The sequence below is a fragment of the Rutidosis leptorrhynchoides genome, chromosome 6 (assembly GCF_046630445.1).
Source record: "Rutidosis leptorrhynchoides isolate AG116_Rl617_1_P2 chromosome 6, CSIRO_AGI_Rlap_v1, whole genome shotgun sequence".
NCBI classification, from domain to species: domain Eukaryota; kingdom Viridiplantae; phylum Streptophyta; class Magnoliopsida; order Asterales; family Asteraceae; genus Rutidosis; species Rutidosis leptorrhynchoides.
Window position 1 is genome coordinate 73,003,059 of NC_092338.1, and position 72,089 is coordinate 73,075,147.

A 72,089-nucleotide genomic window follows, 5' to 3' on the forward strand; every position below is an offset into this window, starting at 1 on the left:
ACTTGTAGGAGTACGGGTCGGAATGGGTTCTAGCTAGTGCCTTGTTTATAGGTTGACTAACGTTTATATTAGTAATGCGAATATTATTAATATGCTATTGTGATGTAATAATAATTCTCGCGTGTGTTTATATCGCGTAGAATTTTGTTTGTGTTTGCATATATCATCGAGCGAGACGGTTGTTGTACTAACGAGCCGATACAGCGTGTATGCGTAATAAGGACTTGCAAACCTTATTACGGGTGCAAATCGTGTCTAGCAAGTGATGTACGACAAATGTTTAGCAAGATGGGGCGGTGTTGTGCGTGTGATTTACACGTTCGTGGTCTAACCGCTTTGCATTCCTTAGAATGGCGACGGGAAATGGGATCGAGACGAACGACGCTGAGTTTAACGCTAGAGTTGCGGCCGCCGTTGCGGAGCAAATGAGTGCGTTTCGAGAAGAAATGGATAGGAAGTATTCCGAATTTCGAAATGGTGGAGAAATGGAGCATTGTCTTAAGAGCTTCATGAGGACTAAACCTCCGATGTATGACGGGAAACCGGATCCTTTAGTAAGCACAACTTGGATCTCGGATGTTGAAGGGTGTTTTCGTACTATTGAATGCCCTCCCGAGAAAAAGACAAGACTCGCTACTAGTTTATTGCGGGGTAGGGCGAAGGATTGGTTGGATGGTAAGATTGATCTTGTCGGTGGTGAGCCGTTTATGGCATTATCGTGGGACGATTTTAAGAAGGAATTCTTCGAGGAGTTCCGGACTTCGGCCGACTTGTCGGAATTGCGTGATGAGTTGCGAAACTTGCAACAGGGATCTATGGATTTGAATACTCTCAAGACGACCTTTATGGCGAAGACTCGTTTTTTTGCCCAGAGTATTTAGGGAATGATCGGTTGTTGATGGAGGATTTCTATCGAACCTTGAATGATGACTTGAAGAATAAGATTAGCCGGGGTCACGCGAAATCGTTTGCGGAATTATTCGCCGTGGCTAGAGGTTTCGAGTCGTATTCACGATCAAAAAAGGGTGAACCTTCGAGCGAGAGAAGGGTTGTTTCGCATGGTGCTCCGAGTAAGAGGACTAAGGGTCCGAGTGTGAGCACGGGTGGTACACGGACGGGTATATTGGATTCTAGCGCGTCTAGATGTTACAATTGTGGCATAAGGGGTCACAAGTCGTGGGAATGTTCGGTACCAAAAGGCGATGGCATGGTGTGCTTCAATTGCCAAGAAGAAGGACATCGTAAGTCGGAATGTCCCAAGTTAGCGGGGACGGGGCCGGCAAGGAGACGTTAAGGTACGTTTCGTTTTAATAAATATGTCTTTTGATTATTTATTAAGTGCCGTTTGAAGTTGAGTTTATTAAATGCATTGTGTTGTGCATGTTATTGATATGGGTGACGTTCCTAATGGAAGTACCCTATGACGACGTTTTGATTGACGGGCGAAGGGCGTAAGACTTGGAGTAACCAAGCATTCCTTGATATTTGTAAAATGTTTCTACCAAGCCATGGAAATGGGTTGGTGTTCGGTTGTTAAGCGCGTGTTCGCTTTTGTGTTGAGGTCGATGAACCGTGAGGTTCGACGGGTGGGCTGAAACCCTTGAGATCGAGTGTTTTGAATCTCGATGTATGTTGGTAATGGAGTCTTTATGACGCGACATTAGGTGCCTCTTTTATACCTACTAGCGTGGTGTTCGACTCCGATTATGTTGCGGTTACATTGTACTTAGGGTACCGAAGTGAAATCCTTAGGTACATGAGTGACTAGGTGTAATTTGACAAACTAAAGCAATTGGATGATTGCGAAGGTATGGTTTGTGTAATCGTGGTACACTTTTTGCTCGAAGTGTTTAAGGATTGATTGAAATCCTTTGTGTGCTCAAGGCTGGAGCAAGATATGGTGACGGGTCGTGTGAGCCCAATCTTTGTAAAGTCTACCTTAGGTAGCATTGTACGGTTGTACGAGTTGTGGATATGGGACGTAGTTCCAAATGGGGGAGTTACACTCCCGCACGAGGAAGTTTTAGTGTGAGATTTCGGATGATGCTTTTGGTAGATCCGGAAAATGTTGTCGAGACCTGATTTTGGTCGATTTGTGGTAGATTACAATTTCGGATAAATTGTACTTATGGTTTGGATTTGAATTATCACCGAGGTGGTAATGTGGTAAATCTCGATTGAGAGATAATGGACGTGTTTGGCGAGCAAGGTGAAATCCTTCGGTTAAGGGAGGTGTGTGTCGGATTCTCTTCTAGAGAATAATTGTTTTGTGCCTATGTTTGATATAGGTGGTTCTTGCTCGTGTATGTGAATGGTTAGTGGTATCCGTTAGGATTCACTATGGCGTAGCAGAGCGCGATGTTACGCTACTCGTCGTTCGAGGCCAAAAGGGCGTTGATTGATGAAGCATGACTTTCGGGTCCGCTGACTTCATCATGGTATTGGTGATTGATGAAGCATGACCTTTAGGGTCCGCTGACTTCATCATGGGAGTATGCGATTGGTGGAGCATGACCTTCGGGGTCCGCTGATTTCATCATGAGCGAGGTGTTATATCGGTGAAGCATGACTTTCGGAGTCCGCTGACTTCATCCGGTGTTGAGATTGGTGAAGCATGACCTTCGGGGTCCGCTGACTTCATCATGGGATTATTGATTGGTGAAGCATGATATTCGGGTTCGCTGACTTCATCATGGTAGTGAATCGCGTGTAGTTCGGATTCACTAAGGCGCGTGTGTTTTCGGCCAGCCTTCGTGTTGTGTGATCTGTCGGTTGTTTTATACACCGATGGTGGGGTCGTAAGGACCGTGATGTTGATCTGTTGGTTGTTTTATACACCAATGGTGGGGTCGTAAGGACCGTGTTGTGTGATCGATCGGGTGTTTTTATACGCCGATGGTGGGGTCGCGAGGACCATGTGGTATGATTAGTGATGCGATAGCCGTGTTTCGCTCATGTGTTGTTACGGGTGTGACGATAGTCGATTTTGTACACCTTTGGATTTGGCGTTTTCATAGTCGTTTTGGGCGCTATCGGTTTTAGCCTTTTGATTATGATGTTACGGTAGTTGCGTATTGATCGTATTGTGCACTACAAGGGATGTTTAGTGATTGGTGTTATCCGTCAGGATTCGTTGGTTCAGTCTTCATCATTTCGGATTGTTGACCTTAGGTTGAGACTTGGTTGCTTTTAGCGTTGTACTCGGTAAGGGTACGCTAAGGGGTTGATATCTCTGTACGAGATTGGTTGAGTTTTCCCGATGTTAGGGAATGAGCATGGTTTTAGTGCTCGGATTGTGGATTTGATAAATCGCGGGTGACGATTTAGTTGTTAAAGGCAATTCAGTGGGAAGAATTGCTTAGGAAAGTCGGTTTGGACTTATGTTTGAGGACCGTGAAGTGTGGTCCGTTTGGTTAAATGACAAGGATCACGAGGACGTGATCGAGTCTAAGTGGGGAAGAGTTGTAACACCCCGTTTTTCCCCGTACATGATTTATAGGTGTATTGTGTATGTACGACAGGCGTATGAAGGGTTCGATACATGTTTGGGTGTTAAAGTCTTGTATGCGAGAAAATGTGTCAGGCCACGTTGGGTGTCGCGGCGCGACAAAGGGAGCCGCGGCGCGGCGTTTCAAATAAATCCAGATCAGAAAGCTTGTTAACAAAGTCACCAGTTCGAGTCAATCGTCGCGGCGCGACGAATTAGGCCGCGGCGCGGCGAATGGTGTGAACTGGCACCAGATTCTTGTAAATTTAAATGAAGTTCAAGGGCAATTTGGTCTTTTCGCGTTTGAGCCAGATTTGAGGATTTAACCTCATCCATTCATTTCATTTCTCATTTTAATTTCCCTTTTCTTTTCATTTTTCCTCTCAAACTCAAACACCCATTTGATTTCAAAAGGATTTTTGGAAAGGAAGGATCGGGAGTTGATCCTTGGCGTAGTTGACAAGTGTGTTCTCCTCGTTCTTAGCTACACGGTGATACTAGTGGTAAGCTCTAACTCCGAAATTCATTTTCGTGTTCATCATTCAAGTTTAGGGCTTTTGATTGTATGATTCATAGGTGAAACTCATTTAGTTGTTAATTGAAGGTTAACACCAAGATTCGGGTTTTTTTTGTTGTTAATGTCGGGTTTTGGGTTTGGTGTGCAAGTTCATGCTTGTAAGACTTGTAAATGGTGTATAATCACTAGTATTAGTGATTATTGAGGTTTTGGGGACATTTAGGGTTCTTGGAGTTGACTAATTTTGACTAGAGCCAAAATTAGGGTTTGGTGATGATTTTGACCCGATTGTTGATTTATTAAGGTTTATAAACTTAAAATGGATTAAGTTGAAGTATTAAACCGAGTTAAATGTGTTTTGGTGTCAAGACTTGTAAACGGTGAGATTTTGACTTAATGGGTCAAAATTAGGGTTTTGGTGTCAAAATGGGTGAGACATGTGTTTAACACTTGTGTTTGGGTTTACTTGGCATATTAGGACCATTTTCACCCGTGTTAGTAATTATTGGAATTACATTTGGTTAGTTTGGGCGCGGTTTGTACTTGGAATTACATTTGGGTCGAATTTGCACTAAGTGTCAAATTGGGTTGGTTTGTAAATCCAATCTAAGTGTGTTGTTGAATTTGTGATAATGGAATAGGTACTTTCCATTGACGAGTTGCGGATTACTTGGTTGCATTCATCAAGGCTTAAGGTGAGTGTTAATATCCTATATGCATATGTATGTGTAGGATGGGTGCGGGTCGGGTGAAGTGGTTCTCGGTTATAGAGCTCACTTCACATATAGGTGGAATTGATGGACTTGTGTACATGTCCAATTGGCACGGATGTGCGTTTTGGTTGACCACCTTTGGCGAGATGCACACTTCGTGTGTACATTATCACATGGGCTTGTGAGTGGAATAATTATATACGTATGTATATGAGTTATTTATTTGTGGGGGTATGGGTTGAAGTTCGATGTTGACGATACCATATCCTAGAGTATATTTGTGATGTTGATGAGGGTTTAAAGTTCGTTGTTGACGATACCTCATACGTATGGAATTAAAGTTCGATGTTGACGATGCCATATGATTATTGTAGTGACGTTGATGAGGGTTTAAAGTTCGATGTTGACGATACCTCATATGTGGGTTTAAAGTTCGGTGTTGACGATACCACATTAATATAGGCGAATGGGATTTAAGTTCGATGTTGACGATACCATTCGTTGGGCTAGCCATGAGATCTTGAGTACTATGGATGTTGTGAACATCGATGTTTGTCGTATTCTTATTAAAGTATTGTCGTGGTGTAGCTAAACGTTCGGGTGTAGCTTATTGGCGTTGTTCATATCGTCGTTGGTGAACTTATATTTTGTTGATGTATCTTGAGCTCGTTGCTTAGTGATCGTACGGTATGCTTAGTATTAGCTTGCCTTTAGGCTTGGATGCTCCGGTATGCGGTAATTGATATTTTGTGGCGTGTCCATTTTATGCATATATATGTATGTAGTATATTCTCACTCACTAAGCGTTAGCTTACCCTCTCGTTGTTGATATTTTTATAGGTTCGCATGCTTGGCGGCTCGGGTAAGCTTGGGAATTAGAGATCTCGGCTAGGTTGCTTTAGAAGATCTTGCTTTTGGACTCGATTAGGATTTGGGTAGCGTAGTCCCAAATCACCATGCTCGGTTTTGTGTAAACGTAACTAGTCGGGTCATAATGATTATAACCGGTTTACGATTTAATTAATGAACCATTGTATTAAGGAGTTTAAATCATTAATGTATGTTTTAAGTTCGATGAACTTACCTTGATAACAAATACGTTTTGGAATATGTGTAACGGGACCTAAAGTATTATTTAACGCGTATTAAAAGGAAAAATTTTTATGGGCCGGTTTTAATACGGGTTGGGTTGTTTCAAGTTTTCAGAAGCGGATTTTGATAAACTGAAGATGGACGACATTATTTTCATTTACAATTATTTGATTAACTTGAATGAATCTGCAACAACTTATCATGCTACTGCAATGAATGCAGTCTACAGGTTTATTCTTGATTCGATGAGATGAATGCAGTCTACGGGTTTATTCATGATTTTCAAATGGGATTGAAATCTGGACACAAAAAGCTCGGAATTAAACCGCCAAATCAAGTGATTGAAGAGCTAAGATACATGTCCTTACTTGAAGTGAGCGACTGTCCATATGGGTTTGTATTTGTCAATTCTCACTATACAAAGATCTTCATCAAAGTCTCAGATTTCAGAATATACTCAGACGGAACGTGTTAATGTATGCTTTCAAATACATGAGATGGAGACTGATCAATAACTGCTATTCAACCGAAGATAATGAGATTGTCAAGTACATTTTCACAAGATTGAAAAGTCGTCTCAAAACAAGAGTGAATATACGAAGATATGAGAATCTCAAGGGATTCAAATCTAAAGTTCACTTCAGAGGAACAAAGTTCCTTTAGATGTTTTCGATAGGATTATATTGTAAAGTTCACATTTAACACTAAGGAGGAGATTGTGAGGACCCCGAAGTTGTATAGTGTTAATGTGAATTAAGCTTTAAATGAAGGTTCCTTAGAAGAGGGCTATATAAAGAACCTAAGTACTCCTAATTAAATAGCCAATTGTATTGTAACCGAGTTCTAGAAGCTGTGGAATGTAATTTTATAGATTCACTCTCATACCGAGTCTTCTTCCTATATACCGAATCTCACTCTATCTTATCTTTTCTCTCAATCTCAACTATCAATTTCACCTGACCTACTTTTTTTAGATAAATGAGGCAAAATATTGTTTAACCGACTTAGGCTTAATGTTTAATGTTTAGACCAATAAAAAACCATCACGTATTTTATGTTTTTGCATAAATGTTGAAAGTTCACCAAAACATGTAAAAAAACACATTGTGTTTCTACCAATCTCGGCTTGACTCTAAAACAACTAGTTTTAAACGAGCATGGTACAAACACGGGTTGGTTTTTGGAGGTTTTGATAAAGTTTAAAGAAATCATCAAAGAAACTTAAGTTAGGATATAAAGTACACGTGACAAATTTTATCGGTATAAACATTACGCCTATATCACCTAAACTATATTTCGCCTCCCTCGCCTAAAAAGGTATGTTGAACGAAATCTTTTGTAAAGATTGAAAAAAACGACATAGAAATGTCTTGTAGACGTGGAAGTTTTATTGGATGAGGTGTTTCGCCTATTTCACCTAACAATTAGGCGAAATCCATGCTTATAATTGAAAAAGATGAGACACTACTTATATTTGAGAGAGAGGCTCAAATATGCGATGATTAGCCGAACATCAAACATCTAAAAAATTAGATTCTCATTCAATGGCGAGTTTAGGTGTTAGGGAGCGGAGTCCCGTGACACCACTAGTTTTTCGAAATTTATCACAAAAAAATTATTATTTTTGTATAAGACACCACTAAAAATAATAATATGACCCCATATATTTTTAGAATTTATATTTTAATAGTTTGACTTACTAGAATATTTGAATTTAGCCCACTTATGATTGTCCACTTACATATATTGAGAACGATGTGTTAGATTGTATTAGCAATGATGCAATTATGAACAAATTTTATCATATGAGACAACAATAAAAGCTTACTTTAGTATTTAGTGAATTGAATATATGTTTTTTGTACAAGGGCTTATTTGCGGAAATATTAATTCTTTTTTTGTATAAATGATAAATGATATTCTTTTGTATGATGATTGTTGTAATGACAATAGTAAAAAATATGAATAACCTTATATATTGCGAGTACTATCGAATTTTATGTTTGTATTTTGGGTGTGACCCGACCCGACCAAATATGACCTGACACATTCAATATTTTTGCAAGTAGGTTATCGAAAAAAAATTAGTACCCCATACTATTCTCATTCCATAGGCACTAGCAACAACATGGATTTTGATAATTCCACTTAAATTTACTAACTAAAGAGTGAAGAACTAGAAGACCATGGAGTACGAGTTTGTATAAACAAAAAAACACATTGAAGTTATGGAAAAAAAGATGTGATAAATCACCTGTACTGCTAATGCTTATAGAATTAGAATGGTAAATACTTTCGAAAACATTTCGCTGTCCACAATGAACCACAAGTTCATAAGCACAGCCTAATTTGATGCAGACAAGCTTGTCAATCATTAAAATTTTTCTTAACCATCAACAATTAAACCGTATTTTTAATAATAAAATACTCCAAAAAAATTCATGAGTAACATTTATTCAAAACTGATTGAATAAAAAGTAGTATTTTTTTTCTTATTCAACCAATTAAACCTTATGATGTTTCAAGGTAACAGAAATGTAGTCGACAAAACGGACAGTCGAGTAATATTTTTGAAAACTATTTGATTTTGGCTTTTACCATAAGTTAATTGAATTAGTGTTATATGTTATATTGAAGAAAGTTCATCAGATAGGAGCGAAAGACTAATTTCTGTTTTCTAATCACATTAAAATCATGTGAACTATGCAAATAGTCATCATTTGAACCTCCCAAATTACATTAAATCAATTTTAAAATTAATAAACTAATACTGTAGTAGCTAAAAAAATATTAAAAAAAAACCTCAGAAGGAAGGCAACATTTGTTGTAATCATGATTTAGATCATAGATTACGCAAATATACATGTAATCATCATTGGCTTACTTAGTGAAAAAAACAAACTTTATATATAAAAAAAAATTAAAATAAATGGCCTCATAGAGAAGATTAGATAAAACAACATGGTTTGATTCAGACATATGCTTGTCTTTAAATTAAGAGTTAATCATCGGCCAAAATCACTAAATAAATATAAACAAATAATAAAAGTATAAAAAAATAAAAAAAAAAGGACTCAGTTTATGGGTGGTGATATAACAGGATGGTCGGCAAGGTGATTATGCATCACCGTTACGACGAACGAGACCTTATCACAATCTGTCGTCATTGCCCTCTTTTTCTATTTTTATTTTTATTTTTATTTATGAATAAAAACAGAGATAAAAACAAAATTAACAAACGAATTACCAAACTCAAGCTGATCGATAATCAAAAAGACATAAATGTTTTAGTTTGCAACTGAAATCGGAATCTGAAATCGAACTGAATCGAAATTGGAACTGAAATTGAAATCGAAATCGAAATCTGGAATTGAAACAAGAAGCGGAGGCGATGAAATTTAACAGATACTGCGTTTCTACTTATAGATAATAGTAGAGGGTTGCTAGGGTTTTTATTTCATCGTTTGAAAGGTTTTGGTTTACTTGTGTTAACAGACCGGCCCAGATCATATACGATTAGGCTTTTAGGTGTATTCAACCGGGCCGCCGTGTTATGTGAAGTCCAATTAGTTTGTTTTTCCGGGTTTATCATATTCATATTTTTGGTTATTTCATTGCATTTTACTTTGTGATATATGGAGATCAACATTAAAATTACCAGCATAGTTAAAATGCGTGAGATAACTATATATACAGATTTAAATATATCTTTTAACTATACTAATCATCATCAATCAAATTAAAATTTAGACAAATGACTCAAATGCATTGTAAGAAGTAATTAATAGAATTATTGTATATTGGTAAAAACAACAAGAATGTTGCATGTTCAAGTTCTAAGTTAACACAAATATATATTGTTCACTAATAAAATTATACATACAACTCAAAAATCATTATTAATGGATTAGTATATTAAAATAATGTGACAATCTTTAATCTTACTCTTTTTGAAGTTATAGGACGCTTGAATCACATAGATCGGCCATGTAATTAATAATAATAATAATAATAATAATAATAATAATAATAATAATAATAATAATAATAATAATAATAATAATAATAATAATAATAATAATAATAATAGATCGGCCATGCATTCAATCTAGTTGATCGTACGGTCATGTTGCGTGAAGTTCGCCGCCTTTGTCCGAGCATTTCTCGGTGGGTTGAATTTTGCTACTCTAATCCAGCCAGATTGTATTATGGGAACCACACCTTATGGTCTTCGTAGGGGGTGCAACAGGGTGATCCCCTTGGTCCGCTGCTTTTTGCTTTGGTCTTACAACCCTTGGTTTCTAAAATCAGAGATAATTTTGAGGTTTGTCTTCAGACGTGGTATTTGGATGATGGCACTATTATTGGGGACACTTTGGTGGTGGGGAAGGTTTTGCATTTGATTATGGAGGATGGACCTCGTTTTGGGCTACATCTCAACGTTGAAAAAACAGAAATTTTCTGGCCTACGGAGGACCCTCGCAGCAGGCAAGTAGGTGTCTTTCCTCATAATATTGCTCGACCTTTAAATGGTGTTAAGTTGCTTGGGGCCCACGCAAGTTCCGATCCTAGTTTTAGTAGTGAACTGGTGATGCAAAGGGTGACCAAGTCCATTGCGCTTATGGATAAGGTTGCTAAGCTTGATGATCCTCAGTGTGAGTTGTTGTTGCTTAGGGCATGTACGGGAGTTTCTAAACTCTACTTTACCTTGCGTACTTGTCCTCCTAGTATATTTGAGGCGGCTCAACGCGCTTTCGATGGAGCCCTTCGATCTTTCTTGGAGCGTATTGTTACTGCTTCAGGGCCTGGGTTTGGTGATTGGCAGTGGCGGCTTGCCACCTTGCCATTTGCATTTGGAGGGCTTGGTGTTTATTCTGCGGGAGATGTTCGTCATTATGCTTTTGTGGCTTCTCGGTTACAGTCTGCTGGGTTGCAGACCAAGCTCCTACGTCATGCGGGTATTGTTGGTCGTGGTCGTGCTTTTGAAGATGCATTGGGTCTGTTTAATATAACGGTTGGGTTTGATATTTTAGGTAATCCGAGTGAGGTCGCTGCCCCAATACTCATGAAGAAATTGGCAGATGTTTATTTCACAAAGGTTACCGCTTCTGCAGAATCCACTTTTTCGTTATCTCCCCGACAATTGGCCTTATGGAAATCACAGCAGGGTGATCACACCTCTGCTTGGCTAAGGACAGTCCCTATTTTGGGGTTGGGTCAGACGATGAACGCAAAGACTTACCGATGTGTGTTGTGCTACCGGTTGGGTGTTCCATTGTTCTCTATCTCGACGGCATGCTCTGCATGTTCAAGGGTTTTTACTGGAGATATTTTCGGGGATCACGCGGTGTCTTGTACTGGTATGGTGGGTATTAAGCATCGACATAATGTTGTTCGGGATTCCCTTGTTGATGTTTGTTATCGATCTGGGATTTCAGCGAGAAAGGAGGTTGACATTGCGTTGTCTGGAGGGAACGACAGGGCCCTCAGACCTGCAGATGTGTTACTTTATTCCTGGGATTGTGGTCGCGATGTTTGTGTTGACTTGACAGGGTCTTCTCCTTTGACACAGTCTGCGCTTTATGACTTTGTCCCTGGACGTGCTGTGGTTGATGCGGCTCGTCGAAAGCGGGTCAGGTACGAATCTAGCTGTCAGGCGATTGGTTATGGTTTCATTCCTTTCTCATTTTCTTCCCTTGGGGAATTAGAGAAGGAGGCTGTTTCTTTGCTAAAGCGGGTTCAGAAGTGTTCGATGGCGCAAGATATTGGTGCCGGTGCTGCTGCTCATATTTTTACTAGGATAGGTTTTGCTATTGCTAGAGGTGTGGGGGCCCAAATTGTCTCTAGGCTTCCCACTAATTTTTTGTAAGTTTTAAAACTTTTAAGTTTATTATTTTTATTATAATAATAATAATAATAATAATAATAATAATAATAATAATAATAATAATAATAGTAGTAATAGTAATAATAATAGTAATAGTAATAATAATAATAATGATGATGATGATGATGATGATGATGATGATGATGATGATGATGATGATGATGATGATGATGTAAGCGTGGGGAATCAACCTCTTAACATAAGGAGGAGGAAAACGAGTTGTAAATTATATTTTTGAGATTTTATGCTCTATTTCTTTCTAAACAATGTTTTCATAAGATTCTCGATGAAACTTGTTGCTAAAAAATTGTATCAATCTATGCGTAAGTGATTGCTTAATGATTGCTGGGCTGCTGGCTTATGGCCTACCGTAACATGCACTACAGCTCAAAAGTTAGTTTTAGTCGTTGACCGGTCAGAGGTGAAAACAAGTAGCATAACATGAAGTAGAGCTTATTACGGTAAGAGTAATTATATTGCTATCATTATTTTTGATATAATATAATATATAATATAATAATATAATCCTTTAAAAATAAGCATTAAAAGTATAACTTATTAGGCTTATGTGACTAAACTATTCATCCTCTTAAATCATTCACATCAGCGTCACATCAACACCAAAATCTTATAACTAACTCATAACTAAATGCTTACTATCATGACTAAAACAATAATCCTCTTTATATACAATATATAAGCAATAAAACATCAAATATAAACAATTAAAAGCGAATGGACCCCACTATATCTAAGAGCTCTCGCCAAATTCATGGTAAAAGCGGGTAAAACTAATGCGGGTAACTAGGCCGTGCCTGTGGTCCACTACGGGTAACTACGGGTAACTAGCGGGAAATGACAGATAATGAAACCACAGGGAGTGATCTTAATGTATATTTACAGTGGATTAATCATTTTACAATTATAGTTGATTTATCATTAACCTTCGGCTAAACAACACTAGCGCCACATCACAAGAATTCACCCAAAACCCGCTAATCATTCACCACACTTTTAACATATACCGCGGCTCTTCTGGACACGTTCAACACCATCTTGACTCACCCTGACTCCCGACCTCTTCATCGGTCACGCCCACAGTCATCACGCTCTGAATTGTTATTTGTAAACACAATTTCACTACCTATTATAACAAATTGATTGTATGATTGTATTTGGTATTGTATTACTAAGTTTATTCTGGACCAATGCATTGTGGTATTGTATTACTAAGTTTATTCTGGACCAATACACAAAGCAATAGGTTAACAAAGATTTATATACATGTCTATTTACTTCACCCCAACTTGTAATGGTGAACAACTCAAAGTCACTAATGGAGAAAAAAAGTTGCAACTATTATAGTTTGAACACTCTTCTACAATCTTCATTCATATGGTCAATGTACTACACTTTACATCAAATTTTGCCCAATCAGTCTATTTACCACCTGTTGTAACTTTCAGACAAAACACAGGTTGTATGGGGAAAAGTATCATCCGAAATTGGTGTACAATGACTGTATAAATAAAGTTCGTATACAAAGTGTTCGAGATACATCTCAGACAATAGTACAAAGGGCTTAAATCGGCTGCATTGCATCTAATATCTTGACAATTCTTCTGATGTTCTGTTTTTTCTAGGTATGTTTGAATCCATCGTTGAAAGTATCCGTGGCATTGACATGCCACCAGATACTACAATTTCTGCACCAAAAACAAAACAAGAACAAATTACAATTCAGTACTTAAGATATGAATATATATCAACCAATAATGTTAGTCTTACTACTACATATCTACCATATTAGGATGCCATCACTTACCAATTCCTTCACGGACAGATAAATTTGGTCTGATAACGTCTTTGGAGTTCACTAAAAATATATCACCAATGTAAAGATGATTTGTCGGAACATAAACCGTACATAGCTCCTCGTCCCCCAAAAATTTCTGTAATAAATATCCATATTATAATTCTCAACAGAGTTTAGCCTCTGTATTTGTACTATCTAGTAAAACAAGTTCCTAATATTGTACACAAGATTTGAACTTTTTGGCAAATTTTAAAATACAAGATTAGTTTTAAATTATACTCCGTAGATAGTAAATCTCTCACGTTGTCATTGCTGAGGGGTAGTTATGGAATTTACTAACCTGGAGAGTGACTGATGAAGTAATAAACCCAAATGCATATTCACCAATACGAGGATGACTAATTATGGCAACTTCCTTGAAGGCTTGTGTGTTCTGATCTGCATATCGTGAGGGATAAAACAATATTCAGACGACTGTTTTGATATAAATTTTAAATTTTAGAGTGAAGTAAGCGTTACAAATTACCGGGAGAAATTGCCGCACTGATCTGCTTAGAAGCATTGTAAATATGACTGATAAAAGGCATTCGTTTGATGACCCATTCTCCAAGACTGAGAACCGATGCACCCAACCATGACGACATGAACACTCCGATCAGAAATATGAAAGTTATCGAGGTTATAAACCCCAAGCCTGCACAAAAAATACTAAAGATCAGTAACAAACACAAATCCTAATTAGCAAATCTGTAAATGTTTTGAAACATTGGTTTAACTAACTAGGATATAGCGGTGAATTAGTAATTTTGACACAAATTTTTAAAAGGATTTTGCTAACAACGGGCTGTCGTTAACTCGCTTAATGTACATGGCAGATGGTTATAAATTTTATGATGACGGTTACCTGATTGTACAAGTGTCTTATGCGTGTTAACGACAACCTTTAGGGCCGTCGTTAGCAAAATCCTTTTTAAAAATAGAACATAAAATGTACAAGTAAAGCTTAAATACACTTTTTGGACAATGACCATTTAGGTTAGCCTTGTAGAGAAAAATATACTTTAGAAAAACAACAATCATGTTTGATTAGGCACGCAGTTTAATCAATTTCTTTTTCAGATGTCAAATACCTAAAATTGCCCTTGAGGATGAGAATTAAGAACAGGCTCTAGTGAGCTTGAATCAATGCCATAAGCTAATTTGTAAAATATGATAAAAAGTCTATATGTAATTTTAATTAAAATGTATCAAAAAACAGGAAGTGTGAAGGGATTGAAATCAGCAAATGCATTAGGGCTTTTATTCTTTTTTTTTTTCTTTTTTTTTTCTGAATGGCAGTTCGGGTGTCAAACGCATGGCTTAAATACTAACACGGAGTATATAATTACTGCAATCAAAAGAGTATGAGTAGCAGTTATAAGTTTAAATAGTGAACATTCACAAATAATATGAGTGTAAGCTTACCAAATATATTTATGCCCAGATGATCATAGATTGGAGAGAAAAACCCATCAACAAAATGTATAAACCACCATGTAATGTAGAAAGTAATAGCAATTGGTAATAGTATGACACTGCAAAAAGTGATACAAGCAAACATTTATGAGATAAAAAAAATTAATTTGAAATAAAACAAAAAAAAAAAAAACAAAAAAAAAAAAACCTTCAAGATGGATATTTTTGCTTACCATCCAGTCATAAACTTTTTAGAAGCCCAACTCCTTAAAAGTTTGACGAAAGTCTACATGAAAAAATATAGCATTGAGTTTACATATTTCTTGATAATAATGTGGAATTTCATCATCGTGAAATTGTGAAGATTGCTAAATTTTTCTTTCAAGTAGAGCAAAATTTAGTGTTTTCTATTTTCTATAGATGTATCATGCATAATACGATTGCAGAGGTCGACAATAACTACTAGCTTAGTGCCCACATCAATGCAGTTTACATGTAAAGTGCGTGAAGTTTGGACTTCAATCAGTTTCGATGTTGTCGCAACATTAACTGGAGTTACGTCCAGTTCAATTACATAGTTGTTGTGGCAAAGTATATGGATTTATGGTGGAACGATGAATGTTATTGGCGTTAAAATAAATATTTTCGTGTTGGTTGAAATGAAGTGATCCATAATCAAGAAACTAGTTGACTTTTGCTATCGGTATGTATATCAAAAAAAGTTTTTGCATTAATTAAGAAAGGATGTAATTTAGTACTTTTGGTTGCTGAAGATGTAAAGACTAGAGACAAAGCAAAATGCTTTATATGTAGTTAGACATATAAAGTTTGGGTATCGAACTCATGCAACATGTAACAAAATCATGGTAAAATATCATCTTTACTCTAAAGCAAATTTGCATATTAGTTGAACTTATTACATTCAATATACAAAAATGTTACGATAAAAAACTGATGATACAAAACAACTACTAATGGCAAAGTACTAAGGCCCTGTTTGGCTCACGGAATCAAATGGGATTCCAGCGGAAATGGAATTGATTTTAGACACGACCGCTGGAATCCCATTGAATTCCGCGAGCCAAACGGGTCCTAATAGTACCCAAATTCTAACCATGTTTCCATTCCTTTAACAAGCTACTACTATCATCAACAAGTGTGTGTGGCAACATGGCCCAAATTCATGTTATTGTGAACCATATATTTATTTATTACTCATGGTTTCAAAGTACAAGTTTCAGTATATTCCGTATTTCAAAAGAGTACATATATATACAATTTCCCCAAATCTAAAACCCTAAATTAACAAATAATTCCAACTTTCAAACATCCAATCACTATTCAATCAGTTAATAATTGAATTCAAAATGCTAATTCCATCTTACAGCAGTTCATATTCCTATAGCAATTTCAAATTAAAAACACAATGAGTAACAAAAATCAATCCAAACAGATTAAAATTGTAGAAATGAGATAAAAATAAAAACCTCACGACCAGCATGATGAGATGATTGAGCTGACGAAGAACAACAAGGTTTTGAAGAATTAACATCATCATCATCATCCTTATCCTCATCATTATCATTAGCAACTGGTATTAAAAGTTCACGATCTTTTTCTCTGCTAATAATCACTGGCAATTTTGCATCCCCCATTTTTCACTTGGCTTCAAATCACAAAATTGACTCTAATTTTTGTTTTTATGTATATATAAACACACAGTTGAAATCAAAGTGTGAGGACTACAAGGAACCCTGCGAAGAATTCGAGGATTTTGGTTTTATTTATTTGATTAATGTCGTTACGTTCTTGTTATAGAGATGCACACTTCTTTTTTATTTCACACAACAAGACTAAAATGTTAAAATAAGTGTGTGAGGATAAAAAAAGTGTGTTAGAATATATTAGAATCATCCGGTTGTTATATGAATATTTAAATTTATGTTATAATAATATATACATATATGTATATATATGTATATGTACAAGAAGTCATAAATGGATGGCTTTATAATAATATATACATGTACAAGAAGTCATAAAATGGATGCCAATTTTGTAGTATAAATACCTCATGTATTAGCAATGTAAAATGAACCATTTCATAGAATTATATGAAATACACACTTATCCTCTCTTTTACTAATATTTCATAAATAAGTATAATTGTATTTTGTAGTTCTGTTATTAAATTATAACACGTTATCAGCACGAAGAGCTCCGAATAATTAAGGTGATTCTTCCGGTTGCCCAACCACCACTTCCACATCTCAAGATTCCCGCCGGCCACCGTCCTTCGCCGCTGAAACGGACGATCTTGAAACCTCTGATGTGTCTTCTGATCAAAAATTTATCAGCTTGAGTTCTTCCACCACTGAGTTATTCTCATCAGGTATTCCAAAAATTGTTGAAGATATTTAATTTACATTAGTTTGACTTAATTAATTAACAAAGAATTCGTACCTCAAAACTATCCTCTTGTTAATATTGATAAAGAAAAGAAGAGATATTAAAATACATATACATATATTACTTACACTCAAGCAATTGCAGAGAGATATTTAAGATTCATAATCGAAACTCAACCCACCATCTTCATTTGATTATCTCCACGACACCATAAAACAAATCACCATTTTCACGATCACAGTCACCACTACTTTCGGGTATCATATTTTCTTTATGTTCAACAACAACCATAACCGCCACCCATCGAAGCCCAATACCGCTGTAAAATATTCTGTTTTAATTCATTTCAAACCGCCATCTTTTGAACCCACTTCAAGCTAAAATACCACCACCCATTATGACTACTTGATTTCGACTGTTGGTGGTTTATAACCGAGACAAAAGATAGCTCAAAACAATCATCAAAGTGACAAATAATTTGGTATGTTTGTGAACTAAGCATGCGAATGAAATGAGTGGCTTTTATGTATATATTTTTAACCGACAACCTTTAAATCCCAATACCCCATTTAATTATTAAGTGAAACAAGATAGCAATTATTTATTGGTGTTTTGTGGTCCCTTTCCCCTTTTGAGCAAATAATGGATCTACTTTAATTAAAAAAAATTGTGGGAGCAATATTCTTTATTTTTAAAATAGTATTTGTACCTATCACAATCTGTAATATATTTTTTATTACTTAATTACTTCCCAAAATAGTATGGGTTGCTAATGAAAATATATTATAATATTCATAAGTTTAATCATATAAAGTTCTGAGACTGAACTCTAGCCATGCAATTTAGGAGTAACGGTGGCTCCATTTGATTGGTTGAATCCACAATAACTTTTCATGATATCTTTAACTTTTCGACGATGCTAGATCGTTATTTTAAAATCGGTGGTCCTGTTTCTGTTTATGATTAATAAATACACACTAGATCAATTGAGGTGCGGTTTCTTTTTCCTGTTGTGAGCCCAAGATAGCACTTGTGATTTTAAAGATAGTAATATTATTAAGGTGTCGGTAGTGGTTTGTAATGATTCGGATAATGGAAGATAACATGGAGATGATATTAGTGACCGTGCTAGTCGTTAATTACATGATGATATAATAAAGGTGTAATATTTTGGTATCCAAGAAATCGAGTAAGTTCCCGCTCACCTTAAACTATTTCGGGGACGAAATCATTTTTAGTGGGATATGTTATAATGACCCAAAATAAAACATTAAATAATTAAGCATTATGCATATAATAAGCATGATTAGTGTAATAGTATAATAACTTATAATAAGCATATAATTAGTAAACTATCTAATTTAATGATATATGTAACACATCATCATGTATCAGCTGTAAATAATTTATCTTTTATTACCTACTTGTGTCTGTGCATTGTATGTAGCTTCAGAATTTCAAACTTTTTCAATTTGATTGGTGTTTATAATTAGCTATGATAAGATTAAAACCCACTTTAGTATTAGTGTATTACAGTTCACACCTAGAACCTATTAATTTTAAAACATAATGGTATTTATTATTATTATTATTTTAATTTAATATGGCTTACTTTTCTCTGGACCTTTTCTTTAGTATGTTACTAAGTTTTCTTATTGAAAAGTGTACGAGTATATTAATATTTAATATAATAAAACTAAATAAAGGAAATCAGGGTTGATACAAGTAAGATTAGTATGAGATGATTGATGATGATCCGTTAAAATAATCAACGGGTTATGATTAAAAAATGAAGATATTTTTATCCCATTTGCAATTAACAAATCTTTATTACTTTACACATAAGACTTGAACAAATAGTATACTCAATTGGAATTTTACTAGCAAGTGGGCTTGAGAAATTTTGGGTTTGATTAAATATATAATATATTACAACACTTTATAAAATATACTAGTGGAACAACGTGGCACTCATGGCCGACAGTATGGACACATATATGGCGTTTAATTTTTTTTTTATGATACATGATAAGAATTAGGATAAAAGATATGATAAGGTGAACAATAGGATATGAAATTGGGTGACGGTAAACGATAATGAAAATTATGTTTATGATTAATGAAAAAGCACATATGGTGATTAATGAAAAAGCACATATGGTGATTAATGAAAAGCACATATGGTGATTAATGAAAGGTATATTGTGAAAAGAAATCACAAATGTTTCTTGAAAGTATTCAAGGTGAAATATGTGAATAAATTCATCCATCATGTGGACCATTTTGATATTTCATGGTTCTAATAGACGCATCTAGCGGATGGTCTCATGTTTGTGTGTTATCAAGCCATAATATGGCATTTGCAAAGTTTCTTGCACAAATTATTAAATTGAGAACACATTATTCTGATTACACCATTAAAAGGATGAGACTTGATAATGCTGGTGAGTTAACATCTCAAGCATTTAATGATCATTATATATCTACAGGGATTGTTGTTGAACATCCAGTTGCTCATGTGCATACACAAAATTGGTTTAGCTGAATCAATAGATAAACGCTTACAGCTAATAACTAGACAATTGATAATGAGTACAAATCTCTCAATATTTATATGTGGACATGTAAATTTACATGCTGCGACATTAATTCGCATTATACCATGTGGAAGTCGTAAATATTTTCACTTAATACTTGATTTTGGCCAAGAGCCAAATATTTTCTACCTTAAAACATTGGTTGTGCAGTGTATGTTCCAATTGTATCACCACAACACAATAAAATGGTTCTTCAAAGAAAGATGATAATATATTTTGGATATAAAACATCTTCAATCATAAGATATATTGAACCCATGATGGGTGATGTTTTTACAGCACGTTTTGCTGATTGTCATTTTAATAAAACATTGTTCTCTAGATTAGGGGGAGAAATAAAAAAAAAATAAATGATGCTTCATGATGTGAACATCAATTAAGGTATATTGAACTCGCACAAAAGAATGTGAAACGAAAGTTCAAAAATAATGCATATGCAAGAACTTGCAAATTAATTACTTTATGCATTTACAGATATAAAAAAGTGACTAAATCATATATACCAGCGATAAATGCTCCAGCTCGAACTGAAATTCCAAAAGCTGGCAATAATGTCACTGTTGAGTCTTTGCCACGCATCAAACGTGGAAGATCAATTGGTTCAGAAGATAAAAATCCTCGAAAAAGAAAATCAGCTGATAATGAGGTAAGAGAAAGTGTTCAAGAAGAACCACAAATCAATATTCCTTCTGCAGAGGATATTGATAAATGTAAATACTAAAATTGCGATAAATTATGCAATATTATGGAACCGAAATGAAACTAAAATCTCTATGAGATATTTTCATATAATGTTACAATGACATCATGAATAAAGATGATGATCTGGAACTAAAATCTGTCATTGAATATACAAAATGGACATGATTGAGCTCAATGGAAAGGAGCAATAAGAGCTGAATTAGAATCGCTCGATAAAAGAAAAGTTTTCGGATCAATCGTTATCACTTTTAAAGATGTGAAACGTATGGGATACAAATGAATTTTTATCCGAAAAGAAATGTGCAAATGAAGTTACAAGGCAAAACTAGACTTGTAACTCAATATTTCCCACAAAGACCAGAAATGAATTAGGAGGAAAAATTATCCTCCTGTAATGGATACAATTACTTATTAGATACTTAATCAACCTGGTAGTTATTTAAATGCATCTCATGAATGTTGTTACTACTTATCTGTATGGATCACTTAATAGTGATATATATGAATATACCTAAAGGGTTAAGGTATCATAAGCATCTAATGTAAAACCCAAGGGAATATATTCCATTAAATCACAAAGATTTCTAAGTGGGTTTATACAATTGGGACGTATGTGGTATAACTGATTAAGTGATTACTTGATAAGAAAAGTGTATACATATAAACTTATTTGCACATGTGTTTTTATTATGAAAAACAATGATCGGATATATATCGTAGTTATTTATGTCAATGTTCTTAACATCATATGAACAAATAAAGAGATCTATGAAATCATTCAACTTCTAAAGAATTATTTTGAAATGAAAGATCTTGAAAAAACCAAGTATTACCTTGGATTGCAAATTGAACATATGCCTAATGGTTAACTTGTACATTAAACCACTTATACCGAAAAGTTTTTAAAACATTTTTTTTAAAGACAAACTCATTGTTGTTAGATCACTCAATATTGACACTGATCTATTTCATCCCTGCGAAGATCTTGAAAATCTTAACAGATCGGAAGTTCCATATTTTAGTGCAATTGAGGTTCTTATGTATCTTATAAATTGTACAAGACCTGACATTTCTCTTGCAGTTAATTTGTTGGCAAGATTCATCTCAACCTCTACCAAATGACAATGGAACGGGATCAAACACTTATTTTGATACCCTTGAGGAACTGCCGATTTAAAACTATTTTATTCTAACGCTTCAAAACAAGAATTGGTTGATTATGTATATGCAGGTCATTCGTCAAATCCTCATAAAGATAAATCTCAAACTCGATATGTATTCCTAAATGGAAGTACCACAAAATCATGGCGTTCTCAAAAACAAACACTTGTTGCAACATCATCAAATTATGCCGAAGTGATTGCATTACATGAAGCCACTCGGGAATGTTGTTGGTTAAGATCAATGACACAACTCGTTATTGATTCTTGTGGACTAGAACGCGATAAAAGTTCAACAACTATCTATGAAGATAATGCAGCTTGCATAGCACAGATGAAAGAAGGATATATCAAAAGTGACTGAACAAAACACATACCTCCTAGATTCTTCTCATATACTCAAGATCTTATAAAAGACAACCAGATTAAAATGAGATACGTTCAATCAACAATTATGCAGATCTTTATACCAAAACACTGTCAACTACTGTTTTCAGAACACATGTTCATAATATTGGCATGAGGCATGTTCAAAAGATGTAACAGCTCAGCAATGTCTACTTGAGGGGGAGTCAACTATATGCTGCACTCTTTTTCCCTTAGCTAAAGTTTTTATCCCACTGGGTTTTTCTTTGGCCAAGGTTTTTAACGAGGCAGTAAATTGTAGTTTATCTCCAACAAAACAAAAATTGACATCCAAGGGGGAGTGTTATAATAATATATACATATATGTATATATATGTATATGTACAAGAAGTCATAAATGGATGGCTTTATAATAATATATACATGTACAAGAAGTCATAAAATGGATGCCAATTTTGTAGTATAAATACCTCATGTATTAGCATTGTAAAATGAACCATTTCATAGAATTATATGAAATACACACTTATCCTCTCTTTTACTAATATTTCATAAATAAGTATAATTGTATTTTGTAGTTCTGTTATTAAATTATAACAATTTAAATATTATGATGATTATGTAATTTATGCGCTGTGTCTAATCATATTATGATGCCAGGTAGTACGACATTAAATTAAATTAAATTAAATTTTAAATTATACATAAAACACCCGTTAACTTTACTCACATGTACAGTTTCAAGTTAGTATTGTTTGATAAAACACCCGTTAAATTAAATTATCATATTATGATGCCAGGTAGTACGACATTAAATTAAATTAAATTAAATTATACATAGTACACCCGTTAACTCTTCTTTGTCTTTGTTGATCAATTTATGCAATATGATGCAAATATACATGATACTTTTTGTCGAGTTAACATTATATGCTATTGCCGGTTGTTGGATTATACGCCCATGGGAGGCTCAGTGATCAACCGCTCAACGTTTAAAGTTTTCAGAGGCTCAATATTTTTTTATATATATATAGATACACAAAAGCTAGAGAAACACAACTAAAACAGCGAAGACAAGTCACAATAGGCTCAAAACAACTATCAAAGACCCCCAGAAAGAGAAATCAAAATCCATTAGCATTTTTTAGATTTTTTTAAATAGCTTATATTATTCGTTAATGTCTAATAACTTTTTTCGCCTCGTTCTAAGTATTAAAATTCCTGGGGCTGCCTTGCATACGCCAACAACATTTTAAAACATTAAACGTCCACTAATATCCTTGTTTTTGGCAAAAACTTGTTAGTTGTAAAGTACACTTTGGTAATCAATGTGCGAGGTATATCCCATCAACAAAATAATACCCCTTGTAATCAACATCTTCAACTTCATACGAGACTCGGAGACCAGTGTCATTTACCATGTTGTTGAACAACGAAGATGCTACCTCAAAGTATGTATGCAATATCCACATGTTGTACTAGGCAACGACTTCAAACACATTCTATGTTTTCAAGGTTTTTTTGAAAAACCATGAAGCTCTTCATCCTTCTCATATAACCGACAAATGTTTTCCTCCCTTGGTTATCTTATGTATATGTTTGCATATAAATCAGTCATGTACCCTGTAAATTTTTGTAACTTTTCATGTTCCTTCTGACATTTATAAATATTCATCGAATGCATCTGATGTTGTACTATATGTCAATTGATGACATAAGGTGTGGTACGTTACTTTTACAAATTGTGGTGAAACCCGAACTAGCATATGCTTCGGGTCGTCTTTGAAAATGCGTAAAATAAATCGGGCACAAGTTTAAATAGTCAATTATAATGCCTTCAACAATTATAAGGAAAGGTCATTCCCTTATACGAAAGTGATGCTTGAAATACTCGTGGGTACTTCACTTATGAATTAAAGTAGTCACTTATTAACATTTCATGTGCACCAACTCGATCACGACATATGTAACGACTAACAACGTGTTTGTGTTCGGTTGGAACTTTCAACTTATTCGGCTTCTTCAACAACAGCTAAAACTTCATCATGACAAGTACAAATAAAATGGAGTATTTTCATCGCCTGGAAGAATAAGATATGAGATAATACTCCGTAGTAATAAAGTATGATTAATAGAAGCCTTGGATAGTTGGATGATCTATTTATTCATTTTTTTTTTATTGTGGTACTGATTAACTTTGAATTTGTGAAATCTATCCTAAGGGATGATCATCAATTGACACTGTACAAAGTATTTCATATGAACTACCGGGAAAAAAGAAGGCTAAATTCAAATAAACTTAAATCATGTTCAGCAAAACTAGAGTAACTATAATATAACACATCCATAACCACTAAATATTTAATTTCTCTTGGTAAGTTTGTGTAGCCCTTCCAAAATTGTTCAACAATCACCACACAGATCTTTATAAGCAATCCGATCCGAATCTAATTAAAACAGTTTGATAATGTGAAATTGCACATTATTCATCTATTTTTTACATTCACAAAGCAAACAACAAACGAACAAGATGTCAATAAAATAACTCACTTAACACTCACACCGTGAAGGTCTTTGTTGTTGCCCACCAGCCACATCAATTGTATCCGGAAGGTAGCTTCATTCACACAGCAGGATAGAAAATTTTTTAGTATCATTCCGTTATATGAATTATGATGTAACACCTTTCATGATCACATGTTTATTTTTCGCAACAGAACTCGTTAAATGCATATGTTGGTATAATGCGAAAAGTATATATTTGTATTAGCTTACATTTCTTCCTTGGGTTCATTTTTCAGAGCATTTTTCGCTATGCATTCAAAAGCAGCATCAACCTTAAAACCCTCCTTCGCAGAAGTTTCAAAGTATGGAATATTTCCTTTTGATGCACAACATGCTTTTGCTTTCTTTTCTGATACCTGGAATTTATAGAAGATTGCTTAACTAAAATTAACTACTAATGGTTGGTGATTTTAGTGTCATCCAACATGCATTTTAGTTAGCTAGTTGCGATTTACTTGAATGCAAGAGTTAGCTAGTTTTACTTAACAACGGATTCGGAGAGTGTGGGGTACACGCCCGTAAGAGTTGACTACTAACTGACGCGTAAATGTGGGGTCAAGGGGGTTGCGCCCCCTTGCGGGGTCCAAGGGGCAGCGCCCCTGGCTGAAACATAAGGTGTGCAAGTTGGTTAAATCATTGTACGGGCTGAAACAGGCTCCTAAGCAGTGGCATTAGAAGTTTGATGATGTGGTGTTGTCTAATGGTTTTGTACTAAATCAATCTGACAAATGTGTATATAGCAAATTCAATCAATCCGAAAAAGGTGTGATTATCTGCTTATACGTAGATGAGATGTTGATCTTTGGTACTGACCAAGATCAAGTTGATAGAACAAAAGATTTTTTATCTTCGAAGTTCTCCATGAAGGACATGGGAGTGGCGGATGTAATCCTAGGCATAAGGATTAAAAGGGATGATAGAGGTATCGCGATCACACAATCTCATTACATTGAGAAAATTCTGAAACGGTTTAAGTGTGATCAATGTTCTCCCTTGATACTGCCGTTGATGTAAATGTGAAGCTTATGCCCCATTCGGGTAAAGCTGTATCACACCTTGAATAATCTCGAGCAATTGGATGTCTGATGTATGCTATGACTAGCACACGCCCCGATATTGCTTTCATAGTGGAAAAACTGAGTAGGTTTACTAGTAATCCAAATGCTATTCATGGGCGTGTTGTGGTTAGAGTATTCAAGTATTTAAAGGGTACTATGGATTATAGTATCACTTATATTGGGTTCCCTTCAGTTTTAGAAGGATATTCGGATGCAAGTTGGATAACCAACGTCGAAGATCATTCATCTACGACTGGTTGGATATTCCTACTTGGAGGAGGTGCTATATCATGGGCTTCTAAGAACAAACATGTATTACAAATTCAACCATGGAGTCTGAATTTGTAGCTTTAGCTGCAGGTGGTAAGGAAGCTGATTGGTTGAGGAATTTGATTTATGAAATTCCTTTGTGGCCAAAGCCAATATCTCCTATTTCCATCCGTTGTGACAGTGAAGCTACTTTGGCTAAGTCTTATAGCCAAATGTACAATGGAAAGTTAGACACTTAGGTGTTAGACACAGTATGGTTCGCGAGCTAATTTCACATGGAGTGATATCCGTAAGTTTCGTTAGATCACAACAAAATTTAGCGGATCACTTGACAAAAGCATTAGCCCGAGACTTAGTGCACAAGCAGGCTATTGGAGTGGGATTAAAGTCCGCATAAATCTTCCAAAGTGAGACGCCCAATTCCCTTCTGGTACAACACTAGAAGCTGAATTCAATGAGGTAAGCTTCCTTTTTGAATATTGAAACACATAAAAATTTTGATCCCAAAGTATGTGTTTAGACCTGCAAGTTGAGTTAAGTTGAAGTTATTCTTCTTAATAGTTCTTTTGAAAAATTGCATATGCAGGTGCAAGATGTAAAAGGACTACCTATGTGAGCATGAAGTTTTGCTGCTTCAATGGAGCTTTGGACTTAGCTGCCAATATGTTCACTGAAGGATTGGGACACATGGCTTATAATAGTGTCAAGATTGTCTTAGGGATGTGTAAGAAACTGGTGGTATGGTATTTTATAGTTTTCATATGAGTTGAAGGGTTTAATTTATGAAACACCCTGATTCTCGAATGCTCGTAAATATTATACTAAGTGAAAATCCAATTTCTGAAACATTTTCATTTATTCATTAGTTTGTTCTATTTGTTTAATTATTTTAGTAAATTAAGGATTACACTAAAATGGGAGAGATTTGTTGGTGATTTTAGTGTCATCCAACATACATTTTAGTTAGTTGCGATTTACTTGAATGCAAGAGTTATCTAGTTTTACTTAAAAACGGGTTCGGAGAGTGTAAAGTACACGCCCGTAAGAGTTGGCTACTAACTGACGCGTAAATGCGGGGCAAGGGTCCAAGGGGCAGCACCCCTGGCTGGGGTCGTGGGGCTCGGGGCAGCGCCCCAAAACCTCAATCGAAATTGCACTATTCGTTACTCAGAAAAGGTGCATTCCAATAGTTTCAGTGAATAGTTATACCTTTTTGGTATAACAGGTTTTCCCGCAAAAAATGAAGGGATACACTCTTTGATTTCCTAACTATTTTCTATAACAGTTTTATGGACGTTTTTGTTCATTCTCTGCATTCATTCTAACCAACAGAAAACACACAATCTCTCAGATAATTTGATTAGTGATTTCATTGCCAAAAGCACTAATTGGGTTCTTATCTTATCCCTGTAAATATTTCGTGAAACCGAGGCAATCGTTGGGTCAAAATACTTTATAGAGAAAATGAATAAACGATTCAAGAATCAATCCGGACAATCAATTCATACCCATTTTCTAACACTAACTATTAATTAGCTTTCACATTTGATTAACTACAAGGTAAGATGATCAACTTACGACTCGAATATTGCCTCCAACAACATCTACCTTATTCCCCAATATATGGGAAGTTTTCGGGATTAGAGGGCTAGCCTGAGTTGTTAAAAATTAAAAAAAAAAAGAAAAAAAACATTAGGGAATTTAATTGGAAGTTTTATGTTTTATTACTTGATCACTGAATAAGGACATTTACCTGAACTAAAAACTCTTCCTTCAAATTGTTAAGGTTGTCAAATGATTTTTTGACATTAACATCATGCACAAGGATATATCAATCTGCACCTCGGTAAAATGCTACCCCAAGGCTTTGAAACCTTTCATGTCCTATGCGTATACCTGGAAAACCGGGTCAGTTGGGTATGTTTGGGTAACGGGTCAAATGGTTATAGGTCGAAATGGGTCATGGGTCAAACGGGAAAAAAAATTAACGGGTCCAAACGGGTCAGGTTGGGTCGAATTAGGTAACAGGTCGAAACGAGTAATGGGTCAAATGGGTCACATAGGTCCAAACGTGTCATATACTTTTACATTTGATTTTTTACATTTGTTATATTGTCAAATGGGTCACATAGGTCGAAACGGGTAATGGGTCAAATGGGTCAAATGGGTCACATATGGGACTCAATTGCCAGTGATAGTCCTACGGTCTCAAAGGCAAGTAATTAATATTGACTTTCTCATATGGGGTCATGCTTTTAGAATTGATTACTGGTCGCAAACCTGTTGATTCCGCTAATACTTATATGAATGATAGTTTAGTCGATTGGGTAAATATTCATGGTCTTTTTTCTTCATACATATATCAGTTTTCTAAAAAAAAAAAAAAAAAAAGTTTTGTAAGACCCTAATAATAATTGTACAGCAGTGTAATTATGGTACATGAAGTGTGGGTGACTTTGTATATTAAAACGGAAGTCGGGGAGTGATCTGGGCTGGGTGCGCTCAGCGCACATGTGACGACCCGGAAATTTCCGAACAAATTTAAACTTTATCTTTATATCATTAGATAAATATTTCAAACATATATATTACGTACAAATTTACAATTCTAAATAAAAATATATATATATTTTAACTTAGTCATAAAACGTCCTGATTTAAAATAATATATTTTGATAAACAACGAGCCACTGATTTATAGAAGCAAATGACCATAACGCTTAATTTTATAAGTTACATTTTTATAAGATAATTTTTTTATGAGTAAGTCAAATTATTAATAAAGGTACACGTCGCATAACATAAAAGGCTAGTTTTCTAAACGTACGAAAGTGCGCTCGAAAAATCGAAAGTGGTACATGAGTCGTGAGACCTCGTCCGTGTCATTTTTGTAAAAATTATATTTTTACCATGAGCGTAAATATAATATAATATTTAATTAATCCTAAAGATTAAATATATTATATATAAAATAATATATAACTATATGTGTTACGTATGAAATAAAATGTGTGAAAAAGGGTGTCGGCAAGAGTTTAATGCATTGTGAGCTGTCTATATGGTTCATGCGATCGCATGAAATTCCATATACATCCTCATGCAGTCGCATGAGAAGTGGGGGCAGGTCAAGTTCTTTAAATACTCACAGTTTTGCTCGATTTCATTTCTTCTTCACATCTTATCTGCTCTCTAATATATATATATATATATATATATATATATATATATATATATATATATATATATATATATATATATATATTATTAAAAATTAATATTATTATTAACCTTATTATTATTAGTAGTATTATTATTATTTATACATAAAATACTACGACGAGGGTCTGCTCGCGTGATCTCAAAATAAGTTTTATGAGCGGGGTAGAGCTAAAGAAATTATGGGTTATAGCTATGGAGGTTATGGGTAATGTTCGGGGATATGCTCATGAGGTCAATCTAGTGTCTATCGTCTCCGTTGCGTCTACGTACCTTTCCTACAATATTGAACCTCAATATTGATACGTGAGTACTCGTAAATTAATTTTTACATATTAATAGTGTATCCCTGACTAGTGCTAGAGGAAATAGGATTATGCATGCTTGTACTTTTGTTATTGCCCTTAGATAGGTTATGTTGAATCTTAAATTAGTTACACCTGTGATTGAGATAAGGTATAAGATATGCATGTCGTTGGAAAGCTGGCGAAAAATTATTAACTCTTCATTTAGAAATCACGTGATTTCGATGAACGGATTAAAAGATATGGTCAACTGAATTATGGTTAACGTTAAATGAAATTGTGTTTGAAACTGTAAATTAATATTTAAACAACTTGTCTATGAGATTGATAAATCAAATTTTTAAATATTACTAATCGAGTAAATGGATTTCTATATAAGACACGTCTCGTCTTGTTGAGCAATTGTCAAAGTTGACTGTCTTATCATGTTTTAAAGCTTTATAAACACTATAATCTGATTTTACAAGTATTGAAAAACTATGTGAAATAATAAAATATTTTCGATTGCCATGATAATTCAAATATAATATAGCTTCTGAAATAAATAATATTTTGAGTTTGATAAACTATAAATTCGTTCAATTATTAAGACTTATAATATGTTAATAAACATGTATAGATTTAAAGATCATATTGGGTCAGGTTGACTTTTAAAAAGACTTTTGTTAACGTTTGCATGTCGGTCTCAAGCATTAGGATTGTGATACACTATGACCCAACCTAGCTTATTAGACATGTATTGACCAACATATGTTCTCTAGGTTGAGATCTACGGTTAATTTTGCATTCCGAGTTTCGGTCACTTTTTGGTGAATGACCTTATGTGCTGCTAAGGTGAGTTTTATTTGAAAGGACCCGTTCATATACATTATAAACGATTCACAATAGTTGATTACATTGCGAGGTATTTGACCTCTATATGATACATTTTGCAAACATTGCATTCGTTTTTAAAAGACAATCTTTCTTTACATCAAAAATTGACAGGCATGCATACCATTTCATAATATCCACTATCCAACTATAAATTGATTTAATAATAATCTTTGATGAACTCAATGACTCGAATGCAACATTCTTCAAAATATGCTATGAAAGACTCCAAGTAATATCTTTAAAATGAGCAAATGCACAGCGGAAGATTTCTTTAACACCTGAGAATAAACATGCTTTAAAGTGTCAACCAAAAGGTTGGTGAGTTCATTAGTTTATCATAATCATTTATTTCCATCATTTTAATAGACCACAAGAATTTCATTTCCAGTTCTCATAAATATACGTCCCATGCATAGAGACAAAAATAATCATTCATATGGTGAACACCTGGTAACCGACATTAACAATATGCATATAAGAATATCCCCTATCATTCCGGGATCCTCCTTCGGACATGATATAATTTCGAAGTACTAAAGCATCCGGTACTTTGGATGGGGTTTGTTAGGCCCAATAGATCTATCTTTAGGATTCGGGTCAATTAGGGTGTATGTTCCCTTATTCTTAGATTACTAGACTTTAATAAAAAAGGGGCATATTCGATTTCAATAATTCAACCATAGAATGTAGTTTCAATTGCTTGTGTCTATTTCGTCAAACATTTATAAAAGCGCATGTATTCTCAGTCCCAAAAATATAAAGGGTAAAAAGGCAAATGAAACTCACCATACTGTATTTCGTAGTAAAAATACATATAACGTCATTGAACAAGTGCAAGGTTGGCCTCGAATTCACGAACCTATATTAATTATATATATTTATATGTTGGTCAATATTTGTATAGCAATTTAGGTCAGGTCATAGTGTAATCCTATCCTATAGCTCGAGTCTGACTCTACAGTATAGTAACATGTTATATTACTCATGCTCAATTAAGATTCTAGTAAAAGGTGACGTGTGAAACAACGTAACACAAATGGTTTCATAATCATAAAATAGTATTTTAGGTTTTTTTTTGTTTTTTGAGAAAATCAACACAAAAAGTTAACTGAAAAGTTAACAGGAAAAGTCAAAGTTCAAAGTCAAAAGTCAAAGGTTAAAGTCAAAAGTCAAAGGTCAAAGTAAAAATGAGGTCGCATGCAAATATATAATAACTTATACAAAAATGATTTTCGGTCAAACATGACTAAACGGGCCACTTCAGCTATTTTTAGAAAAATTATCGGAACTCCGATTGATAAACGGCCAAAGATAAAAGTTACACATTACCAAAAAGATTAAGCATAAATATTACAGAAGTAAACTAAACCTAGACAACTCGTAGTTGCCAACGCGTTTTCGGCGTTTCAAAGTTAATTTTTCAGCTTTAATAAATTTACAAAAGTGACCGAGTAGCCTACTTTGGAGATTTTTAGAAAATTCCTCAAAACTCGTATTGACAAACGGTCAAAGCCTACCAATTCTCGTTACCACAAAGATATAACATGATTTTTGGCAAGAGTAAACACATATCAGGCCGACCATGACAACTGATACAAAACTGACATTTTTAAATAAAAAAGTTTCAGCTCTTTTTAGAATTTTAAAATGTGACCAAACCGTCAACTTTGATGATTTTTAGAAAAATCGTCGAGACTCGAATTGACAAACGGATAGATTCGTTTGTTAGACCTTACAGTAAAGAATTCAGTGGTATTTTTTTTATATATGAAACAACGCAGATCAGCGAGAATTTCAGTTCCCGTTTCGACATTTCATCAAAATTTGCAAAACTTCTTTTGTCCATAACTTGACAACCGTTCAACGAAACGAGACGTGCTTTATATGAAAATTCATCTACTCGACGAGTAGAATCCAAATAACCACTTTTTATAACCCAAGAAATTAGTTCACTAATTATCATCAGCAATTTTAATTACAAAATTAATTATGCAATTTGTTTATTTCATAACTTTCTAACCGTTACTTGGATTCAAGTGATTATTAAACCAAAATTCAACTATTTTTTGCTAGCTTTCTAACAACATGCATATCTTATACCTTATCTCAATCGTATATGCAACTAATTCAGGAATCAACATAACCTATCTAATGGCAATATCAAAAGTACAAGCATGCATAATCCTATATACTCGAGCACTAGTCAGGGATACACTATTAGTATGTAAAAATTAAATTATGAGTACTCACATATCAATATTGAGATTCAATATTGCAGGAAAGGTACGTAAACGCAACGGAGATGATAAACACTATATTGACCTCACGAGCATACCCATGAACCATACTCAATCACCTCCATAGCTATAACCCATAATTTCCTTAATCCTATCCCACTCGAAAAAACAACTTCGAAATCACTCGGACAGCACTCCGTCGTAATATTTTATGTATACTAATAATATCTTGAGATAATACGGAGTAAATATATATATGTAAATCGATTGAGAGAGTTTAGAGAAAACTATTTTCAAGTTTCTATGAAATAATGAAACCTATTGAATTCTATTTATAATAGATTTTTGAATTATTAAAGTGAATTATTAAAGTATGAATTATTAAAGTGAATTATTAAAGTATAAATTATTAAAGTGAATTATTAAAGTATGAATTATTAAAGTGAATTATTAAAGTATGAATTATTAAAGTTAAAGTAAAGTAAAAATAAAGTAAAGGTAAAGTTTAAGTATAGTAAAAGTATAAAACTATGTACGTATAATACGCGTATAAATATATATAATATTAATTTAAATCGTTATATATATTTAATAAAATAAAATATAAATATCATTATCTTTATCATACTAGTTAAGTAATGAGTTGTCAAAAGTGGTTCTAGATATTTATAAAAGTTATATACGTTTTAATAATAAAGTTCTTTTTAAACTGAAAACGTTTTTGTACGTTTGAAACTAAATAGATTAATCGAGTCTTTATGAGATTCAGTCTTCCACTATCCTTTGTCTAGTTCTCAATGATTGACAATTTGTTCATATTTATAAATCACTTTACCATTTTCCGAATATTGTTAAAATGAAAAGATTTCTCAAATCAACGTGGGCCTTTCAACAGAGACTTGTAATCATAAATCAATATATCTGATAATTCAATCATTTGATCTTATCTTCTAATTCCATTGATAAATATTTTGAAACAGATACAATCATATAAAGTATTTAATCTAATATTTTGTTTACGTTTCAAGTTATAATATATATACACATATACATATATAATCATATTCGTTTAATGGTTCGTGAATCGTTGGAACTTGGTCGAGGTTGAATGAATGTATGAACATAGTTTAAAATTCTTGAAATTTAACTTAACAAATATTGCTTATCGTGTCGGAAACATATAAAGATTAAAGTTTAAATTTGGTTGGAAATTTCCGGGTTGTCACAGTACCTACCCGTTAAAGAAATTTCGTCTCGAAATTTGAGTGGAAAGGTCGTGAATGATAATAAGTATGTTTTCATGATGCATACGGGCTGAAAATTAGAGTTTTATCATCAGCGAATAATTTGGATAAACAATCCATTTATATGAAGAGTACGAATGAAGCTAACATAGGAGAGTGAAATGAGTAAGTGTAGATTCATCTTATCATTTGACGTAGATATGATTGATTCCCAGATTTTAAGGGATTTGAAGAAAATCTTCTTAATAAGATTTGACTCTCCGGTAATCAAGGGAATTAGGATCCGCTTTAAATGCGATCGTTCATTTTAATTGTTCTGTCAGAGATTTTCTTATAAATTCACCTCCTTCGTTTCCTTACAACTCACACCATCTGTTGATGCATTTTATGCAAGTCCCTAGACATCTACCCACATCCATTGCAGGTACAACAGTTTACAGGCCACCATGATTGCTCGTTATTATCCTATCCGTGTTTGTATGTGGTTACAGGAACTGCAGGAACGAGATTTAGATGTTTGACTATGTTAGACTTAGTCAGACGTACGAGTGAAGCCTCACTAGTACGGATGACAGGCTCATACGCATGGCTGATGCTGAGCTAAGTCACAATTACAACCTAAATGATAAGACACGAGTGAGTGATCACCCGTACGGTTGATGAAGCCAACTCGTACGTGTGATGAATGAATCGTATGGGTGTGTCAACAGCAGGGGTATATAAAGTCTTATGTTCTTCATTTTAGGTTAAGCCTCTCATTTGTTACACACACTTAGATCTAGTGAGCTCCTTCGATTCTCTCTCAGTCCAAATCACCCAGGTGGTGAATAATAGCTCTAGGTGTTGATCTAATCACACTTGATTTAGTTGTGGTTTGACTAAATTAATCAAAAAAACTTAAACTATTCACCAGAGGGTTTGATTCACTTATTCTGCCATTGTGTGAGTTAAATCTGTTGATTTCTAAGTCCCTAGTCATGTTTCATCACCTTCTATTCTTTCCCCCTCAACTCATATTTTAAAGTATTCATCAATATGCTCCATCCAGTTCTGATTCTCGATATACTTCTAACTTTCATATCGGTCATTCTTCTTTTTTTCATCTACCACCGGAAGAATCTATTTACTTCTACTATACTCTTGGGTTTATAGTGTTCCTAGTTCTCCCGTGTCTTTATATTGCTATATGCATCGATATATATGGTTTATAATTTCTGGTTTGTCGTTGGGCTTTATATGTTCCCTTATATTTCAAAGTCTCTGCTTCTGTCTTTTATAATCATTATCATTCACAGTTAATGCTCTCTTTTATTTGCTGCAATTTATACCCCAATTTCTATTTCGGAGTTTTGTCCTTTCGTTTCTTCTTCTTGCGATTAAGCACCGCTTGTAATGGTCCAGAATTCACAGATACGAATTTCGAAATGAACATTGTTAATGTTCTAGGAAGGAAATTGTGATGGCACGATCTTGACTTGTCAAATTACTAAAATACCTTGGAAAAGGCCGAATCATCAAGAAATATTTTCTTGATATTTTAGAGGTTAAATAAAATACAAGAGTCGTATAACATGGCACATGATGATGTTATGATCTGTGAATCATCACGTTCCATTTAGAAACTCAGCATGACTTACTGTAATATAATCACATTGATCAAGTGTCATTATATTATACTAATTCATGCTTCAGTTCCCAACACTACTTCAAAATATTCCTATTTTAAACTTGAATGTTTCAGAATTTAGAAACTAAAATAATTTCTTTTATGATGTAATACAGATAGCGCGAAGAGGTAAATGATTTCAAATAAGAAAAATTAAGAAAATATCTTCAGAAATATGGAGGATATTTATAATGAAAGATATGATGATATTTTAGAATTTCTAATATCAGAGGATGATGAAGAATATTGTCCGCAGGGGTTTAGAGTTAGGAGCAAGGTATTCGTTAATGACTTCCGCAGATACTGAATTATTTGGATCCTTTGAAGTCAGGTTCAGTCTTTGTAATTTGTCCACAGCCTCCTTCCTACTTTGCTCAATCCGTTTTCCAATTCCAAGACTTCTCATTTTCTGCGCTTTGCCAGCACACCTATTCATTATCATCAAACTTTTACTGTTAAGGTCGTTTATAGTTTTTTTGCTGCTTCATCAGTATTTTTCCATTTTCGGAGAACCAATTCGTAGTTCGAAGTGTTTTTCAGAATCTTCACATTCAAATTAAGTCCAGAAGATAGACGTTATATATACACATATAACTGTTGGCGTAGACATGCTGCGAGATTTCAAAATACTGATTGCTAATTCCCAATGATTCGTATGGAAATTCTCATTACAAGATGCGAATGAGTAAATGATGGGGTTTCAATGAATAATTATAATGACTTTTTGGAGAGGCTAAAGTCAAAGGGTAATGAAGTTGTTGATACATCTGTTAATAATGTGGTGGAATGTAAAAGGTTCCCTGGTAACGATGGTGTATATCTCAAGGTTATATTAAGGTTAGTCTGACTGAAAAGTCGAAGTTGACTTGCTGGAGCTGTGACAAAACTGACTACTTTGAATAGGAGTCGCAAAGTTATTTTTGCTAATAAATGCTAAAGAATCTGACGCGGATACGTTGTTTAAACTTTTACTTTGGTTTCAAGAGTTTTTCAGGTACATAACTGTGGGTAACATGTGGTTGGATCATCATCTCGATTGCTCATCATTCGAAGTGTCTTCAGAAATTTTTGAAGGGTTTGAACACAGATTGTAATCGTTAACATACATTTGATGTTCTAACACAGTTTTGAAGTCAAAATATAGCTTGTGAAAGATGTAAGGATCTAAGAGTGATGATTTTGGTCATATCTCAAGTTGAATTTTGAGATTTCAAAATCAGAATATGTAATTAAATTTTGAATGAGTATGGTTGTTTTGATTTCTATAAAAGAATGTATATTGTTGTGAAAGTAGGGAGTATAATGGATGATTTGCTGAATCAGATTCGAAGAATGTAATATATTAATTGTGAATTTATATATCTCTCGGGTATTACCTATCCGTTAAAAAAAATTTCACAATTAATATTTTGTACAAAAGAATTTTATTACAGTCTTTATGAAAATATATATATGTATATTTTCTTCAGATGTAACATAGATTTAATGAGTTAATGTTAAATTAAACTCATTTGATTTACGGTTGAAACTAGAATTGAATAATCCCTAAAGGCTTTAAAAAGTACATAACTTTTATGCAGTATTTCTTTAATGACATTGAAATTATGAATCAATACTTCGTTATTTGTTGATGTATGATGTTCGGTTCGTGGAATTCTTGTGAATTTCGCAAAGTACGAATGATGTTATCTGAAAAGTTTCGGGTACATCGATGATGAAAGTGTAAAATCAAATATATACCTAATTTATTATGAATTGGAATTTGTTGAATTGCGATAGAGATTGTAGTTAATGCTAGTTAAGTTGCGGCCGAAGGACGTACATTATTGCATATTTGTAATATGAATTAACCGAGTAGTTAAGATTCACACACAATAGCTTAGCACGGAAAGATTTATTTTTATTTCAAAATATATAAAATATACATATAATTTCTTCAAAGGGAATGAGTTAATTCTTCATAACTCGTTGATACAATATACGGGTTATTGATTCGTAATGATGTCCATAGTGATTCTTGAGCTGGCGGAGTTTGTGATGTTATAGGTGTTGTTGATTCTGATGTTGACTGTACTAATGATGCTGGTGACGCTGACGGTACTGTTGATGCTGTTGGTAAAACAAGTTTAGCTTGTTAATCACACACCATTTTTGTCAGGGTTTCTACTCTTCCTTCTATCATTTTGGTTCGCTTAACTGATTTATGGTTAGGGATAGATTAGATAATCTCTAAGACTTTAGAGATTACATAATCTGCGCGGAATGTTTCTCCAATGAAGTTATGAATTAATACTTCGTCGGTTATTGTTGTTGGTATTCCTTGGTATCTACAGGGCGTATGACATTGGTGCTCGTGGGACATTGTGTAAAGTTGAGGTTTACGACGTGGTTGTGGTTGGGGTGGTAATGGTACTATTGGCGTTGATGATGGTGTTACTGGTTATGCTGCTGATGCTGCTGCTGGTGTTTGTAATCTCTGCACCATATTTTCCAAAGCCACTACCCGAGCGCGAAGCTCGTTGACTTCTTCTATTACACCGGGGTGATTGTCGGTTCGGACGAGCGGATAAATAAAATCTAAAATTTGATGTAATATATAATCGTGACGAGATACTCTGGAAATGAGCGAGAAAATGGTGTTTCGGACAGGTTCGCCGGTAAGTGCTTCAGGTTCTTCGTCAAGAGGGCAATGTGGTGGATGGAAGGGATCACCTTCTTCTTGTCTCCAATGATTGAGGAGGCTACGAACCCATCCCCAATTCATCCAGAATAGGTGATGACTGATTGGTTGATCTATTCCGGTCACACTGCTTTCGGAGCTGGAGTGGGATTCCATTTCGAAATCCGAGGAACTTGAATTAATGATGAATTCCATTTCGTACGATTAAATAAGGATTTTTTTTCCGATATGAAATGATTTTCGGTTATCGGATGGTATTCTAATTACATAGAATATCCATATATATAGAACAAAAGATTTCGTAAATTACGGAGGAATTTACGGGATATATCAGGCAACGTTTACAGTAATAGATACGATAAGATATGACTTAGCAGATACGCTAAGATATGAATTTTTGTCTATACACTATTCATGCAATCAATGCAGCAAGACGTGTCTTAGACTAAAAATGATAAGCAGGTAATTTCCTGAGGATGATAAGTATTTAATTTTTGACACAAAATGATAAGCAAAACTATTGACATGCAGACACGGTCGAAGTCCAGACTCACTAATGCATCCTATCGACTTATCTGTTAGACACACTAATACAGACCTGGTTCGCTAAGACCACCGCTCTGATACCAACTGAAAGGACCCGTTCATATACATTATAAACGATTCACAATAGTTGATTACATTGCGAGGTATTTGACCTCTATATGATACATTTTACAAACATTGCATTCGTTTTTAAAAGACAATCTTTCTTTACATCAAAAATTGACAGGCATGCATACCATTTCATAATATCCACTATCCAACTATAAATTGATTTAATAATAATCTTTGATGAACTCAATGACTCGAATGCAACGTTCTTCGAAATATGCTATGAAAGACTCCAAGTAATATCTTTAAAATGAGCAAATGCACAGCGGAAGATTTCTTTAACACCTGAGAATAAACATGCTTTAAAGTGTCAACCAAAAGGTTGGTGAGTTCATTAGTTTATCATAATCATTTATTTCCATCATTTTAATAGACCACAAGAATTTCATTTTCAGTTCTCATAAATATACGTCCCATGCATAGAGACAAAAATAATCATTCATATGGTGAACACCTGGTAACCGACATTAACAATATGCATATAAGAATATCCCCTATCATTCCGGGATCCTCCTTCGGACATGATATAAATTTCGAAGTACTTAAGCATCTGGTACTTTGGATGGGGTTTGTTAGGCCCAATAGATCTATCTTTAGGATTCGCGTCAATTAGGGTGTCTGTTCCCTAATTCTTAAATTACCTGACTTTAATAAAAAAAGGGGCATATTCGATTTCAATAATTCAACCATAGAATGTAGTTTCAATTGCTTGTGTCTATTTCGTCAAACATTTATAAAAGCGCATGTATTCTCAGTCCCAAAAATATAAAGGGTAAAAAGGCAAATGAAACTCACTATACTGTATTTCGTAGTAAAAATACATATAACGTCATTGAACAAGTGCAAGGTTGTCCTCGGATTCACGAACCTATATTAATTATATATATTTATATGTTGGTCAATATTTGTATAGCAATTTCGGTCAGGTCATAGTGTAATCCTATCCTATAGCTCGAGTCTGACTCTACAGTATAGTAACATGTTATATTACTCATGCTCAATTAAGATTCTAGTAAAAGGTGACGTGTGAAACAACGTAACACAAATGGTTTCATAATCATAAAATAGTATTTTAGTTTTGTTTTTTTTTTTTTTTTTGAGAAAATCAACACAAAAAGTTAACTGAAAAGTTAACAGAAAAAGTCAAAGTTCAAAGTCAAAAGTCAAAGGTTAAAGTCAAAAGTCAAAGGTCAAAGTAAAAATGAGGTCGCATGCAAATATATAATAACTTATACAAAAATGATTTTCGGTCAAACATGACTAAACGGGCCACTTCAGCTATTTTTAGAAAAATTATCGGAACTCCGATTGATAAACGGCCAAAGATAAAAGTTACACATTACCAAAAAGATTAAGCATAAATATTACAGAAGTAAACTAAACCTAGACAACTCGTAGTTACCAACGCGTTTTCGGCGTTTCAAAGTTAATTTTTCAGCTTTAATAAATTTACAGAAGTGACAGAGTAGCCTACTTTGGAGATTTTTAGTAAATTCCTCAAAACTCGTATTGACAAACGGTCAAAGCCTGCAAATTCTCGTTACCACAAAGATATAACATGATTTTTGGCAAGAGTAAACACATATCAGGCCGACCATGACAACTGATACAAAACTGACATTTTTAAATAAAAAAGTTTCAGCTCTTTTTAGAATTTTAAAATGTGACCAAACCGTCAACTTTGATGATTTTTAGAAAAATCGTCGAGACTCGAATTGACAAACGGATAGATTCGTTTGTTAGACCTTACAGCAAAGAATTCAGTGGTATTTTTTTTATATATGAAACAACGCAGATCAGCGAGAATTTCAGTTCCCGTTTCGACATTTTATCAAAATTTGCAAAACTTCTTTTGTCCATAACTTGACAACCGTTCAACGAAACGAGACGTGCTTTATATGAAAATTCATCTACTCGACGAGTAGAATCCAAATAACCACTTTTTATAACCCAGAAAATTAGTTCACTAATTATCATCAGCAATTTTAATTACGAAATTAATTATGCAATTTGTTTATTTCATAACTTTCTAACCGTTACTTGGATTCAAGTGATTCTTAAACCAAAATTCAACTATTTTTCGCTAGCTTTCCAACGACATGCATATCTTATACCTTATCTCAATCGTATATGCAACTAATTCAGGAATTAGCATAACCTATCTAATGGCAATATCAAAAGTACAAGCATGCATAATCCTATATACTCGAGCACTAGTCAGGGATACACTATTAGTATGTAAAAATTAAATTATGAGTACTCACATATCAATATTGAGATTCAATATTGCAGGAAAGGTACGTAAACGCAACGGAGATGATAAACACTATATTGACCTCACGAGCATACCCATGAACCATACTCAATCACCTCCATAGCTATAACCCATAATTTCCTTAATCCTATCCCACTCGAAAAAACAACTTCGAAATCATTCGGACAGCACTCCGTCGTAATATTTTATGTATACTAATAATATCTTGAGATAATACGGAGTAAATATATATATGTAAATTGATTGAGAGAGTTTAGAGAAAACTATTTTCAAGTTTCTATGAAATAATGAAACCTATTGAATTCTATTTATAATAGATTTTTAAATTATTAAAGTGAATTATTAAAGTATGAATTATTAAAGTGAATTATTAAAGTATGAATTATTAAAGTGAATTATTAAAGTATGAATTATTAAAGTGAATTATTAAAGTATGAATTATTAAAGTTAAAGTAAAGTAAAAATAAAGTAAAGGTAAAGTTTAAGTATAGTAAAAGTATAAAACTATGTACGTATAATACGCGTATAAATATATATAATAATAATTTAAATCGTTATATATATTTAATAAAATAAAATATAAATATCATTATCTTTATCATACTAGTTAAGTAATGAGTTGTCAAAAGTGGTTCTAGATATTTATAAAAGTTATATACGTTTTAATAATAAAGTTCTTTTTAAACTGAAAACGTTTTTGTACGTTTGAAACTAAATAGATTAATCGAGTCTTTATGAGATTCAGTCTTCCACTATCCTTTGTCTAGTTCTCAATGATTGACAATTTGTTCATATTTATAAATCACTTTACCATTTTCCGAATATTGTTAAAACGAAAAGATTTCTCAAATCAACGTGGGCCTTTCAACAGAGACTTGTAATCATAAATCAATATATCTGATAATTCAATCATTTGATCTTATCTTCTAATTCCATTGATAAATATTTTGAAACAGATACAATCATATAAAGTATTTAATCTAATATTTTATTTACGTTTCAAGTTATAATATATATACACATATACATATATAATCATATTCGTTTAATGGTTCGTGAATCGTTAGAACTTGGTCGAGGTTGAATGAATGTATGAACATAGTTTAAAATTCTTGAAATTTAACTTAACAAATATTGCTTATCGTGTCGGAAACATATAAAGATTAAAGTTTAAATTTGGTTGAAAATTTCCGGGTTGTCACATTATTTTCTCCCTTTTTAAATGCTTTTGCAATATATATTTTTGGGCTGAGAATACATGCACTTTATTTTAAACAATGGATACAAGTACATACTAAATTCTATACTGAGTTTGAACCGAAAATCCCTTAGCTTTGGTAACTAGTAACTGCCGGTTATAAGAATTGGTGGGCGCGAGTAGTAGTATATAGATCCATAGGGCTTGATATCCCCGTCCGAGCTAGAGCACTAGCCTTTTAACGGATGTATGCTATTTGAGAAGCGTACACGTTGGTTTACGTGTATTATTAAGATGATTACACAAAGGGTATAAATTATATATACGTTAAGTTTAGTTACCAGGGTGCTCAATTTTGTAGAATATTTTGATAAACGTTTCTGGATGAAACAACTAAAATCTTGTGATCCACCTTTATATACAGATTATGCGAAACACTAAAACTATGAACTTACCAATCTTTGTGTTGACACTTGTTAGCATGTTTATTCTCAGGTTTCCTAGAAGTCTTCCGCTGTTTGCTTATATGTTAGACAAGCTATGTGCATGGAGTCGTTCATGGCATATTTTTCAAGGAAATGTTGCATTCACCAAATCATCACCATGTATCTTATTTTGACTGCATTGTCAACGGAAGTACTATTGTAAACTATTATTTACGGTGATTATCTATATGTAGAAATCATCAGATGTCAAAAACCTTTGATTTAAATATTCATTTATGGTGTGCCTTTTAAAAAGAATGCAATGTTTACAAAACGTATCATATAGAGGTCAAATACCTCGCAATGAAATCAATGAATGACGTATTGTCCATATGGATTTGGAGCGATCGTCACAGTTGGTATCAGAGCTTGAGGTCATAGGGAACCAGAATTTGCATTAGTGTGTTTAACTGGTAATTGTTAGGATGCATTAGTGAGTCTGGACTATGACCGTATCTGTTTTTACCGAGTTTTGCTTACCATTTATCGTCGGAAATTACTTGCTTATCATTCCTAAGTCTAGACACGTCTTACTGCATTTACTGCATAGATAGTGTACCTACAAAATTCATATCTTAGCATATCTGTTACTGTAAACTTTTCCTGACATCTTTCGAAAATTTCTCCGTAATTTACGGGATTTTGTTATTATATATACATATGTAAATTATGTATTGAAGAGTACCAATCTAAATTCTATAATCTATCTTATATCAAAAATCAATTCCCTGATTATACAAGATGGATCATTTATCTAGTTCAAATTTCTTAAATTCCGACAGCTATTCCGATATGGATATTCACCTGAACTCCGAAGACAGTGTAACCGGAATGGATCAACCAATTAGCCATCACCTATTCTGAATGAATTGGGGATGGGTTCGTAGCCTACTTAGTCATTGGAGACAAGAAGAAGGTGATCCCTTCCATCTACCACATTCCCCTCTTGGCGAAGAACCTGAAGCACTTACCGGCGAACCTGTTCGTAATAAAATTTTCTCTCTCATTTCCAGATTATCTCGTCATGATTATATGCTATCTCACATTCTAGATCTCATTTACCCGCTCGTCCGAACCGCCAATCATCCCGGTGTAATAGAAGAAGTCAACGAGCTTCGTGCTCGGGTAGTGGCTTTAGAGAATATGGTGCAAAGATTACAAGCACCAGCAGCATCACCGACATCAACAGTACCACCAACACCAACAGTACCATTACCACCACCAACTACAACCGCGTCGTAAACCTCAACTTTTCAATCCGTCCTATGAACACCAGTGTCATATGCCCTGTAGATACCAAGGAATACCAACAACAACAAACGATGAAGTATTGATTCATAACTTCATCGAAGAAATATTCTGCAGAAAATATGTAGTTTCTAAAAGTTTTAGAAATTATATATTCTAGTCCAAGTCGAAAACCAGATGAGATTAATATTATGTTAACTCATTAAATCCATGATTACATCTAAAGAAAATATATATGTAGATATATTTTCATAAAGATTGTAGTTAAGAAAATTCTTTTGTACAAACTGATAATGGTGAGAATATTTTAACGGGTAGGTAATACCCGAGAGATATATAAATTCACAATTAATATGTTACATTCTTCGATTCAGATTCAACAAATCATTAACTATACTCACTACTTTCACAACGAGATATATTTTTTACATAGAAATCAAAACAACCATACTCATTCAAATTCAATTACATATTCTGATTTTAACATATCAGAATCCAAGGCGAGATATAACCGATATCATCACTCTTAGATTTCTACATCGTTCAAAGCTGTATTTTGATTTCAAAACTGTGCTAGAACATCATATGTATATTAACGATTACGATCGGTGTTCAAACCCTTCAAAATTCCTGAAGACACTTCAAATAATGAACAATCGAGATGATGATCCAACCACATGTTACCCACAGTTATGTACCTGAAAAACTCTTGAAACCAAAGTCATAGTTTAACAAGTATCTGTGTTAGACCCTTTGGCATTTATTAGCTAAAATAACTTTGCAATCCCTTTACAAAGTAGTTAGTTTTGTCACAGCTCCAGCAAGTCAACTTCGATTCTTCAGTCGAAACAGCCTTATTATAACCTTGATATATACGTTGCCCCTTTCGCCATCGTTACCGGGGAACCGTTTATGTTCCACCACAAATAAACTTACCAACAACTTCACTGATCTTTGACTTTCTGAAAAATCATTATATTTATCGAAACCCCGTCATTTACTCATCTGCATCTTATAACAAGAATTATCTTGCCAATTACTGGGAATCAGCAATTAGTATTTTGAAATCTCGCAGCATGTCTACTCCAACAGTTATATGTGTACATATAACATCTATCTCCTATACTTACGTACTTTGAATGTGAGGTTTCTGAAAAACACCTTAAACCGCGAACTAGTTCTCGAAATTTTGAAAGTACTGATGAAGCAGCAAAAACTGTAAATGACCTTAACAGTAAAAAGTTTGATGATAAAGAATAGTGTGTTGGCAAAGCTCAGAAAAAGAAAAGGTTTGGAACTGGAAAACGGATTGAGCAAAGTATGAAGGAGGCTGTGGATAAATCACAAGGACGAAACCTGCCTTCCAAGAATCCAAATGATTCAGTATTTGCTGAAGCCATTAACGAATACCTTGCTTCCGAATCTAAACCCTTGCGGACAATATTCTTCATCATCCTCTGATATTAGAAATTCTAAGATATCATCGTATCTTTCATTATAAATATCCTCCATATTTCTGGAGATAATTCCATAATCATTCTTATCGAAAATCAATTTTCTCCTTATGATATCTGTGTTACATCATAAAAGAAACTATTTTAGTTTCTAAATTCTGAAACCTTCGAGTTTAAAATATGAATATTTTTGAAGTGGTGTTGGGAGCTGAAGCATGAGTTAGTATAATATAATGACACTTGATCAACGTGATTATATTACAGTAAGTCATGCTGAGTTTCTAAATGGAACGTGATGATTCACAGATCATAACATCGTCATGTGCTATGTCATACGACTTTTGTATTCTAGTTAATCTCTAAAATATCAAGAAAATATTTCTTGATGATTCTGTCTTTTCCAGGGTATTCTGGTAATTTAACAAATCAAGATCGTGCCATTACCATTTTCTTCTTAGAACATTAACAATGTTCATTTCGAAATTCATATCTGCGAATTCTGGACCATTACAAGCAATGCTTAGTCACAAGAAGAAGAAACGAAGGGACAAAACTCTGAAATAGAAATTGGGGTATAAATCGCAGCAAATAAAATAAAGCATTAACTGGGGATGACAATAATTATAGAAGACAGAAGCAGGAACTTTGAAATATAAGGGAGAATATAAAGCCCGATAACAACACATAAATTACAAACCGTGAATATCAATGTTTATCGCAACATAAAGACACGAGAGAATTAAAAGAACTATAACCCCAAGAGCAAAGTAGAAGTAAGCAGATTCCTCTGGTGGAAGTTGGAAAAGGAGAATGATTGTTGCGATAGTAAGGATAAGGATAAGGATCAGAACTGGATTAAGCATTTTCACAATCTTTCGAATTTGAGAATTAAGTATAGGAATGGTAAAAGTGACAAACCGGAAGAAGTTAATTTATAGTGAAATATTTGATAGAGAAATCAAGGCAGATCTCCGCATTTAATTAGAGAGATCCTAATTTCCTTATTCGCTGAAGAATCAAATATTTTAGATTTATAAAATTTTCTTTAAATCCCTTGAATTCCGGAAATTCAACCAAGACAACGTCAAAAGTTAAGACAAAACTTTAGTTCTCATTTCATTCCTTTTAGGATAGCTTCACTCGTACTCTTCAATTAATCGAATCGTTTTATCTATATTACTCAATAGTGATAAAAATTTATATACCAACTCATATTCATCATAAAAACATTTTTATGATTAGCCATGAAGACCACGATCAAATTTCGGGACGAAATTTCTTTAACGGGTAGGTACTGTGATGATCCGGAAATTTCCGAACAAATTTAAACTTTATCTTTATATCATTAGATAAATATTTCAAACATATATATTACGTACAAATTTACAATTCTAAATAAAAATATATATATATTTTAACTTAGTCATAAAACGTCCTGATTTAAAATAATATATTTTGATAAACAACGAGCCACTGATTTATAGAAGCAAATGACCATAACGCTTAATTTTATAAGTTACATTTTTATAAGATAATTTATTTATGAGTAAGTCAAATTATTAATAAAGGTACACGTCGCATAACATAAAAGGCTAGTTTTCTAAACGTACGAAAGTGCGCTCGAAAAACCGAAAGTGGTACATGAGTCGTGAGACCTCGTCCGTGTCATTTTTGTAAAAATTATATTTTTACCATGAGCATAAATATAATATAATATTTAATTAATCCTAAAGATTAAATATATTATATATAAAATAATATATAAATATATGTGTTACGTAAGAAATAAAATGTGTGAAAAAGGGTGTCGGCAAGAGTTTAATGCGTTGTGAGCTGTCTATATGGTTCATGCGATCGCATGAAATTCCATATACATCCTCATGCGGTCGCATGAGAAGTGGGGGCAGGTCAGGTTCTTTAAATACTCGCAGTTTTGCACGATTTCATTTCTTCTTCACATCTTATCTGCTCTATAATATATATATATATATATATATATATATATATATATATATATATATATATATTATTAAAAATTAATATTATTATTAATCTTATTATTATTAGTAGTATTATTATTATTTATACATAAAATACTACGACGAGGGTCTGCTCGCGTGATCTCAAAATAAGTTTTATGAGCGGGGTAGAGCTAAGGAAATTATGGGTTATAGCTATGGAGGTTATGGGTAATGTTCGGGGATATGCTCATGAGGTCAATCTAGTGTCTATCGTCTCCGTTGTGTCTACGTACCTTTCCTACAATATTGAACCTCAATATTGATACGTGAGTACTCGTAAATTAATTTTTACATATTAATAGTGTATCCCTGACTAGTGCTCAAGGAAATAGGATTATGCATGCTTGTACTTTTGTTATTGCCCTTAGATAGGTTATGTTGAATCTTAAATTAGCTACACCTGTGATTGAGATAAGGTATAAGATATGCATGTCGTTGGAAAGCTGGCGAAAAATTATTAACTCTTCATTTAGAAATCGCATGATTTCGATGAACGAATTAAAAGATATGGTTAACTGAATTATGGTTAACGTTAAATGAAATTGTGTTTGAAACTGTAAATTAATATTTAAACAACTTGTCTATGAGATTGATAAATCGAATTTTTAAATATTACTAATCGAGTAAATGGATTTCTATATAAGGCACGTCTAGTCTTGTTGAGCAATTGTCAAAGTTGACTGTCTTATCATGTTTTAAAGCTTTATAAACACTATAATCTGATTTTACAAGTATTGAAAAACTATGTGAAATAATAAAATATTTTCGATTGCCATGATAATTCAAATATAATATAGCTTCTGAAATAAATAATATTTTGAGTTTGATAAACTATAAATTCGTTCAATTATTAAGACTTATAATATGTTAATAAACATGTATAGATTTAAAGATCATATTGGGTCAGGTTGACTTTTAAAAAGACTTTTGTTAACTTTTGCATGTCGGTCTCGAGCATTAGGATTGTGATACACTATGACCCAACCTAGCTTATTAGACATGTATTGACCAACATATGTTCTCTAGGTTGAGATCTACGGTTAATTTTGCATTCCGAGTTTCAGTCACTTTTTGGTGAATGACCTTATGTGCTGCTAAGGTGAGTTTCATTTGCTCTCTTTTTAAATGCTTTTGCAATATATATTTTTGGGCTGAGAATACATGCACTTTATTTTAAACAATGGATACAAGTACATACTAAATTCTATACTGAGTTTGAACCGAAAATCCCTTAGCTTTGGTAACTAGTAACTGCCGGTTATAAGAACTGGTGGGCGCGAGTAGTAGTATATGGATCCATAGGGCTTGATATCCCCGTCCGAGCTAGAGCACTAGCCTTTTAACGGACGTATGCTATTTGAGAAGCGTACACGTTGGTTTGCGTGTATTATTAAGATGATTATACAAAGGGTATAAATTATATATACGTTAAGTTTAGTTACCAGGGTGCTCAATTTTGTAGAATATTTTGATAAACGTTTCTGGATGAAACAACTGAAATCTTGTGATCCACCTTTATATACAGATTATGCGAAACACTAAAACTATGAACTCACCAACCTTTGTGTTGACACTTGTTAGCATGTTTATTCTCAGGTTTCCTAGAAGTCTTCCGCTGTTTGCTTATATGTTAGACAAGCTATGTGCATGGAGTCGTACATGGTATATTTTTCAAGGAAACGTTGCATTCACCAAATCATCACCATGTATCTTATTTTGACTGCATTGTCAACGGAAGTACTATTGTAAACTATTATTTACGGTGATAATCTATATATAGAAATCATCAGATGTCAAAAACCTTTGATTTAAATATTCATTTATGGTGTGCCTTTTCAAAAGAATGCAATGTTTACAAAACGTATCATATAGAGGTCAAATACCTCGCAATGAAATCAATGAATGAAGTATTGTCCATATGGATTTGGAGCGATCAACACAGCACACATAGGGGTGCGCGTGGCGCACTCCTCACTGTAGCCGGGTTCTGCTTGTTTTAATTAGATATTTTGATGGGCTATTTGGTATTTTCACTTGTGGACGAGTTGGAGGCCAGTAGGTCAGATCTTGGGGTGTCATTCACTCCATTTCCAACAACCTCATCCTATCCACTTCAATTTTAGAGAGAGAGAGTGAGATTCTTGTGTGAGAAAGCTCAAGCAAAGGAAGAAGGAGCTAGTTTTGAGTCTTTGCTCGAGTTATAAAGTTGTTCATCTCTTCTCTAGCTACGTTTTGGTTGTAGTGGTATGTTCTAACTTTAATTTCCTTACTTTGATTTTGTGTAAGGGTTAGGGTTTGGGATAGTGATGAACATAAAACCCATATTTTTATGATTTTGGGTGTTCTTGGGTAAGATTGAGTCATGAAGACTCAATGGTAACTACCCTAGGGTTTCAAAGTGGTAATTGATGTTTATGAGTCCTAATTGGTTAGTTAATTACTAGCACACCTAGCTAATTGGTAAATGAGTGTTAGTTGGGTTAGTGGATGACCCGAAATGGGTGTGTTGACTTTAAATGAGTCAAAGGGGTTAATGATTGACCTAGTTGGGGATTATGGGTATGAATTACCCTAATTATGTTATAGTTAGTGTCATTGGACCTTAATCACTAGCTTTTAAGTGATTAATGGTGGTCTTGACCCTTAAGGGCAGTTTTGGTGAAAATGGGGCATTTAATGCATTAAGTCATTAAATACACATAAGTGAATTGTTGGTATTTAGTCCAACTAGATTATGTGTTGATTGAAGTACTTATTATATTAGGTACTTTGCTTTGAAGCTTGCGGAAGTATAAAACCGTCACCGAATCGTTAAGGTGAGTGGAATAATTATATGCGTAGGTATATAATGTATTTATTTGTTGTAGCGTGAGATGTGAAGTGTCAAAGTGTTAAGACACCACGTTTCACGTGACGAGTGAAGTATCGAGGTGTTAAGATGCCACTCTAAGTAATTGACGAGTGAAGCATCGAGGTGTTAAGATGCCACTCGGGGTGAAGCATCGAGGTGTTAAGATGCCACCTAGGAGTGAAGTGTCGAGGTGTTAAGACGCCACTCCGTAAAGTAAAGAATGAAGCATCGAGGTGTTAAGATGCCACTCGGGGTGAAGTACCGAGGTGTTAAGGTGCCACCCTATGGTTTAGTGATACGAGGTGCTAAGTACACAAATGGATGTTATGAACTCCGATGGCCTTTCGCGAGCGCCATTCCCTTGTACGATTGGTTAACCATGGTTATTGTGTTGTAAGCGAAAGTATGTTATATTGTTCGAGTTATATATATTTATGCGATTGTTGCTAGCTTGTGGTATTGGAGGTTGGTAGCCTCGTATTGATGATAAGTGAATTGTGTTGCTAGCATGTATGCGGTGTGTGTATGAGTGTTTGCAAGTAGGTATATTATATATGTATGTGTATAATTATTGCATTCACTAAGCTTTGCTTACCCTCTGGTTGTTTATCTTTTTATAGGCTCCGGCGTTGACAAGGGTAAGGGCATTCGATTGGATTAGAGATCCCGCTTGTTGTTTAGGGGACGCTTTTGGGATGTGATAGCTTTTGGAGTTTGACCGAGACTTGGGTAGTTTAACCCCAAACACCATGCTCATAGTGTCATTTGGAATTTTACTAATGTGGTCGAAACTCATGATTTGTACGAAACTCGTAAAACGGCCGATGTGGGCCCCATTTTGTAAAACTCATTTTATGTTTGAATCATGTGAGTTTTAACTATTATATCATGTTGTGAAAAGCGTTTCGTCTAAATATGTCAGGAAGTGGGAGATCTTTATTTGAAAAATTGCAAAACCGGACAGAACTGAAATTGACATGTGCGCGCCGCGTACCCTGAGGGGGTGCGCGTGGCGCACTCCACTGTTATAAAAAAAAATTTGGTTTGCGCGTTCGGTTGGTTATTGGTTTGGGTTGTTACAAGTGGTATCAGAGCATGGTCTAAGGGATTTAGGCAACTTGAGATAGGTGCCTAGACTTAGATTTATTTGTGTATGCGCTTTATGCGGGACTTGTAGGAGACGGGTCGGACCGGGAGTTGACTAGTGCTTAGGTTTATGTGAACTAACCTTGCGCTAATTGTTTTGTGTTGTGTTAGCAATCATCAAGCGAGATAGACGTTGTACTAGCAAGTTAATGCGACGTGCTCGCGTAACAATGATTAGCTACCATTGTTACGGGTTCAAATCGTGTCAAACAAGCGATGTACGACGATTGTTGATCAAGATGGGGTAGTATGGTGTATATGTATATACATATGTGTTAAGTCCTTTCGTTTTGTTGCTTAATTTACTTCGTTTTATAGAATGAAGATGAGAAATGGACACGACACCAATGACGGAAGTACGAGTGAGGACGTTGAACTCACGGCCAAGGTTGAGGCCATCTTTAAAAGGCTAAAAAAGGATTTTCTTGACGATGTTCGAAAGGTTTTTCAAGAGTCGGTTGATGGGCAAGTAACCGAAATGATAAATGAGCGAATGAATGCCGCGATCGAGGAGGCATTAGAAGCTAGAAACATTCATCCTCGTGGTGAAGGGGGTGATGGTAACGGTGGGAATGGAAGGCGGGACTTCCATTACAAAAATTTCAAGGATGCTCAACCCCTGATGTTTAATGGGGTACGAGATCCGTTGAAAAGCACATGTTGGATTTCCGATATCGAGGGAGCTTTCCGTACCGCGGAATGTCATCCCGAGAAGAAGGTGAGGTATGGTTCTAGTATGTTGCGGGAAGAAGCTAAGTTGTGGTGGGATGATAAAATTAACTTATATGGTGAGGAGCAATGTATGAGTATGACGTGGGAAGAGTTTAAGAAGGAATTTTTCAAAGAATACCGAACTTCTTCCGATCTTGATAGAATCCATGACGAGTTGCACAATTTGCAACAAGGTTCAATGGACTTGGTTACTCTCAAGTCTACCTTCTTGGCAAAAACTCTTTTTTGTCCAGAATATGTGGGTGACGATCACAAGCTAATGAAAGATTTCTACCGTACATAGTTCAAGGGTAAGATTAGTCGAGGAGCGGCTAAGTCTTTTGACAAGTTGTTTGAGTTGGCTCGGGATTTTGAGCAGGAGGTTCCAAGGAAAAGTGATTTCACTTTTTCTAAAAGAAATTTTGAAGGTTCTAGTCATTCTAACTTTTCAAACAAGAAGAACAAGAACAAGAAGGGTTCCGAAAGTGTCAATAGCGTGAAGAAGGGCGCTTCCGGTGGTTTTTCTTTTATGTGCTACAATTGTGGGCAAGCGGGTCATATGGCTCGTGATTGTCCGAAACCATCTTCCGGAAACAAGCTCACTTGTTTTAATTGCGGTAAAGAAGGGTATAAGAAGCCGGAGTGTCCCGATTTGCGAAACGATAATGTTAAGCGTCTAGAGAAGGCGGCGGGTAAGGCTAGGGGTCGCAACTATTTGATGACGAATGATGAAGCCAAGCAATCCAACGAAGTTGTCTCAGGTACTTTTATGCTTAACTCTAATCCGGCAAGAATTCTATTTGATAGCGGTGCAAATTTGTCGTTTGTGTCTCCAAAATTTGTGCCTAAACTTAATAGACCGTTAGCTAAGTTAAGTCGTCCGATAGAAGTCGAAATAGCGGACGGCAAAACGGTGCTAGTGGTTGATGTGTGTAAAAATTGTGATGTTGTGTTTGGTGCCAAAAACTTTAAAATTGATCTCATCCCGATGACTTTGGGTGATTTTGATATCGTTGTGTAAGACCCAAATATTATCCTTGTATATAAGTGAAGTTACGATACTCGAAGCGGGGTTTTGTTGTATATATTTAAAACATGGAAGAATTCTGAACTGGGGGAGTCGCGCGCCGCATGGCTATATGGCGCGCCGCGCCATCTGTCTGCGACAGATTCCCCTTTTCTTTTTAATTAGATATTTTGAGGGCATTTTGGTAAAATCACTTTGGGGTCCGAATTTAATGCCTTAGATCAGTTTTGGGAGCTCATCCACTCCATTCACAACCACCTTATCTTCTCCAATTCAATTTTAGAGAGAGAGGGTTGTTCTAGTGTGAGAAAACTCAAAATAAAGAAGAAGGAGGTTGAATCGGGTCTAAGTGCAAGCTTTAAAATTGTTCATCTATCCTCTAGCTACGTTTTGGTGCTAGTGGTATGCTCTAATCTTGATTTCTTGATTTTAATTTGATTATGGGTTAGGGTTTGGGGTAAGTGATGAACCAAAAACCCATTTGTTAGTAAATTGGGTGTTTTGGGTGAATTTGGGTCATGTAGACCCAAAGATGACTAACTAGGGTTTTCAAAGTATTAAACTATGTTTATGAGCCTAAATTGGTTAGTTAATGTACTAGCACACTTATATATATATGTAAATGGGTGTTAAGTGGGTTAGTGGGTGACCCAAAATGGGTGTATTGACTTTAAATGGTCAAATGGGTCATGATGGACCAAAGTGGGTAAATGTATGTGTTTGATGCATAAACTTTGTGATTGAAAAGTGTTTTAAACCCATCTTGGTTAATGATTAGGGTTTTGGTGTGTGTTGACCCAAAATTAGGGTTAAGGGTTCAAATGGGTTGAAATTGCACCTTGGGTCAAAATGGCTTTGGAATGGTGAAATGATCGGTTGACCAACTTGAGTTTGCGTTTGATAATATGTATATTATGATAGGTGCGTTACTTTGAGGTCTTGCAAGCTCGGGTAACTTTCCACAAGAGTTTTGAGGTGAGTGGAATAATTATATGCATAGGTATATAATGTATCTATTTGTTGTAGCGTGAAATGTGAAGTGTCGAGGTGTTAAGACACCACGTTTCACGTGAAGAGTGTAGCATCGAGGTTTTAAGATGCCACTCGGGTGTAGCATCGAGGTGTTAAGATGCCACCTAGGAGTGTAGTGTCGAGGTGTTAAGACACCACTCCGTAAAATATAAGTGAAGCATCGAGGTGTTAAGATGCCACTCGGGGTGAAGTACCGAGGTGTTAAGGTGCCACCCTAGGGGTTAGTGGTGCGAGGTGTTAAGTGCCCTATGAAATGTCCCGTTCTTATTGATTAAAAACGTTCCATATTAATTGATTTCGTTGCGAGGTTTTAACCTCTATATGAGACGTTTTTCAAAGACTGCATTCATTTTAAAACAAACCATAACCTTTATTTCATCAATAAAGGTTTAAAAAGCTTTACGTAGATTATCAAATAATGATAATCTAAAATATCATGTTTACACACGACCATTACATAATGGTTTACAATACAAATATGTTACAACAAAATAAGTTTCTTGAATGCAGTTTTTATACAATATCATACAAGCATGGACTCCAAATCTCGTCCTTATTTAAGTATGCGACAGCGGAAGCTCTTAATAATCACCTGAGAATAAACATGCTTAAAACGTCAACAAAAATGTTGGTGAGTTATAGGTTTAACCTATAGATATCAAATCATAATAATAGACCACAAGATTTCATATTTCAATACACATCCCATACATAGAGATAAAAATCATTCATATGGTGAACACCTGGTAACCGACATTAACAAGATGCATATATAAGAATATCCCCATCATTCTGGGACACCCTTCGGATATGATATAAATTTCGAAGTACTAAAGCATCCGGTACTTTGGATGGGGTTTGTTAGGCCCAATAGATCTATCTTTAGGATTCGCGTCAATTAGGGTGTCTGTTCCCTAATTCTTAGATTACCAGACTTAATAAAAAGGGGCATATTCGATTTTGATAATTCAACCATAGAATGTAGTTTCACGTACATGTGTCTATTTTGTAAATCATTTATAAAACCTGCATGTATTCTCATCCCAAAAATATTAGATTTTAAAAGTGGGACTATAACTCACTTTCACAGATTTTTACTTCGTCGGGAAGTAAGACTTGGCCACTGGTTGATTCACGAACCTATAACAATATATACATATATATCAAAGTATGTTCAAAATATATTTACAACACTTTTAATATATTTTGATGTTTTAAGTTTATTAAGTATGCTGTCCTCGTTAGTAACCTACAACTAGTTGTCCACAGTTAGATGTACAGAAATAAATCGATAAATATTATCTTGAATCAATCCACGACCCAGTGTATACGTATCTCAGTATTGATCACAACTCAAACTATATATATTTTGGAATCAACCTCAACCCTGTATAGCTAAATCCAACATTCACATATAGAGTGTCTATGGTTGTTCCGAAATATATATAGATGTGTCGACATGATAGGTCGAAACATTGTATACGTGTCTATGGTATCTCAAGATTACATAATATACAATACAAGTTGATTAAGTTATGGTTGGAATATATTTGTTACCAATTTTCACGTAGCTAAAATGAGAAAAATTATCCAATCTTGTTTTACCCATAACTTCTTCATTTTAAATCCGTTTTGAGTGAATCAAATTGCTATGGTTTCATATTGAACTCTATTTTATGAATCTAAACAGAAAAGTATAGGTTTATAGTCGGAAAAATAAGTTACAAGTCGTTTTTGTAAAGGTAGTCATTTTAGTCGAAAGAACGACGTCTAGATGACCATTTTAGAAAACATACTTCCACTTTGAGTTTAACCATAATTTTTGGATATAGTTTCATGTTCATAATAAAAATCATTTTCTCAGAATAACAACTTTTAAATCAAAGTTTATCATAGTTTTTAATTAACTAACCCAAAACAGCCCGCGGTGTTACTACGACGGCGTAAATCCGGTTTTACGGTGTTTTTCGTGTTTCCAGGTTTTAAATCATTAAGTTAGCATATCATATAGATATAGAACATGTGTGTAGTTAATTTTAAAAGTCAAGTTAGAAGGATTAACTTTTGTTTGCGAACAAGTTTAGAATTAACTAAACTATGTTCTAGTGATTACGAGTTTAAACCTTCGAATAAGATAGTTTTATATATATGAATCGAATGATGTTATGAACATCATTACTACCTCAAGTTTAGTAGGTAAACCTACTGGAAGTGACAATAAATGATCTAGCTTCAAAGGATCTTGGATGGCTTGAAAGTTCTTGAAGTAGGATCATGACACAAAAACAAGTTCAAGTAAGATTTTTACTCGAATTAAGATAGTTTATAGTTATAGAAATTGAATCAAAGTTTGAATATGAATATTACCTTGAATAAGAAAGATAACCTACTGTATATAACAAAGGTTTCTTGATCTTAGATGATTACTTGGAATGGATTAGAAAGCTTGGAAGTAAATTAGTAAACTTGAAGGGATTTTTGAAGTGTTCTTGAAGTGTTCTTCCTATGATGATTATAGCTTGATTATTGAAGTGATTTTTGATGAAGATGATGATTAACTACTGGAAAAATACGTTCATAATAGTGTGGGTGTGTTGAGAGAGAATTAGAAAGAGAATTGGAAGTGAAATGGAGTGAATGATGAGTGGTAATTGGTGAGTGGTGAGTGGGGTTAAAAGGAGTTCTAGTTAGTTGACTAGCTCATGGTAGAAGTTAAAATTGATTAGTCATACATGACATAATCAAGAGTGGAATCCCATGCTAGTTCCTATTGGTATATACCCATAGTAAGTACGTTTTGAAGCTGTGTATAATACGGGTAAAAATACGACTAGAATTCTTGATGAAAGAAAAGAATGGGAAAGTAACTGTAACCATTTTCGTTAAGTATGAGTGTTTTGATATATGTCTTGAAGTCTTCCAAAAGTATTTTAATACATCTAAATACACTACATGTATATACATTTTAACTGAGTCGTTAAGTCATCGTTAGTCGTTACATGTAAGTGTTGTTTTGAAACCTTTAAGTTAACGATCTCAATTAATGTTGTTAACCCATTTTTTATTATATCTAATGAGATGTTAAATTATTATATTATCATGATATTATGATATATTAATATATCTTAATATGATATATATACATTTAACTGTCGTTACAACGATAATCGTTACATATATGTCTCATTTCGAAATCCTTAAGTTAGTAGTCTTGTTTATATGTATATAACTCATTGTTAATATACTTATGGAGATACTTACTTATCATAATCTCATGTTAACCATATGTATATCCATATATATATATCGTCATGTCGTTTTTACAAGTTTTAACGTTCGTGAATCGCCGGCCAACTTGGGTGGTCAATTGTCTATATGAAACATATTTCAATTAATCAAGTCTTAACAAGTTTGATTGCTTAACATGTTGGAAACATTTAATCATGTAAATATCAATCTCAATTAATATATATAAACATGGAAAAGTTCGGGTCACTACAGTACCTACCCGTTAAATAAATTTCGTCCCGAAATTTTAAGCTGTTGAAGGTGTTGACGAATCTTCTGGAAATAGATGCGGGTATTTCTTCTTCATCTGATCTTCACGCTCCCAGGTGAACTCGGGTCCTCTACGAGCATTCCATCGAACCTTAACAATTGGTATCTTGTTTTGCTTAAGTCTTTTAACCTCACGATCCATTATTTCGACGGGTTCTGCGATGAATTGAAGTTTTTCGTTGATTTGGATTTCATCTAACGGAATAGTGAGATCTTCTTTAGCAAAAAATTTCTTCAAATTCGAGACGTGGAAAGTGTTATGTACAGCCGCGAGTTGTTGAGGTAACTCAAGTCGGTAAGCTACTGGTCCGACACGATCAATAATCTTGAATGGTCCAATATACCTTGGATTTAATTTCCCTCGTTTACCAAATCGAACAACGCCTTTCCAAGGTGCAACTTTAAGCATGACCATCTCTCCAATTTCAAATTCTATATCTTTTCTTTTAATGTCAGCGTAGCTCTTTTGTCGACTTTGGGCGGTTTTCAACCGTTGTTGAATTTGGATGATCTTCTCGGTAGTTTCTCGTATAATCTCCGGACCCGTAATCTGTCTATCCCCCACTTCACTCCAACAAATCGGAGACCTACACTTTCTACCATAAAGTGCTTCAAACGGCGCCATCTCAATGCTTGAATGGTAGCTGTTGTTGTAGGAAAATTCTGCTAACGGTAGATGTCGATCCCAACTGTTTCCGAAATCAATAACACATGCTCGTAGCATGTCTTCAAGCGTTTGTATCGTCCTTTCACTCTGCCCATCATTTTGTGGATGATAGGCAGTACTCATGTCTAGACGAGTTCCTAATGCTTGCTGTAATGTCTGCCAGAATCTTGAAATAAATCTGCCATCCCTATCAGAGATAATAGAGATTGGTATTCCATGTCTGGAGACGACTTCCTTCAAATACAGTCGTGCTAACTTCTCCATCTTGTCATCTTCTCTTATTGGCAGGAAGTGTGCTGATTTGGTGAGACGATCAACTATTACCCAAATAGTATCAAAACCACTTGCAGTCCTTGGCAATTTAGTGATGAAATCCATGGTAATGTTTTCCCATTTCCATTCTGGGATTTCGGGTTGTTGAAGTAGACCTGATGGTTTCTGATGCTCAGCTTTGACCTTAGAACACGTCAAACATTCTCCTACGTATTTAGCAACATCGGCTTTCATACCCGGCCACCAAAAATGTTTCTTGAGATCCTTGTACATCTTCCCCGTTCCAGGATGTATTGAGTATCTGGTTTTATGAGCTTCTCTAAGTACCATTTCTCTCATATCTCTAAATTTTGGTACCCAAATCCTTTCAGCCCTATACCGGGTTCCGTCTTCCCGAATATTAAGATGCTTCTCTGATCCTTTGGGTATTTCATCCTTTAAATTTCCCTCTTTTAAAACTCCTTGTTGCGCATCCTTTATTTGAGTAGTAAGGTTATTATGAATCATTATATTCATAGATTTTACTCGAATGGGTTCTCTGTCCTTCCTGCTCAAGGCATCGGCTACCACATTTGCCTTCCCCGGGTGGTAACGAATCTCAAAGTCGTAATCATTCAATAATTCAATCCACCTACGCTGCCTCATATTCAGTTGTTTCTGATTAAATATGTGTTGAAGACTTTTGTGGTCGGTATATATAATACTTTTGACCCCATATAAGTAGTGCCTCCAAGTCTTTAATGCAAAAACAACCGCGCCTAATTCCAAATCATGCGTCGTATAATTTTGTTCATGAATCTTCAATTGTCTAGACGCATAAGCAATCACCTTCGTTCGTTGCATTAATACACAACCGAGACCTTGCTTTGATGCGTCACAATAAATCACAAAATCATCATTCCTTTCAGGCAATGACAATATAGGTGCCGTAGTTAGCTTTTTCTTCAATAACTGAAACGCTTTCTTTTGTTCATCATTCCATTCAAATTTCTTCCCTTTATGCGTTAATGCAGTCAAGGGTTTTGCTATTCTGGAAAAGTCTTGGATGAACCTTCTGTAGTAACCAGCTAGTCCTAAAAACTGGCGTATGTTTTTCGGAGTTTTGGGGGTCTCCCACTTTTCAACAGTTTCTATCTTTGCCGGATCCACCTTAATACCTTCTTTGTTCACTATGTGACCGAGGAATTGAACTTCTTCCAACCAAAATGCACACTTTGAAAACTTAGCGTACAATTCTTCCTTCCTCAATACTTCTAACACCTTTCTCAAATGTTCACCGTGTTCTTGGTCATTCTTTGAGTAAATAAGTATGTCATCAATGAAAACAATGACAAACTTGTCAAGGTATGGTCCACACACTCGGTTCATAAGGTCCATGAACACAGCTGGTGCATTAGTTAAACCAAACGGCATGACCATAAACTCATAATGACCGTAACGTGTTCTGAAAGCAGTCTTTGGAATATCATCTTCTTTCACCCGCATTTGATGATACCCGGAACGTAAGTCAATCTTTGAATAAATAGACGAGCCTTGTATTTGATCAAATAAGTCGTCGATTCTCGGTAGTGGGTAGCGGTTCTTGATGGTAAGTTTGTTCAACTCTCGGTAGTCGATACACAACCTGAATGTACCATCTTTCTTCTTGACAAACAAAACAGGAGCTCCCCACGGTGATGTGCTTGGTCGAATGAAACCACGCTCTAAAAGTTCTTGTAATTGGCTTTGCAGTTCTTTCATCTCGCTGGGTGCGAGTCTGTAAGGAGCACGAGCTATTGGTGCAGCTCCTGGTACAAGATCTATTTGAAATTCAACGGATCGATGTGGGGGTAATCCCGGTAATTCTTTCGGAAATACATCGGAAAATTCTTTTGCAATGGGAACATCATTGATGCTCTTTTCTTCAGTTTGTACTTTCTCGACGTGTGCTAGAACAGCATAGCAACCTTTTCTTATTAGTTTTTGTGCCTTCAAATTACTAATAAGATGTAGCTTCGTGTTGCCCTTTTCTCCGTACACCATTAAGGGTTTTCCTTTTTCTCGTATAATGCGAATTGCATTTTTGTAACAAACGATCTCTGCTTTCACTTCTTTCAACCAGTCCATACCGATTATCACATCAAAACTCCCTAACTCTACTGGTATCAAATCAATCTTAAATGTTTCGCTAACCAGTTTAATTTCTCGATTCCGACATATATTATCTGCTGAAATTAATTTACCATTTGCTAATTCGAGTAAAAATTTACTATCCAAAGGCGTCAATGGACAACTTAATCTAGCACAAAAATCTCTACTCATATAGCTTCTATCCGCACCCGAATCAAATAAAACGTAAGCAGATTTATTGTCAATAAGAAACGTACCCGTAACAAGCTCCGGGTCTTCCTGTGCCTCTGCCGCATTAATATTGAAAACTCTTCCGCGGCCTTGTCCATTCGTGTTCTCCTGGTTCGGGCAATTTCTAATAATGTGGCCCGGTTTTCCACATTTATAACAAACTACATTGGCATAACTTGCTCCGACACTACTTGCTCCGCCATTACTCGTTCCGACACCATTTGTTCCTTTCGTTCTATTAACCCCTGGTCCGTAGACCTCACACTTTGCCGCGCTATGACCATTTCTTTTACACTTGTTGCAAAATTTGGTGCAGAACCCCGAGTGATACTTTTCACACCTTTGGCATAGCTGCTTCTGATTGTTGTTGTTGTTGCGGTTATTATTGTTGTTAGGATGATTGTTGTAGTTGTTGTTGTTGTTGTTGTTGTTGTTGTTGGGCCGTTTGTTGTAGTTGCGATTGATGTTGCGATTGTTGGGATAATTGTTGCGATTATTGTTGTAATTGCTGTTGTTGTTGTATTGGTGATTCTTATCACCGTTTTCCTCCCACTTTCTTTTGACTTGCTTCACATTGGCCTCTTCAGCAGTCTGTTCTTTAATTCTTTCTTCAATCTGGTTCACTAGTTTGTGAGCCATTCTACATGCCTGTTGTATGGAGGCGGGCTCGTGTGAACTTATATCTTCTTGGATTCTTTTCGGTAATCCTTTCACAAACGCGTCGATCTTCTCTTCCTCATCTTCGAATGCTCCCGGACACAATAGGCACAATTCTGTGAATCGTCTTTCATACGTGGTAATATCAAATCCTTGGGTTCGTAACCCTCTAAGTTCTGTCTTGAGCTTATTGACCTCGGTTCTGGGACGGTACTTCTCGTTCATCAAGTGCTTGAATGCTGACCACGGTAGTGCGTACGCATCGTCTTGTCCCACTTGCTCTAGATAGGTATTCCACCATGTTAACGCAGAACCTGTGAAGGTATGCGTAGCGTACTTTACTTTGTCCTCTTCAGTACACTTACTTATGGCAAACACCGATTCGACCTTCTCGGTCCACCGTTTCAATCCGATCGGTCCTTCGGTTCCATCAAATTCCAAAGGTTTGCAGGCAGTGAATTCTTTGTAGGTGCATCCTACACGATTTCGTGTACTACTAGCTCCAAGGTTATTGTTGGTATGTAGCGCAGCCTGTACTGCGGCTATGTTTGAAGCTAGAAAAGTATGGAATTCCTCTTCATTCATATTCACGGTGTGTCGAGTAGTCGGTGCCATTTCCTTCAAAATAGTCAAATGGAACAAGTTAATCATATAGAATATTAAGAGTAGTTAATAGTATTTCGTAGCATAATATGAACTCATTTATAAAAGCTTTTTCTTCATATTAGCGTTTTATAAGTTTAAATTCGGGTAGTACCTACCCGTTAAGTTCATACTTAGTAGCTAATATACAATTCAACTACTACAATTCTATATGAAAAAACTGATTATAATAATATTTCGCGTTCAAACTTTTATACAATATTTTACAAACTTACAATACCGCTTATTTTACATAAAGCATGAAATATAGCACACAATAACTTTGATACAAGATAGTTGTGAAGATAATTCTAGCTAGTACACAAGTCGTTCAGCAAAGGCAATAAAGACACGTAATTCATACGTCCAGAAACAAGTCATGCATTCTGGTTTTACTAGGACTACTTCCCATCCTTGGTCTTGTGGAACATAACCGTTATGGCCGTTGATAAGACAGCGTGTTGTAACGTCGTCAAAGGGACGAGGGTTACGTAATGTCCAACAGTCCCGTAACAATCTAAAAACCTCATTTCTTACCCCAATTACCGACTCCGTCACTTGTGAGAACGTTTTGTTTAATAGTTGTAGGCCGATGTTCTTGTTCTCACTTTGGTGAGAAGCGAACATTACTAATCCGTAAGCATAACATGCTTCTTTATGTTGCATGTTAGCCGCTTTTTCTAAATCACGAAGTCCAATATTCGGATATATTGAGTCAAAATAATTTCTTAACCCATTGCGTAAAATAGCATTTGGGTTCCCCGCAATATATGCGTCAAAGTAAACACATCGTAACTTATGGATTTCCCAATGTGATATCCCCCATCTTTCGAACGAAAGCCTTTTATAAACCAAGGCATTCTTGGAACGTTCTTCGAATGTCTTACAAGCTGATCTCGCCTTAAATAGTTGTGCCGAAGAATTCTGACCGACTCTAGACAAGATTTCATCAATCATGTCTCCGGGTAGGTCTCTTAAAATATTGGGTTGTCTATCCATTTTGTGTTTTTATACTGTAAAATAGACAAGAGTTAGATTCATAAAAAAAATACTTATTAATACAAGCAATTTTTACATATATCATAAAGCATAAGCACACTATATTACATATATTACACCACACGAATACAACTATCTTATTCCGACTCGCTTGTTTCTTCTTCTTCAGTTTTGGTTCGTTTTGCCAAGTTTCTAGGGATATATGATGTTCCACTAATACGAGCCGTAATTTTCCACATTGGTTTAGAAAAACCTGGTGGTTTAGAGGTTCCCGGGTCATTGTTACAACTTAAGGACTTCGGGGGTTGACGATACATATAAAGTTCATCGGGGTTGGAATTAGATTTCTCTATTTTTATGCCCTTTCCCTTATTATTTTCTTTTGCCTTTTTAAATTCAGTTGGGGTAATTTCTATAACATCATCGGAATTCTCGTCGGAATCCGATTCATCGGAGAATTGGTAATCCTCCCAATATTTTGCTTCCTTGGCGGAAACACCATTGACCATAATTAACCTTGGTCGGTTGGTTGAGGATTTTCTTTTACTTAACCGTTTTATTATTTCCCCCACCGGTTCTATTTCTTCATCCGGTTCCTCCTCTTCCGGTTCTGATTCTTCTTCCGGTTCCGACTCTTCTTCCGGTTCCTCTTCGGGAACTTGTGAATCAGTCCACGAATCATTCCAATTTACATTTGACTCTTCATTATTATTAGGTAAGTCAATGGGACTTGTTCTAGAGGTAGACATCTATCACATAATATCAAACGTGTTAAGAGATTAATATATCACATAATATTCACATGTTAAAAATATATAGTTTCCAACAAAATTTGTTAAGCAATCATTTTTCAAGTAAACACGGTCGAAGTCCAGACTTACTAATGCATCCTAACAAACTCGATAAGACACACTAATGCAAAATTCTGGTTCTCTAAGACCAACGCTCTGATACCAACTGAAATGTCCCGTTCTTATTGATTAAAAACGTTCCATATTAATTGATTTCGTTGCGAGGTTTTGACCTCTATATGAGACGTTTTTCAAAGACTGCATTCATTTTAAAACAAACCATAACCTTTATTTCATCAATAAAGGTTTAAAAAGCTTTACGTAGATTATCAAATAATGATAATCTAAAATATCATGTTTACACACGACCATTACATAATGGTTTGCAATACAAATATGTTACAACAAAATAAGTTTCTTGAATGCAGTTTTTATACAATATCATACAAGCATGGACTCCAAATCTCGTCCTTATTTAAGTATGCGACAGCGGAAGCTCTTAATAATCACCTGAGAATAAACATGCTTAAAACGTCAACAAAAATGTTGGTGAGTTATAGGTTTAACCTATAGATATCAAATCATAATAATAGACCACAAGATTTCATATTTCAATACACATCCCATACATAGAGATAAAAATCATTCATATGGTGAACACCTGGTAACCGACATTAACAAGATGCATATATAAGAATATCCCCATCATTCCGGGACACCCTTCGGATATGATATAAATTTCGAAGTACTAAAGCATCCGGTACTTTGGATGGGGTTTGTTAGGCCCAATAGATCTATCTTTAGGATTCGCGTCAATTAGGGTGTCTGTTCCCTAATTCTTAGATTATCAGACTTAATAAAAAGGGGCATATTCGATTTCGATAATTCAACCATAGAATGTAGTTTCACATACTTGTGTCTATTTTGTAAATCATTTATAAAACCTGCATGTATTCTCATCCCAAAAATATTAGATTTTAAAAGTGGGACTATAACTCACTTTCACAGATTTTTACTTCGGCGGGAAGTAAGACTTGGCCACTGGTTGATTCACGAACCTATAACAATATATACATATATATCAAAGTATGTTCAAAATATATTTACAACACTTTTAATATATTTTGATGTTTTAAGTTTATTAAGTCAGCTGTCCTCGTTAGTAACCTACAACTAGTTGTCCACAGTTAGATGTACAGAAATAAATCGATAAATATTATCTTGAATCAATCCACGACCCAGTGTATACGTATCTCAGTATTGATCACAACTCAAACTATATATATTTTGGAATCAGCCTCAACCCTGTATAGCTAACTCCAACATTCACATATAGAGTGTCTATGGTTGTTCCGAAATATATATAGATGTGTCGACATGATAGGTCGAAGCATTGTATACGTATCTATGGTATCTCAAGATTACATAATATACAATACAAGTTGATTAAGTTATGGTTGGAATAGATTTGTTACCAATTTTCACGTAGCTAAAATGAGAAAAATTATCCAATCTTGTTTTACCCATAACTTCTTCATTTTAAATCCGTTTTGAGTGAATTAAATTGCTATGGTTTCATATTGAACTCTATTTTATGAATCTAAACAGAAAAGTATAGGTTTATAGTCGGAAAAATAAGTTACAAGTCGTTTTTGTAAAGGTAGTCATTTCAGTCGAAAGAACGACGTCTAGATGACCATTTTAGAAAACATACTTCCACTTTGAGTTTAACCATAATTTTTGGATATAGTTTCATGTTCATAATAAAAATCATTTTCTCAGGATAACAACTTTTAAATCAAAGTTTATCATAGTTTTTAATTAACTAACCCAAAACAGCCCGCGGTGTTACTACGACGGCGTAAATCCGGTTTTACGGTGTTTTTCGTGTTTCCAGGTTTTAAATCATTAAGTTAGCATATCATATAGATATAGAACATGTGTGTAGTTAATTTTAAAAGTCAAGTTAGAAGGATTAACTTTTGTTTGCGAACAAGTTTAGAATTAACTAAACTATGTTCTAGTGATTACGAGTTTAAACCTTCGAATAAGATAGTTTTATATATATGAATCGAATGATGTTATGAACATCATTACTACCTCAAGTTTAGTAGGTAAACCTACTGGAAGTGACAATAAATGATCTAGCTTCAAAGGATCTTGGATGGCTTGAAAGTTCTTGAAGTAGGATCATGACACAAAAACAAGTTCAAGTAAGATTTTTACTCGAATTAAGATAGTTTATAGTTATAGAAATTGAATCAAAGTTTGAATATGAATATTACCTTGAATAAGAAAGATAACCTACTGTATATAACAAAGGTTTCTTGATCTTAGATGATTACTTGGAATGGATTAGAAAGCTTGGAAGTAAATTAGTAAACTTGAAGGGATTTTTGAAGTGTTCTTGAAGTGTTCTTCCTATGATGATTATAGCTTGATTCTTGAAGTGATTTTTGATGAAGATGATGATTAACTACTGGAAAAATACGTTCATAATAGTGTGGGTGTGTTGAGAGAGAATTAGAAAGAGAATTGGAAGTGAAATGGAGTGAATGATGAGTGGTAATTGGTGAGTGGTGAGTGGGGTTAAAAGGAGTTCTAGTTAGTTGACTAGCTCATGGTAGAAGTTAAAATTGATTAGTCATACATGACATAATCAAGAGTGGAATCCCATGCTAGTTCCTATTGGTATATACCCATAGTAAGTACGTTTTGAAGCTGTGTATAATACGGGTAAAAATACGACTAGAATTCTTGATGAAAGAAAAGAATGGGAAAGTAACTGTAACCATTTTCGTTAAGTATGAGTGTTTTGATATATGTCTTGAAGTCTTCCAAAAGTATTTTAATACATCTAAATACACTACATGTATATACATTTTAACTGAGTCGTTAAGTCATCGTTAGTCGTTACATGTAAGTGTTGTTTTGAAACCTTTAAGTTAACGATCTCAATTAATGTTGTTAACCCATTTTTTATTATATCTAATGAGATGTTAAATTATTATATTATCATGATATTATGATATATTAATATATCTTAATATGATATATATACATTTAACTGTCGTTACAACGATAATCGTTACATATATGTCTCATTTCGAAATCCTTAAGTTAGTAGTCTTGTTTATATGTATATAACTCATTGTTAATATACTTATGGAGATACTTACTTATCATAATCTCATGTTAACCATATGTATATCCATATATATATCGTCATGTCATTTTTACAAGTTTTAACGTTCGTGAATCGCCGGCCAACTTGGGTGGTCAATTGTCTATATGAAACATATTTCAATTAATCAAGTCTTAACAAGTTTGATTGCTTAACATGTTGGAAACATTTAATCATGTAAATATCAATCTCAATTAATATATATAAACATGGAAAAGTTCGGGTCACTACACCCTAACGGATGTTATGAACACCGATGGCGTTTTCGCGAGCGCCGTTCCCTTGTACGATTGGTTAACCATGGTTATTTGTGTTGAAAGCATATTATATTATTCGAGTTATATTTATATGCGGTTGTTATGCTAGCTTGTGGTATTGGTGAATTATAGCTTTTTATTGTGACGATAAGCTAATTGTGTTTGCTAGCATGTTTGCGGTTTGTGTAAGTGTATGCAAGTAGGTATAATTATATATGTATTCGTATAATTATTGCATTCACTAAGCTTTGCTTACCCTCTCGTTGTTTACTTTTTATAGGTTCGGTTGTGGACAAGGGTAAGGGCATTACCTTGGATTAGAGATCCCGCTTCGTTAGGGGACGCTTTTGGATGTGTTGACTTTTGGGAGTTTGACCGACGTGGGTAGTTTAATCCCAAACGCCGTGCTCATAGTGTAGTTTGGTACTTAAACTTTTTGGTGGTCGAAACTCATAAATTGTATTAAACTTGTATTTTGGGTCGTGTGGGCCCCGCTTGTAAAACATCATTTTTATGTTTGAATCGTGATAGTTTTACATATTTGAATGTGTGGTTAAAAGCGTGTCGTCTAAAAATGTCGGGAACTAGTCGATCTTTTTCGCATTTGAAACTTTCCGGACAGGCCTGAATGGCGCGCCACGCCACTTTACTGTACAACAATTTTTTTTTTATTTTGTATTTTCACGTGGTTTGGTCGTGGGTTGGTTTGGTTTGTTACAAGTGGTATCAGAGCATGGTCTAAGGGATTTAGGTGACTTGAGATAGGCGCCTAGACTTAGACTTTTTGTATGCGCGTTAGGCGGGACTTGTAGGACTTTGGGTCGGATCGGGTTTTGGTTAGTGCATAGGTTTATGTGAACTAATCATGAGCTATTATTTTGTGTGGTATTTGAAATCGTCAATCGAGATAGACGTGGTACTAGTGAATTAATGCGATGTGCTCGCGTAACAACGATTAGCTACCATTGTTACGGGTTCAAATCGTGTCAAACAAGCGATGTACGACGATTGTTGAGCAAGACGGGGTAGAGTGATGTATATGTGTATACATATGGGTTAAGTCCTTTCATTTTGTTGCTTAATTTACTTCGTTTTATAGAATGAAGACGAGAAACGGACCCGATCATGATAACGGAATGTAACAACCCAAACCGTAACCGACCAAACACGACGAAATTTCAAACAAAAAAAAAAATTTTCTGGTGCAGGCCATCTGCGCGGCGCGCCAGATGGCCGCGCGGCGCGCCAAACCACCTGGACAGCCCGCTGTCCCCGGAAGTCAATTTAATGAAAATGTTTGACTAGTTCCCGACACATTTAGCTAAAACGCTTTTAACCATGACTTCATATATGAAAAACTAGCACGTTTAATTAATAAAATCAAATTTACGAAGCGGGTCCCACATCGACCCAAATTACCCCTTGAGTACCAAAATGCAATATTTGACCATAAGACTTTTAATACAAAACGAAGCCGAGCATGGCGATTGGGGATACGCTACCCAATCCTAAACAATCCAAAAGCAAGTCTCTAAAGCAAACTATGCAAGTCTTCTAGTCCTCGCGCTTACCCGAGCCACCAATCCGCATGCAATCTATAAAAAGAGTCAACAACGAGAGGGTAAGCTAATGCTTAGTGAGTAGAATAAATATATACATGCATATACAACTTACCTACTCGCATCCACGACATCACATAAATACACATAAATCACTTACCTCATCGTACCAAACGCTAGTATCATCAAATCGTATAACTAGCAACCTCATAAGCAATCAATAGCTAGTAACGTCAAACCGTACAACTAGCAACATCATTAGCATAAATAAATATATATAATAAATCAAATTAAATGCTAGCATCAACAATTACAATTCATGGTTAACCAATCTCTTCGCTAGGGGAACGACTTCGCGAATCAAGTCATCGATGTTCATAACATTCGTTAGCTTCCAAAAACGGCTATGGCATGCTAACCCCCCGAGGTGTTCCAAAAACGGCTATGGCATCACCCCTCAAGTGTTCCAAAAACGGCTATGGCATCACTTGCTCAATGTGAGTAGAACACGGCTATTACTCACGCTTTCGTACACCAACACGGCTATGTGTACGGGTAACTCAAATAACAACGTGGGAGTAAAACACGGCTATTACTTGCCACTAAATACACAAACACGGCTATTACTTGCCACTAAATGCACAAACACGGCTATGTGCCTTAGTACAAAACATGGACTAATACGGCTAAGTCCCACAACCTTGGTCACAAAACGGCTATGTGACACCATCAACACGGTACATAAATCATATACATACATATATACATATTCCACTCACAATAATCATTATGGACAAGAACGGCTATGTCCCACCACTACGGTCACAAAAACGGCTATGTGACATCATTACTACGGGCAACTATCAATGTGGACAAAATGTCTATATCTCACAACTATGGTCACCAAACGGCTATATCCCACAACTATGGTCACCAAACGGCTATGTGACACCATTTCCACGGGCACATAAATCATATACATACATATATAGATATTCCACTCACCTTGAAGTCTTGAAGAATGCTTCCAAGTAATCCGCAACTCGCCAATGGAAAGTACCTATTCCATTACCACAATTACAATAATACACTTAGAGTGGATTTACAAATCAACCCAATTCGTAAGTGCAATTTCGACCCAAATGCACTTCCAAGCACAAACCGTGCCCAAACTAACCAATAGTCACTAACACAAGTGAGAATGGTCCTAATATGCCAATTAAACCCGAACTCAAGTGTTAAACACGTGTCATACCCATTTTGACCCTTAAACCCTAATTTTGACCCATAATGGTCAAAATCTCATTCTTTGCAAGTTTTGACACCAAAACACATTTAACTCGGTTTTATACTTCAACTTAATCCATTTTAAGTTTATAAACTTCATTAAATCGCCAATTGGGTCATAATCACCACGAAACCCTAATTTGACCCAAAGTCAAAGTTAGTCAACCAAATAACCCTAAATGGGTTCCAATACTTCCATAATCACTAACTTAAGTGATTTAACTAAATTTCAAGTTCTAAACATGGCCAAATAGTTCACCAACCCGAAATCCGCCAACAATTAACAACAAACCCGATTACTAGCATCACTAAACTCATTTCATCACCTAAAAGGGTTTCACAACAAATTTACTCAAACCCTAACTTGAATATCAAATCAAATAATTGAAACTCGGAGTTTGAGCTTACCAATACTATCACCGCGTAGCCAAGAACGAAAGGAACAACTTTAGAACCCGAGCTTTGGTGAGAAATCGACTCCTTCTTCCCCAAATCAAGCCCTCTCTCTCTAAACCCTTACTCTCTCTCTAAAAATGGTTGAGAGTGTTTTGGTTGGTGAGAATTTGATCCAAACTGATCAAAGGATCAGTTTTGATGACCCTAAACCGACCCCAAGTGAAAAGACCAAAGTACCCTTCATTTAAAGCCTTTAAAAAGGCTGAAAATTGCTTCTGACCCATTCGGCGCGCCGCGCCACTATGTGGAGCGCCGCTCCACTCTGCAGGTCAGATTTCAGAAACTTGTTTTGGCCATAACTTTTTGTCCGTAGCTCCGTTTTCGATGAATCAAATATCGTTGGAAACGTAATAAGATTTTCTTTCCAATGGTAAGGCTTTGAAACATCAACACAAACTTTATTTGGGGTTGAAAAGATACGTACACACCTTGGTACTTCAGACCACGTCCCGTTTCCTTCGACGTTCGAGCAAGCGACACGTACATGCTTCGTACACTTCACACACGCATCGTGCACCATAAATACATTATGTACAATAAATATTTGGGTCTTACAACTCTCCCCCACTTAGAATCGATCACGTCCTCGTGATCCTCGTCACTTAACCAAACGGACCACACTCCACGGTCCTCAACATAAGTCCCAATCCGACTTTTCTAAGCAATTCTTCCCGACGAATCGCCTTCCACAACTAAATCGTCATCCACGATTTTTCTCAAATCCACAATCCGAGCACTAAAACCATACTCATTCCCTCGCATCGGGAAACTCATCCCATCTCTAACCGAGATATCACTCCTCTAGCGTACCATTACCAAGTACCGTGCTAAAGCAACCAAGTCTCAACCTAAGGTCAACAACCCGAAACGATGAAGACCGAACCAAACGAATCCTTACGGATAACACCAATCACTAAACATCCCTTGTAGCGTATAATACAACCAATACGCAACTACCGTAACATCATACGCGAACGACTAGAACTGCTAGCGTCCAAT

The 72,089-nt window shown here is 34.9% G+C and overlaps 1 protein-coding gene, 2 non-coding genes and 1 pseudogene across 3 annotated transcripts; all 4 read right to left on the reverse strand.

Moving 5' to 3' along the window:
• Window positions 1–8,446: 8,446 nt before the first annotated feature.
• Window positions 8,447–8,538, reverse strand: LOC139856472 (small nucleolar RNA snR60/Z15/Z230/Z193/J17). The gene has a single exon (XR_011761955.1). It is a non-coding gene; the product is annotated as a small nucleolar RNA snR60/Z15/Z230/Z193/J17 (small nucleolar RNA).
• A 341-nt stretch (window positions 8,539–8,879) lies between these two features.
• Window positions 8,880–8,981, reverse strand: LOC139856475 (small nucleolar RNA Z43). The gene has a single exon (XR_011761958.1). It is a non-coding gene; the product is annotated as a small nucleolar RNA Z43 (small nucleolar RNA).
• Window positions 8,982–13,073: 4,092 nt separating this feature from the next.
• LOC139852036 (protein LIKE COV 1-like) lies at window positions 13,074–16,745 on the reverse strand. The gene is made up of 7 exons (XM_071841255.1): window positions 16,455–16,745; window positions 15,201–15,253; window positions 14,977–15,086; window positions 14,039–14,206; window positions 13,853–13,950; window positions 13,522–13,648; window positions 13,074–13,402 (listed from the first exon to the last, which is right to left on the reverse strand). Exons 1-7 carry the CDS (start codon window positions 16,620–16,622, stop codon window positions 13,299–13,301), a joined length of 828 nt encoding a protein of 275 aa, XP_071697356.1. The 5' UTR covers window positions 16,623–16,745; the 3' UTR covers window positions 13,074–13,298.
• An 8,006-nt stretch (window positions 16,746–24,751) lies between these two features.
• On the reverse strand, window positions 24,752–27,913 carry LOC139853755 (ras-related protein Rab7-like; annotated as a pseudogene).
• Between the last annotated feature and the right edge of the window lie 44,176 nt (window positions 27,914–72,089).

What these genes read in the sequence shown, in the direction of transcription:
- LOC139852036 (XM_071841255.1), bottom strand. Translation starts at nt 16,622, where the DNA reads ATGGGGGATGCAAAATTGCCAGTGATTATTAGCAGAGAAAAAGATCGT. An exon ending in CTTCATCAGTCACTCTCCAG is followed by an intron (nt 13,649 to 13,852) that starts GTTAGTAAATTC and finishes TATTTATTACAG; the next exon opens with AAATTTTTGGGGGACGAGGA. An exon ending in ATCTGTCCGTGAAGGAATTG is followed by an intron (nt 13,403 to 13,521) that starts GTAAGTGATGGC and finishes TTTTTGGTGCAG; the next exon opens with AAATTGTAGTATCTGGTGGC.